Source organism: Maniola jurtina, chromosome 15 (genome assembly GCF_905333055.1).
Source record: "Maniola jurtina chromosome 15, ilManJurt1.1, whole genome shotgun sequence".
Lineage (NCBI taxonomy): Eukaryota > Metazoa > Arthropoda > Insecta > Lepidoptera > Nymphalidae > Maniola > Maniola jurtina.
In genome coordinates, this window is record NC_060043.1 from 13,948,424 (window position 1) to 14,000,411 (window position 51,988).

Consider the following 51,988-nt stretch of genomic DNA (forward strand, 5'->3'; position numbering starts at 1 on the left):
CTCATGCTTATTATATTGACCTAACTAGGCATCGAATTCAAGACCTCCAGTGTGAGTTTACACCGCCTGTGTCAAAAATATTTCAAGGTATTTTATAAATTTCATAAAAGCGAGGTTCCATGAAACCACATAATTTCCACCAAAAGGCCAATTCGGAAAATATTTAATATCACAAGGCTAACAAATTTACGACACGACGACGACCGCAGATTTTCCAAATATTTTCATTCTCTACCTGTGTATTTCAAATCTTATATAGTAGAAAATTTCACATCTTCAGAGAATTTAAGACCCTAATTTCGAGGGCATGATACCTACTTCACTTTAGTTTTTCTATAAGCTGACTTAATTCATAAACAAATCGCCAAAACCTTCTCGGGTGATGATCATCTAAAATGAGTCCAAAATGATCCTGAGTGACATATATAGATAGATAGATAGATAGAACACTTTATTACACACAAAACACATGTAAAGGATCACAACATAGAAAGAATATAACAGAAAAAACCTTATTGCTTGGAGCAATCTCTACCAGGCAACCTTTGCTGAAAGGAGAAGTGCTAGTGGACATATTTTGTTTCCAAAAAATATCCTACGAAAAATGTAATTAGCTACCCGTGCGAAGCCGAGGCGGGTTGCTAGTTCATAATAAAGGTACACCAAAGGGTTCGACAAATAATCTAAGCAATAAAGATGGAAGGCCGCTTCCCGCGCCGCGTTAAGGCACGTACGACTATTTGTTGCGACTATGGCCTGATAGGGAGGTGGTATCAAAACACTGATATATACCTACTTCAGGCGGTACTCGCCACAGAAAGCGACTAGCTATCGACTATTTTCTCGCTCAAGTAACATACATATAGTATTTTTAATAGTTTATTAGCTAATCCAAATTCTGACGTACTTGTAATCTGTTCAGATTGTTACATAAGTAACATTGTTGGGAAATTCGTATGATAGGATAGGATTGTATGGATTGGATAAGATAGGATACAATAAGTCTGACATACAGAAAGGTAAAAGCCTGTAAATAAAAAAAGAAAAAAAAAGAAACTCGGCCTGATATTTTGAATGAAACGGGAATCGCACGAAACGGTCTTTTGGTTTTTTTAGAACTCTCAGTTATTATTCTCAACTACTAAAGGGTATTTAGTCTACTAATCAGGATACGTGATTCACCTAGCTGCATCAGGTGAGTTAGTTTACATAATAGCACTCTTGATTCACCTAGGAGAGTTAATAATAATAGCAGAATAATAAATACATTCGAAAAAATCATAAAATTGACAGAACTAGTAGAATGTGCAAGAAAAATATAAACCTGTTTATCTTTGATTTATCTATATCAGTGACCCGTTTCAGTCTATTTATTTGTCAGTCCATTTAGATGGAACGTTTGGAGAGCGATAACAAACATTTATACCGTATACCTAAAATTTTAAGGCTTTTGTGTTTACGATCAATGAAATACAAATAAAAAGATAGAATCTAGAGCGTCTTCACTGGGGTGTTAAGAATCTCAGGGGGTTCTTTAAAATCTTAGTTATGCTCAGAAAAAACCGGCCAAGTGCGAGTCAGACTCGCGCACCGAGGGTTCCGTACTTGGGTAATTTTCCGACATTTTGCGCGATAAATCAAAAACTATAAATCAAAAGCTAAGCTTTTGTATGTCAGCTATAGCTATAAAAAGATAAGCCTAATCACAAATTCTAATCGTTGTGATTTATTTTCTCAGTCGCACATCCTGATGTTCTCATGAACCCATCATTAATAAACTAAGTATGACATGTTGGTCGCGCGTGCGTCGCTCGGAGCGTGTGAAGTGCACCGGAAGTCCAGTTTTCCTCCGAACACTCCGCTGTTATCAAAGGCTATTATCCTCTTACTATCAAATTACGAACACGTCTGAAGGATTTAGGTATACTAGGTACCTAATAACATTCGGATAACTCGAAAACTTCTATGTAGGCATAGGAAAATCACTGAGATGGTTGTGAAGTAGGTAGGTTGCGGGAGGAAATGAAAATGAATTAATGTTATATGCTTTATTGATTTATTTATTTTTTTCAGATACAAGTTAGCCCTTGTCTGCAATCTCACCTAGTGGTAAGTGGTAGATACGGGCTAACCCTGGAAGGAGTACGGTGGTTTTAATTAAACCCATACTCCTTTGGTTTCTACACGACCGAAGCCTCCCACCAGATCAGACCAGAAATTCAGAAAATTCCAAACCCCTGCCGGAAATCGAACCCGGGACCTGCCTCTATTGTACACTTAAAGATGCAAATAAGCAATAAAATAAACTTAAAAAAATTTAGATACAATTAACGGTTTCGTCATGTGAAGCTGTCTCTATCAGGCCTGGTGGCCCCCACTGGTGTTGAGAAAATTTTAATGACTAGTGAGAAAGGGTTTAGGCTGTATATAAGTTGCCAAGAAAAAAGAAAGCTACTTAAAAGTACCCAAATAACAATATACATACTTATAAATAAAAATATACACACGTACATAACGTACATTTTCTCAAGGTCAGGAAAGAAATTAATTTTCTCTAATACGTTGACCGCCACTGAAAAGATTTTCAAGAGTTCAGCCCGAGTTAACCCTAGAAGTACTTATTATAATATTATGTAGTTGATGAATAAAATTAGGTAGCTAATTACTATCGTAAAGCAAGGAGTTAAATACAAGTTCACAGGCGGAGTGGCCTAGACGCCATTAGTCAGTATCTATGGCATCATGAACTCTGCCGGAACTTCCTCTAATCGATCCATTATATTGTTTACGCTCTCTAAATATCAATACGTTACGATTTGACCCCATGCAATATACAGGGTGATGTTTTAAAAGGCATGTCTGTAAGTGAAAAACCAGAGTTTATCAAAAATGATAAGTAATTGAAAGAGGAGGCAGGAGATTGTTCAAGAGAGGGGTTTTCAAACAAACAATATCTTTCACTACATTATAAATACGAAAGCATGTGTTTGTTGGTTTATTGGTTTGTCCTTCAATCACGCCGCAACGGAGCAACGGATTGCATGGATTTCGTTAAATACCTGGAGAGTGACGTAAGCTACTTTTTATCCCGGAAAATCATAGAGTTCCCACAGGATTTTTTAAAAACCTAAATCCAAGCGGACGAAGGCGCGAGCATTAGCTAGTCTCTTAATAATTTAAACATCGAATAGGTAATTTATAAGGTTAATAAAATAGACACGTTTAGATGAAAATTTTTCTAGACTTGATCGTGCGGAAAATACTAAAAGCCGGCGAGGAAAATCCCTAAGGAAAACCGATTGTTAACGTTAAGGTAAATAGCTGTGTTAAACGCTTTCTTAACCAACGATTAAGTATATTCAGGCGCGATGCGAGGACATCGTGTCTGTTACGTCAGAACAGTTCCTGGTTACCTGACTGAAATATTGACCAAGTTTTTGGTTATTTAACCATGTATTATGATCTAACTGTGGGCTTAACTTCTTGGTGAGGATCTTTTTTGGAGTTCCGGACAGTCAGACAGATAGACAGACAACGAAGGGATCTGTAGTGATCAGGGTTCTTTTTTAGGATTCCTTACCTACTTACCTCAAAGGAAAAACGGAACCGTTTTAGGATGACTTTGTTGTCTGTCTGTCTGTCTGTCTATCTATCCGTCTGTCCGTCTGTCTGTCTGTCGTGTCTGTCAAGAAAACCTATAGGATACTTCCCGTTGACCTAGAATCATGAAATTTGGCAGGTGGATAAGTCTTATAGCACAAGTAAAGGAATAAACCTAAAAACCTTGAATTTGTGGTTACCACACAAAAAAAAACAAAATGTGTTTCAATTTTCAGAGTAAGATAACTGTACCAAATAGGGTATCATATGAAATGTCTTTACCTGTACATTCTAAAACAGATTTTTTTTATGCGTAATAATTTTTGATTTATCGTGCAAAATGTCGGAAAAAAGACCCGAGTACGGAATCCTCGGTGCGCGAGTCCAACTCGCACTTGGCCCGTGTTTCCTCTAGAGATATAGAAACTTAAAAATACCTACTTTGATTTGTACAGAGCAACCGTCATCGCTTTTTAAATTATAGTATTTTATTCATTTAATATTATTATTGTGAAGTGCTTTAACAAGGCTGAGAGTAGGTTGTAACTTACTTGTAATATTATTAAGTTAGTATATCCGCATATTTATAACGCTTTTCGGATGAGCTTCCACTGACAAAAATGTAATTTTGGGGTTCCGTACCTGAAACGGAAAAACGGAACCCTTATAGGATCACTTTGTTGTGTCAGTCTGTCTGTCTGTCAGTCTGTTCGTCTGTCAAGAAAACCTATAGGGCACTTGCCGTTGACCTAGAATCACGAAATTTGGCAGGTAGGTAGGTCTGATAGCACAAGAAAAGGAATAAACCCAAAAACCGTGAATTTATGGTTACACCACAAAAAATGATTAAAATGTGTTTCAATTTTCAAAGTAAAATAACTATACCAAGTGGGGTATCATATGAAAGGGCTTTACCTGTACATTCTAAAAAACATTATTATTTATTTTTATGCGTCATAGTTTTTGATTATCGTGCAAAATGTCGGAAAAATTACCCTAGTTCGGAACCCTCGGTGCGCGAGTCTGACTCGCTTTTGACCGGATTTATATGGATTAACAAAGCAGCGCGGCCACAGCACTGTAGCTAAGTCGATGTACCTATCTATGTAAAGAATTTTCCTTACGCCATAATTTTCAAGTGATAATGGATAGATTGAGGTCATTGACTTTCCGATTGTTGCTTTTAATGCGTATTATTCATTATAAACTTTGAGGACCTATATTATTTGCTTACTTCCATAATAGGTACACAGATAGGATTAAATAGCTACTTCCGGGCTTTCCTTAATAATCTCTGTACATTATGTTAATTGTTATTATTATCAACTAATAAGTATTATTACTAGTCTTGGATACAATTTGGTGATAGTACTTATGATACAATAATTATTGTACATATCTAGGAAGAAGTCGCGTGAAAGAAATAGTCAGAATCATAATGATCAACCCAGCGCCGGCTTACTACTTAGCACGGATCTTCTCTCAGAATGAGAAGGGTATAGGCCAGAGTCCGCCACGCTGGCCCAATGCGGATTGGCAGACTTCACACACCTTTGACAACATGGAGGACTCTTTGAGACATTCCTTAAAACACACATAACTCCGAAAAGCCAAAAGTTAGGGTTGCGTGCCCGGGATCGAACCCCGAAGAGCACCGAACGTCTTAACCACTAGGCTATCAGCGCACTTAAAAGAAATAGTACTTATTACAAATTAATGAAAGGTAAACGACCTCACAAAATTAATAAGCAAGTAGACGTATGGAGAATAAAGTGTTGGTTTAGAAAAAACCTTTCATATTAAGTATTGATAGATATACTTATCGATGAAAGTGTATTTTGTTTGTATGTATAATTATATCCAAATTGTATAGTTTGGACATTAAGAATATTATGCAAGTATATTATCACAAATAAATAATGTCGATAAAAATCTTGGATTAAATACAATACTTAAAATAAAATATACTTAAATACAGTTATTCATTAAAACTTTGCAAAATATTATTCTAAATACTCAAACAAAATAAAATGTACGGCGACTATTTTTAATAAGACTGTTATTAAATAGTAATATTTAGGTGCCATTAGAGCATCTTCTGGTGATTTTTTGGGTTCCTACTTCAAAAGGAAAAACGGAAACCTTATAGGATTACTTTGTTGTCTGTCTGTCTGTTCGTCTATCGTGTCTGGCAAGAAAACCTATAGGGTTGACCCTATACCTCCCGTTGACCTATAATCATGAAATTTGGCAAGTAGGTAGATCTTATAGCACAAGTAAAAGAAAAAATCCGAAAACCGAAAATTTGTGGTTATATAACATTTAAAAAAAAAATGTTTTTACGAAAAATTTAATTCACTAAATCACATATAGATGGCACAGACCGTTATTAACTTGCAGAGTTCTACATAAACGTATTAGGTAGGTAGCTATATCTTGCACGGTGGTGCGGAACCCTTCGTGTGCGAGTCCGACTCGCACTTGACCGGTATTTTTTTGTTATTTCTTTAATGTGGCATTTTGAATTGTAGTCTTCAAAAGTATTTATTGGCAGGGTTATATTTTGAGTTTCGTTTCAGTGTCCTTTGAGGTACTCCACCTCTCTAGACATCTAGACAGATGAAATACCTCAAACCTCAAATTGAAATTCTATAGTAAACTGAATTAAATCTAGCACCTCATCAATTCCACCATAGCGAGGCACAACCATCATCTTCATCATCATAATGACCAACCCGTAACCGGCCCACTACTGACCACGAGTCTCCTCTCAGAACGAGAAGGATGTTACAGGAAGGTGAGCAGCGAGACATAGTAAGTTCCCAAGAAGCTGGCATTGCATCGTAATTATCATCCTAATTTTTTCAGCTTATTAGTAAATATTATAGTAAATAATAAAATAGGAAGGAAATCCGCGGGTTGGTGGATGTCACTGCAATATATAAGTAATGCGGCGGCCGCGCGCATACTGTCATAGGCTTCCTGCACTCCAAGGCACTGCCCTTGCGCACTCTCCAACGACTAACCTACGCGAGTGGACTGTGAATTAATAAAATCATAATAAAGAAAAAACTAGTTTTGACATTTAAAACGGAACTTTTAAAAAAATTTAAGAAAAAAAATTGGATTTTCCGAGTTATCACACTTTCAAGATGAGTGCTGTGGAAGATGTGCCTGCGCCTAAACCAGGTAAGTCAATAATATTTTCAGTAAATATTTCTAAATATTAATTTTATTTTTATTTGCATATGGTTCCTCTAGTGCTGCAAATGTTCATGAGCGGCGGTAGTCAATTAACATCAGGTGACCCGGCTGCTCAGAAGAAAAACTTTGATTTATCAAAATCTCTAGTTGAACGACTATTAAACATTAACAAAGATACATAAATAACTAGCTAAATTATATATTTTATATGTATTAATGCCTTATATAATATAATTGATTACATAAATTCAATTAAGACACAAGTAAAATTAATTACTTAGCTAATCTTGTAAAGTAAACAAATCTACTGAGCATAATTCTTAGTACCCATACTTATATTATAAATGCGAATGTGTGTCTGTCTGTCACTCGGTCTGACGACTTTTCACTTCCCAACAGTTCAACAGATTTTGACGAAGTACGTACAAAGAGCTCTAACATCCCGGATATAGCTAATTTTTATGGCGGAAAATCAAAGAGTTCAAAACCTAAATCTAGATATCTGGTCGAAGAATATTAGATTTAGATTTAGAATAAACGTAACTTATACTTACTTATAATTAAAGTAAACAAGAAGTTTTGCTTATTGAAAAAAAAAACTATACCTAGAGAAAGAAAAAAACTGTTTTTAGAATAATAATAACACTAGATAGTAGAACAGGTTTTTCATAATGTATTTTATCAAAATACCGGTACGGCTACCAGTTGACTCTACTATTTTATACCTAGCTCTGTTTTATTTTTAGGGTTCTGTATGCAAAGGTTGCCAACGGGAGACTCTACTCGTATTATTAAGCCTCAGCTGCTATCCGTCTGTATGTCAGCAGGCTGTATCTCGTGAACCGTAATAGGTACAGAATTGAAATTTTCACAAAATGTGTATTTCTATTGCCGCTATAAAAACCAATAACAAAAACCAAGATGGCGAATTCCAAAATGCAAATTAAGAAACCCTACATAGTGTTAGGAAGGTATTTCTTGTTTGATGGTACGGAACCCTTCGTGTGCGAGTCGGACTCGCACTTGGCAGGTTTTTTTATTTATTGTAGAAATCCTACAATTCACATCGCAGATAATATAAATACCTACTATTAAGTAGTTCAAGTGTTTATTGTTTACCTTTACCATTATGTTGTGGTATTGATCCCTTATTCGTATCTATAGTATTAGCGATATTGTAAATGAATAGTTATCCACTTATCACAAATTTATTCAAAAAATCATAAATAAATTTATATCAAAAATCAAAAAAATATATATATTTTATGCCATGTACTACAAGCTATACTCAAACTCAAATCATTTATTCAAAGTAGGTACTATTTAACCTGCTTTTCTATATGTTGGTCAGACTAATTAGATATGTAAGATGATAACAACTATGGAACTTAAAACTAAAGCTACGAGGGTTCCAAACGCGCCCAGGTCTGAGAAGAGCCCACAAAAAACTCAGCCGGGTATTCCAGTGTCTCTTATGCTACATCTGTGAATCTAGCATAGGTATAGTAGGCGCCTCTGGTGTTTACTATAGATATAGACCGAACCGGAAACAAAATGCAGCAACCTTCAATGGCAGCAACGATGAGCCACGTCCAGCAGTGGACGTCCACGGGGACAGCATCGAGTACAACTAGCTTGAGAACATTTCCCTGTACAGTACAATACCGTGTACCGAATCAGGCATTTCATTCAATTCTGCACACATGCGATTGTTAATAAAAATACAACAATATATTACGTAGAATTTTGTTATTATGTTTATCATTGGCAATGCTAGACTACAGGTACTTACCTATATAACAATAATACTGGTAGCAGAATTTCAGCCACGGCAGTCATAATTAATAAAAAAAATACCCGCCAAGTGCGAGTCAGACTCGCGCACCGAGGGTTCCGTACTCGGGTATTTTTCCAACATTTTGCACGATAATTATGCATAAAAATAAATAAAATCTGTTTTAGAATATACAAGTAAAGTTGTTTCATATGATACCCAACTTGGTATAGTTATCTTACTTTGAAAATTGAAACACATTTTTTTCATCTCAGAAAGCTATCTTTTGATCGGCTCTTTGGCTCGAACGGTCGGAGTGTGCGGAAATGTTATATCAATTTGTTACATTGCAGTTACAAAGTTTTGTTGGGTATCGAGCCTTGATCAAGCAATAAGGGTTGTATTTGTTCATTCTTATATCTTTATTGAGTTTCTTCTGGTATGTTAATAGTAGGTATAGTCTATGTAAGTTTATTTCAGAATGTCCTTTCAGAACTTTAATTTGATTCCAAATTCTAAGAATCCGTCAATGTAGAGAATTTCATTAAGTACCTACTCATTTCGAATTGTTTCACACCAATTTACAAATTGTACCAGATTGAGAACAAAAATGTAATTAGTAAGAAACTTTCCGACTGTTCAATTCGTCTTTGAGTTCTTTGACGTTTATTAACTGTAAGTAACTAGAATTGAGATGATACGAAAATTTTCCAAATCTCACAAAGAAATTCCGCTTTGAGCAATTTCTAAATTACTTTTGTTTTCGTTTTATTGTGACACCTTGCAATAAATTATTGTAAGAATTTTCTTCTCCATACATATTATTATAAACTAGATGATGGCCGCGACTTAGTCCGCGTGGATTTAGGTTCTCAAAAATGTAGTGGGAACTCTTTTGATCTCTGTACCAAGACCAGTGTTTACCGCGGCACGGCTTCGCCTATAGGCAAAGCCGTGCCGCGTTCCGGTACGATGTGCTAGTGCCAAAGGAGCATGGGTTTAGTGAAAACTACCATAATAACTGTAATAATGCCATAATATCTGTAATAATAGTGAATACTTCCTGGTTAACACGCTTCCATCTTAGACTGCATCATCACTTACCACCAAGTGAGATTGTAGTCAAGGGCTGATTTGTATCTGAATAAAAAATAAAAGAATAAATGATGTCCGCAACTTTGACTTTGTGGATTCAGGTTTTTTAAAAATCCCGTGGGAACTCTAATATCCCGGGACCAAAAGTAGCCTAAGCCCCTTCCTTCTCCGGGGTGCAAGCTATGTTTCGTCAAAATCGGTTGATCCATTGAATGAAACACCTTATTTATCTGCTCAGTGCTAAATTATTTTGGCGATTCAAAAGCACTTGTATAAGTCTACTTGAATAAAAATCTATTCTATTATTTTCTACTCTATTCAGTGGATTGAACCATGGTTGAACGTATGGGCCGTAAAAACTAGCAAGACTTCACACACCTTTGAGAATACTACCCAGGGTTCTCAGGTATTAAGATGTTTTCTTTCACCATATTGATCTTGCGTAAAACGCATCTGCTGAGTTAAAGGTGTGTGGCCGGGACCAAACCCCGAAACCCCTGAACGTCGAAGCCGAAGTCTTAACTAGGGTATAATTAACAATTACTTAAAGTGAGTTCTTGTACCCACACGCACACCCACATGGCACGAGATGAAAAGGCCCCGACTCAGCATTAATGCTGCAGGTTTTTAAAAATAAAACCTGAGCGCTGGTAAAAAAAAGGTAACTGATCGAGCATTATAAGTGTAAGTGGGAGAAATCGCGACATAGCAACCGTTCTATGTAGTTCATTACTACAAGATGTAGTTGAATAGCGACGCAGCCGGCTGTATTGCAGCAGCGCGGCTGTCAAGGACGACTTTTTATTTTAATATTAAAATCGTCTGTAGGCGTATCTGCCAAAACTCTATTATAATATATTTTTTTGTAAATTAACCTTTTTTTTGGTAGGTGGTTAATGTCGTCGATTTTAATGTTTTTCTCTAAAGTAAATTCAGAGTATCTGCATATTTTTGTTTTCAATATGCTAAAAAAGGACGAAAATGATTTTTTGTATAAATAGGTACTCTACCTACCGTAGGACCTATTCCACGTATTAATGCGCCTTACTCACAACCTTCAACGGGAAGCTGGAAGAAATTTCTGTTCAGAGATAAGCATTTCCAGTGTACTTAGCTTAATTTATTATAACTTTGTAACTACAACTGTTTATCAACAAAGTTAAAATGGTGTTTGAGAACTTATTTTGTACGGACTATAGTTGAGTTTATCTGCCGTGGTCGTTTAATCAGAAATACTTACATTATTTCAGCTATCAACGAACTGTACGGTAGCTACTCAGTGTATACTGTGGTCATTGTGAAGTTGAATGAATGAATGAATGAATATACTTTTATTGTACACCACAAAATTAGTACAGAAAAACACATACAAAGCTCAACAAAATATAGGTACAATTTGGCGGCCTTATCGCTACCTAGCGATCTCTTCCAGGCAACCAAAATGGTCCAAAGGATATAGCTATAGATATTAGAGGTAGGTGGTGTAAGTATACATTTACATCAAGTTGTGCATCATTTCAAGTGAGATGGGCATGTCATGTAGTATCAAGGTCCGCGTCAGAGTCACGCCCATTTTCCCATTACGATTGTTGCTGTAATCGTCGATTGTGTGTAGCGATGTGGCCGGCATTGTTGACATACGTGAAAGCCTCAATAGAGCTCAACGGTTAAAAGCGGACTGAAATCCGAAAGGTCGGCGGTTCGAACCTCACACGTTGCACTAAATTGCCGTAAAGTCAAACATAGAGTTTAAAGACCACCATCCCGTTGGTCCGACGACATTGCCAAGTTAGCAGGAAAAACTTCGAGAAGGCTCGCCCAGCATCGAGAAGAATGGAGGGCACGTGCGGAGGCCTACTCCATGTCCAACAATGAATTAATAAGGACTAAGAAAGAAGAAGAAGGAAGAAGTCATGGCTACGTAACATAAGGGAGTGGACCGGCATAAAAACAGTTGGAGAACTATTCCGGCTAGACATGGACAAGGAGAAGTTTAAACAACTTCTAACCTTCAGTAATGGAGAGGCACATAAAGAAGAAGAGGAAAGAAGAAGATAGTGACAAATCTAAGTTTGTACCCGCCCATAATAGCACACTACTTCTTGAAGTGCCATCTCCTACCGAAGGTTGACAACCATTACGGTTATTTGCACCTTGGACGCAGCTGCGTGGAAAAGAGATCGGGTACTGTTCCCGTACCATTGGTGTCAATTCTTGAGCCACGATGTTCTTCTTCGGCCAGGTGGTCTTCTGCCGGATCTGTTCCCCTGAGTAATGATTTGAAGGAAGTCATATTTGCTATTAAATAATCGCACACTGGCGGGTGCAAGCTGTACGGCATATGCTTAGTTGGAAGGAAAAGGAGAATATTAGTCATAGTTATGCCTAATATTCTCTAAAAAAAATACATGAAAAAATTATGAGTCTCCTCTCTCTTTGCGTCGTGATTCCTACTACAGAATACCACAACTCCTTCCATCAGGGTGGCTTTGCCGTCATATTACCTACAAACCCAATGACTAAGTCAAAAACAAACAAAGACAAAGCAAAATCACTTGATATCACTTAACTAGGCCCACTATCGCACACCGGGAACCTGTATGCCTGAGGGTTCTTTACAATGTGTGTGAAGTCTGCCAATACGCATTTGCCCAGCGTGGTAAACCATGGCCAAACGAATGAGTTGATCATGGTGACTAGCTATCGATAAAACTCATCAATAGTAAATCACTGTAAACACCAGATAAGATACGCAACGGGAGCTATTCGTACCGATGGAATTTCATTCTGCCACTTGTGCACTCGCCCCAATATTATCTGGGCTAGGGTCACCTCTCAGGGTCTCAAGGTGAACATACTTAACTGACTAACAAAGCACAAAGCACTCCTAATTATTAACTACTTGAGTATATAAAATTGGGCCATTTGAAAGCGACAATCGCCTTTGTATTTTTAACAATAATAAAATTACTTAAGTATGTTTTTTTATATATTTAAAAAGTAAAATTAATAAGAAAAATCGTTGTTAAACAATAATTGGAAATATTAGTCTAACAATAAAACTACAGGTGAAACCTATCGGCCTTATAAAAGTTATTTACATCCCATTAAGTAACTAATAAAAATATTTAAATTATGGGCTATGGTTAATTATTATGTATTGTTCAAAATAAGGAAGAAATATTGCAAGGTTTCTATTTTATAGGTTTTAACTATAGCAGAAGATAACACCTAATAAACTTAACCATCTTAATGCCTGGCATGCGTTGAATTTAAAACAATCTTCTATGAAAAATAATTATATTTTAATAAATATTAGCTGATGCGCTAATTTATAAATTCATCTGCGATAGTGAGAACTTTTTAATTTTTCGGGACAAAAAATAGCCTTTATCCATCCCTAGGATGCAAATTACCATTGTAACTTTTGTCAAAATTAGTTGAACGGATGGACCATGAAAACTAGCAGATAGACAGACCGTCGCATTTATCGCATTAAGTAAATTAAATAAAACCGTTAAACTTAGAAGTTTGTAGGTATATTAATTTTAAATGGTTTTTCAAGTTCTCTTCTGGTAGTAACAGAACAAGTTAATAACAATCACACAATATCAATATTATCTGAAGTGTTGTCATTCGTAACAACTCTTCACCTACTTAACCTACCTACCTGCACACTTAATTTGTTTTTATCTAATGTTTAATCGTATTATTCAAGTAGCGTTGGTCGAACATCTATTAAATACTAGCCGATGAACGCGACTTCGCCCGCGTGGATTTCGGTTTTTCGAAATCCCGTGGGAACTCTTTGATTTTCCGGGATAAAAGTAGCCTATGTGCTAATTCAGGATAATAGCTATCTCCATTCCAAATTTCAGTCAAATCCGTCTAGTAGGTAATTTTTGCGTGAAGGAGCAACAAACATACACACACACATACACACAAACTTTCGCCTTTATAATATTAGTATGATTAACCCTTAACTTACACTCGGTGTGGATTCGGGATCCCGTAGACTGTAGAGGGTTTTTAAATCCACTTCGTATATTGTCTGTGGAATTTTGACTACGTACGAATACAGACCTTGACGATGTCTTGCGGTAACAAAAATGAACCTGGTCAAAAAGCTCTTGGGCACACTCTCCGAAATATATCCAGTAGATTCCGACAGACATGTAACTTTTTGCCGATGCATTGTTCCAAACTTTGAAAAACGTCTACATTTTTGTTAATATCTTTATTCTTGTGGATTGTGAAGGCAAGACTACAGGAGTTGGTTTTACATTAAACTGCCAGTTTTACTTGAGGAGATAATAGTAATGTAAGTTGCTGGGTGACTTAGGTACCTACCTCACGAGTGAAACTAATCACATCCGTGCTTTTTGGAGCTTCCATCTAAATTCCCCATGAAGTAGAAACTTGATTGGATACAATATCCACATTAGATATTTTTTTTCGAAAATTGCTCCAAATATCTAAGTTTTTTCATCTGAAACGTGGATTCACATTAGATGACTCATAATGGTAAATGCCCACTGAGTTTTTGTTTTGTCATTTGTATGGAATTACGTAACAGTGAGAGCCGTATACTAATTTCTCTCCGTGGTTAGAGTATTGGAAGGAAGTGATATAAGAAACTGAATTAGACTGGATACTAATTGTAAATCTCTTTATCGCATACTCAATCGATAATTTTAGATCGTGTAAAATATTAAATTCTTTACAATGTAAAAGAAAGGGGATTAGTTAGAATAAATTGTAATATTATTGTAATATCTAATCAATAAAATCACGTCATCAAATGACTCGTGTAAAATTTAAAAGCATTTGCGTTATCTATCTGTTTATTTATGACAACTCATTACAATTGTACACAATCTTCGATTAACCTCAATTTTCTATTTTACAAACTTTATAATTTTATTAATTGTTATTACAAAGACATCCGGTATATCTTTCACCGTAAATTACTGTAATGAATATAATCATAAACTCGTTTAAAAGCTGTGTGACTACACATACAAACACAACACAGACAAACAATTGTAATAAAAAGATAATATAATTAAAAATACTAGATGGTGCCAGCAGCTTCGCCCGCGTGGATTATGTTTTTAAAAATCCCGTGGGAACTTTTGATTTTCTATGGCAAAAGTAGCCAATCCGTAATAGCCCGTCCCCAGATGATCCTTTAAAAACGCCGTGGGATCACCAGGATATAGGGGTGAAATTCCTTACAGCATCATGGTTGAGGAGTTGGGTCCTCGAGGTCAACGACAAAGTATTTACTTGGTATAGATAAATGAAAATGAAAAACGTTTAATTCTAGCTCTCAGTTTTATCTGTTACTTTTTATGCTGAGCACATACCAATGTACAATCTTAGATTTTGTATATCAATGGTACCTATATATTGTAAATAATTATTGTTATCAAAATGCTATTAAAGTCTTATCGTCTATGTGAAAATTCGTTGAACTCCAAACATTTCAGCAATTGCATTAACATGTCGATAAGAATTTTATTGGAAAGTGATAAAATAAAGAGTTTTAGTTAACGTTAAACGTCCAAAAATGGTGTACGTTACGAACAGAAGGAATAAATGTGTTTTAGAAGAGAAGACAGATACAACAGCTGTTGTAGCTGATCATCAATATGACAGTAAGTAGGCCGAAATACAATTTATTATTACTACAAGTGTAAATTAACAGGGCTCTCTCCGTCACTCGTTTCATACAATCGTAGTTCCAATTTCATTTGAATATTAAGCAACCAAAGTCCATGAAATTTTGCAAACATATTCTAGAAACTAATATCTGTGTCTGTGGTGTTTTAGATTTTTCTAAAAATATGTAGTTTTAAAATTACAGGGGCTCCAAGATTTGTATGAAAATTTTAAGACCGCGTAACTTTGAAACCGAATATTTTAACAGAAATCTGGAAAACCACAGACATAGATATTAGTTTCTAGAATATGTCTGCAAAATTTCATGGACTTAGGTTGCTTAATATTCAAATGAAATTGGAACTACGATTGTATGAAACGAGTGGAAACGAGTGACGGAGAGAGCCCTCTTAAAAATTTATAATACCCCCAACAAGTGAAGGTTACAGTAACTAGAAAAGGTTCAGTAGTTTAGGAGCTACGATGCCACAGACAGATACACACGTCAAACTACTTATAACACCCCTCTTTTTGGGTCGGGGGTTAATTATGTTACTAGCTGATGCCCGCGACTTCTGCGTGAATTTAGGTGTTCAAAAAAACTGTGGGAACTCTTTGATTTTCCAGTATAAAAAAGTGGCCTATGTCAGTCTCCAGGTCTTTAAATATCCATGTAAAAATCTTATTAATCTAGTGCTTCGTTGCAGCGTGATTGAAGGACAAACCAATAAACCAACAAACCAATAACTATCAAACAAACACACTTTCGTATTTAACAAGGTAGTGACAATATGGGTAAGTAGTGATTAGCACCTTGGACCCTGTGCCCCAACGTCTTTCAGTTTTTTGAATTCCCATTGGCACTTCAGTTTCGTCACCCCCACTTAGTGGGCAAAGGAAATCAAAAGAGTCACAGGGAAGTCCACTACAAGAGACAATGTCAAGGGTTGGATGTCTATCGGTTGAACATGATGATGAATATATTGATGATGAAATTGTACTTGGACATTTTCAGAAAATTGAGAAAATTTTAAAAAACCTATGTTTATTGAAAAATTATTTTAAAACTGTAGCACAATACTTACGTAAACAATTAATTACCTTCTATAATTGTATCGGAAAGAATCCGTGAGAAAAACTGATGGCACAAGAACAGACAGACTTTTTTCGTAATAACTTCTTTGTATCCAGAGTGGTTACACAAATTACATTCAGATAGCAAATTACAATCATAAAAGCAATTATTTTTGATTAGCGACAGGGTTTTTTACTATTACTTGTCTGACGTACGATAGTCCATTTCCCGACAGAGTCAAATCAAATTATGCCTAGATAAATAATTTTGTAACTTAATTTTTGTATGGATATAATAATTATTATATGTATATAACAAATTACATTTAAATCCGTTCAGTAGTTTTCGCGTGATGCGTGAACAGACAGACAGACAAAAATTCCAAAAAAAAACTATTTTTGGGGTCTATATCTATAATAATATTGTTTTCTCCGATTAGCTAAATAAATTAAATGTACAGAAATCGACCAGTTATAGTTTTATTATAAGTAGGGGTACATAAATTCCCAAATTACCCCAGCCGGGAATCGAGCTTCAGACCTCCCACCGACCAGAGAGCCCACCACTGCGCCAGGAGCATCGTCAAAACAAATAATTGATCAGATAAATGATTGAATGATCACATAAATCCACATGCGATCAAAACATAGGTAATGGGTCATTCGCTACGTGAGCGGGGTAGCTACTGCCTGATTGTGTGGTGAGTTTTGACGCACGGACAGCCGCGCGAACAATAGTGTGTGTCTCTTGAATTTATATAGATGTTTAGTTGGAATTTTGTTTGGTATTAATTTGATTTATTGTTGGTTTGTTAGTGGTAATTTGGTCACCTAATTTGGTGCACCGCAGTACCAACTTCTTCCGTTTGACCGGATTTTAAACCAGACGGTCCGGCTTGTAGGTAATCCCAAGCTAACCAGCTCATGGAAAGCTTTTTCTTGTTCACGGGGATATTTTCTTAAAATACCTTTCTTTAAGGAAAGATCAGGTTAAGGGGGATTTCTCCCCACTAAACCCCCCTCGGTGGCCATAGGAAGCTTTGAGAACTCTTACGACGCAGTCTAGTGCTAACATATTGTATTGGAATAAATAAATAAAATCAGTCAAGTGCGAGTCAGACTCGCACAGGAAGGGTTCCGTACCATCGTACAAGAAATAACACTTAGGTATTATTACCCGACTACGGCAAAGCCGAAAGGAAGGGTTATGATTTTAGCAGTCTTTTTATTTTTAATTTTCATTTTGGATTTTTTAATTATTTTGTCGTTATAGCTGCAATAGAAATACCCTACCTATTACGGTTTACGAAATACAGCACGCTAACAGACATACGGACGGACGGACAGCGGAGGCTTAGTAGTTCAGGTACGGACCCTAAACAAGAAAGTTTGATTCAATTTTTAACCCCCAACCCAATAAGAGGGGTGTTATAAGTTTGACGTGTGTATCTGTGTATCTGTCTGTGGCATCGTAGCTCCTAAACTAATGAATTGATTTTAATTTAGTTTTTGTTTGTTTGAAAGGTGGCTTGATCGAGAGTGTTCTTAGCTATAATCCAAGAAAATCGGTTCAGCCGTTTGATAGTTATCAGCTGTTTTCTAGTTACTGTGACCTTAACTTGTCGGGGGTGTTATAAATTTTTAATTTACACTTGTACAGAATGTTGCAGCTCTTGTAATAATAGAGCCCACTATAATATTCAGTCTTGTAAAAATTCCCACATCGTAGAACAATTTTCGGGTTATTTTCCCCTAATCTCGTAAATAAGAAAAATTGGGAAATCCCAAAACAAAAGGTCTTCTCTGATGGATATTTTGCGATACATTACACGCGTGACTTGACTGTGCTCGGTCGAACGCAATAGAAAATAATAGCAGTTTATGTGATATTAGCTATTTCTTTGGCTAATTTCATAAAGATGGGTACAGTACTTGAGTCAATAAAAGGTACTTACTAGAAAGATATACTTTCACGTTTAATAATGTCAGTATGGATTGGCTAAAATCAATTTTATTATACTGTGTTAGTAACTGGGTATCTACATAATTATTTTCATTATTATATCAATTATATCAGGTGCATGATCGTTTTTGCAATCCATACTTAATATTATACGAAAGTATATCTGTCTGCTACCTTTTCACGACTTGTCCTTTCGAATTTGGTGCAGAGATAGCCTGCATCTCGGAGACGAACATGAGTTACTTTCTGTCTCGGAAAATCAAAGAGTTCCCACGAGATTTTTAGAAAAACTCAATCCACACTGACAAAGTCGTGGCGTTATCTAGTATTACCTATATTATGTGTCTAATGAATAGGTGGATTTGACTGATAAATCAACGAACATCACTAAACCACTGGGATTTTGATTGATTGAACCCGAGATTTTGCATGTAATGCATGCGTTGCTCCATTGCGACGTGACGCGAACAAACCAACAAGCAAATACAACGTCGCATCGCATCACACTTCACACTGTCACACTAATATTATGAAGACGAAAGTTTGTGTGTATGTTTGTTACTCTTTCGCGCAAAAACTACCGGACGGATTTGGCTGATGGAGATAAATGATACCTTGGATTAACACATAGGCTACTTTTTATTCCGGAAAATTAAAGAGTTCCTACGGGATTTTTGAAAAACTTATATCCACGCGAACGAAATCACGGGCATCAGCTAGTTTATAATACGGGTAATGAGTGATGATGATGCTTGATTACCTTTCAAGTCTCGCTAGGATATTGCGCAGAAATTGGAATTTCAGGTAATAGACGGACGTACACAGATATTGGCTCGGACGCGTCAAAGACTTGGGATTGGAATACTCCAGCTCATTGCTACTGGAAATTGGATGGATCTAATCGCAAACAGAACTGATCACCAATCTTGCGTTAGGAAGTATTAATTATTCTGGTTGCATCATACGGCAGATGCATTTATTTCGAAGTAACTCTTGATATTACGCGAACATCATCGATTTAAAAGTACTAATTCTTAATTGATGGCACACACACACACACACACACACACACATACACAACCCAACACGTCCACATACAAGATCATATTAAAGTCGTTGGTCTCCCGCTCTAGTATGTACTCCAGTGTAGTTCTCTAGTGTCAGTTGAAATTGACTGCGGTGGCCGGATATCGGTCAGGAAACCATTAGCAACTTTGGCTCTCGTGTCTATGGTAATTAAACGGAATGGAACGGATTAAAAATTGGCAAGCCCTAAAACAAAATTTTCGTAATGAATACCTACCTAGCTATCATTATCTTGTGACAGTTGGTAACAGAACATTATAGACCCGAGCAACTTTGAACCTTATGTGTATGGTCTTTAGATTGTTTTTTGGTTGCAGACAAGCTGCTGGGCGTGCGGCACCTGGTGGCGCTGCTGCTGTTCCTGGCGACGGTGGTGTCGTACGCCACGCGCGTCAGCATGAGCGTCACCATCCTCGCCATGACCAAGGACAACGACTACGGGTATAAGGTAAGGGATCATAATATCTTGGTCAGAATATCGTCCCCATAAAATTTCTGATAGCATCCTGATATCTGCTTTTTCAGGGCTGGTTTCCACACAGACCTTCATTTGACCTTTTGCACATTATCATTGCCAGCCCACTACTGAGAACAGGCTAATACTTCACACACCTTTGAAAACATTGTAGAGTTATATAGATACGCATGCAGGTTTCCTCGCAGCGTTTTCCTTTTACAGTTTGACAACCTAACTCAATAATTGTTGTTGTTATACATCTAGAGAATATTATCATCATCATCGTCATCATCATAATGATCCATCGCCGGTCAATATAACTCCATAAGTGAGAGGTGATAACTTAGTGGTTATGCTGGGGGAGGTCGGAGGTTCGATCCCAGGAGAGCACCACCAGAGAATATTGTAGAAACAAAATGAAACAGATCTTAAAGCAATCGTTTGTGTAAAATACCTACGTACCTACTGGTTTTCATTTCACAAACATTGACTTTCCTTTCTAGTAAGTTCGCCTTATGTTTATTCATACAGTGAATATGAAACGGTTGGTTTAGGATTTCAAAAATCCTAAATTCCTCCAATTCTGTGGATACTGGGAATTCGTTCGCTTTTATTCCTTGCGGCTCCATGATTTTAGTATTTCGTTCATTCCGTTTTTGGGATAGCAAAGAATTTACCCGATTTGGTTTTGTCCATCCGATTTTATCGCGTGGCGTAGGTTTGAATTCAAGATTTTATGAATACCTAGGTTTTTTCTTTTTTTTCCATGTGGATGTGGATCTGCAAAATTTTGTTAGACTTTTCATAATAAAGATTTTAGACCTATTAATACATTTAAAACGGCTATTGTAGATCAGGGTAAAGATCAATCACATACACACACAAATAACTAACTCCAATAATAATAAACAATTGGCATAATCCTTTCTTTATCGATAATAATATTATAATATTAATAATATTATTCTTTAAATTTTTAGTGTCCCGTATTTTCAGAGAAAAACAGAAACCCTTAGAGGGTCACTTCGTTGTCTGTCTGTCTGCCCGTCTGTCGTGTCTGTTATGATACGTGAAGGGAACCAAAATCTAAGGTGTACTTCTCGTTTATCTGAAATGCAGGTAGCTAATGTCTTTTAGCACAAATGAAGAAAAAAATCCAAAAACCGTTAATTTGTGATTAAGTAGATAACTCTGACTCGCGCTTGACGGATTTTTTTCAACATATTTTAACTTTCCAGGTGTTCGACTGGAGCCAGTCCACTCGGGACACGATCTTGTCTTCGTTCTTCTGGGGCTACATCGTGCTGCAGATTCCAGCTGGAATGTTCGTCGGCCGCTTCGGTGGCCGCCTCATCATTCTGGTGTCCATGCTCATGACCGGACTTGTCAACCTCGTCTTACCTTATGCTGCTGTCAAGGTGACATTTTGTTTCATGGCCAATAGAACCTGAAAAGTTTTCAAGTTCTATTTGTTGAATAGGTACTTCAGAATAGAGTTTGAATTTCTGTCGTTATTGAGTCAACATAGCCTTGTGAACATTATATACCATGTAAATACAATAAGAGAATAATAATTTATATTTGGAACATTTTTTAAGATATTCAAAGTCGTTTGGCTCTTTCATGTAATTAACTATAAATTATACTAAATCTTCAATTTTTTTTGATGACACTTAAAAATTTATACTGTATTTATTCATTTGACTAGGGAGGTTGGCAGGCAGTGTGTGGATGCAGGATAGTCATGGGCCTCTTCCAGGGTCTACTGTACCCCAGTCTGCACGGACTGCTGGGGCAGTGGGCGCCAGTGGAGGAGCGGAGTCGGATAGGAACTGTTGTATATTCTGGTAAATTATTCTCCTTCTTCTAGTATGATCGTTTATTTGACCTGAATCTGCTTACTCTGATGATAATATGTCAGAGATTGTTTGTCAGAAGAAATTCTGACCCATGTCAGAACATACTCTACTCATATTACTTTTTACTAGACCTTGCAGTCTGCCAGATGCTTGCAGAGTGAGCGCTACATCTGACAACCCATTTCTCATAATATGCAGCGGACCTTAATATCCTTAGAAAATAAATTCTTTTTTTATACCTTCAAAACAAGAGGGAACAGGGATCTTCTAGGTAAACGCGCTACAACCTTACTTTTACTTTTTAAGCATGATTGTCGTCAAGCACAAGTATTATGCAGAAATAAAAAAATCTTTAGTAGAAAACTAATGTTATACTAATTCTCAAGTTCTTAGAACCAACAGTTTGAGCTGTACATTTATATGTATGTTAGTTTGCCAGTTTCTCTAAATATAGATCTATTTTCAACAGGTGCACAGCTAGGAACTATCATAGAGATGATGATAGCCGGAGTTCTGTGTGACAGCAGCTGGGGCTGGCCGTCGGTGTACTACCTGGCCGGAGCCACCTGCCTCGCGTGGTCGGTGCTGTGGTTCGTGTGGGGCGCCTCCAACCCCAGCACCAGCCGCTGGATCTCCAAGGAGGAGATGAAGTACATCGAGAGCAGCGCTGGCTCGCATGGTATTAACGAGCAAAAGGTAAGGATCTCAAGAGTGTACCATATTATCGTCATCATCATCATCATCATGAGCCAGTAGAGTGCCACCACAACCGGCCCTCAGCTTTTCTCATCCAGCCACTACCCGCCAGCATCTTTAATTTCTTCGGCCCATCGTATTAGAGGGCGTCTCACACTACACTTGCTTATACGCGGTTCATATGATACATACAAAAAATACATAAGGACATCTCTGGTGGAAGCCTCCCCAGCCTCACACCGGGAAATCCTCAGCAACCTAGGTGGTCTACTCGGCTTCTGGAGTGACGTTGGATATGGAAGATCCCGGCGGGGAGTTGCACCACGCATAATAGATGGAAACTTGGTTAAGAAGAAGAAAAAAGAAGTTTTCTGGTGAAAAAGCAGCCCAAGATTGCCCTGAATTTTATGTTTCTGAAGTTATTCTTTACTTTTGTTAAAATGTTTACATTTATTTCTTTCACAGAAAATGCCGGTGCCTTGGAAGGGAATCTGGACTTCCTTGCCATTCTGGTCCATCCTGTTGGCGCATAGCGGGCAAAGTCTTGGTTTTTGGACACTGTTGACGGAGATGCCTTCTTATATGGACAAAGTTCTTGGAGTTGATATTAAGAGCGTAAGTCCTTCTTAATAATTTTTAATCGAGTCTTTTTAGCCAACTAAAAGAGTGTAATTGTTTGGCAGTTTGGAAGAGTTAGTTTATTGGTTCACCAAGAGTTTACCAGTTCCTCCATTGTTGTAAAACTACTTATAAAAGATGATTTTTTCTGAAGTTGATTTTGTCTTTGAGCACCTAAGACAAAAAGTATACTTCAAGGAAAATAAAGTTGAGATAAATGGAACGAGTTTGGTATCACAACTTCATACCAATTACGTAACATAGAATTTCGATCATCGTGAATGTTTTTACTCGACTATTTATGGTATTTTTGTGCCAATAGGAGGAGATTGGTATGCTCAGTCACTTAGTTTTTCCTTGTTTATATATTTTTTTAATTTCCAGAATGGTCTTCTGTCAGCATTGCCATACGTGGCCATGTACATCCTCAGCTTCGTGTTCAGCTGGTGCGCCGAGTTCATTGTCAACAGGAACATTTGTACTCTCGCCACCTGCAGGAAGATCTTCAATACCATTGGTATGACTATTCACCTTTTCTTTATCTTTTGCTTTCCAAAATGCTGTTTTCGGTAGTGTTCTTCCCATATGGTTAGTAAGATATAATTTATTTATATAAAAGGTGAAATTGACTGATATTTTTTTAATAGCGAGCAAACGAGCTGGTACGTGATAAAATAATAAAATATATCTTAAACAGCTGGGTCTTGAAAAGCAAAAAAATCCGAAAAACGTAAATTTGTGATTACATCATACTTACAAAAAAAATTAAAATGTGTTCACAAAAAAAAAAATTGGTACACAAACTCACATATAGATGGCGCAGACCGTTATTACCTTGCAGAGTTCTACATGATGGTGTTAGGTATATCGTGTACGATAGTATGGGACCCTTCGCATGCGAGTCTGATTCGCACTTAGTTTGTTTTATTTCCTTATTTTCTAGCGTTCTGGGGCCCTGCAGCGTCTCTACTCGCGCTGTCCTACATACCTGCCGGGCACTTGTCACTCGCGGTTGTGATGCTCACACTCACAGTGGGTCTCAATGGTGCCCACTATGTCGGCTTCTTGGTAAGCTCCAGGTTCCTAATAGTACAACTAAACCAGCTAAAGATTGCTTTGTCCAAAGAGATTTTCTTGTTTTTCCTGAACAATGTTGTGATGTTTAGACATAGACTAATTATATTAGATTATTATTTTCAATCATTGTTATTCTTGTCGTTCAGCCAACGAAAAGGTTCTCTGCTAAATTACTGGTATCGTGATGGCTTTCAAATTCATTATTCCTTTCAGATCTCCCACATCGACCTGTCTCCGAACTTCGCCAGCACTCTGATGGGCATCACCAACGGCTTCGGGAACATCTTCTCCATCCTGGCACCGCTGAGCGTGTCCTTCGTCGTTACTGATGAGGTAAAGATGATGATGACGATGGAGTTCTTTTATTCCCTCATGGAGCTTAGGGCTGCAGCAGTTGTTTTCCAAGTCTCCCTATTTTTGGCTGCTGCGTTGACATGGTCCTACGATAGTCCCACTCTGTTTAGGTCTGCTTCAACACCCAGTATATAGTAGTAGATGAGGGAATATCCAGTTTTATCTTTGTTTATAGTTTAGGGACAGATAAAATCAATTTGCCAGTTCGAATAAGGCGAGAGAACAGTGATACGAAGCAATTGATTTTTACCCACTCTATATGTATAGTTTGTGGTCGGGTGGAACAGCTAAAAATCCTTTCTTATCTATAAGTCTATGTTACAAAAAAAACTAAATGCGAAAAACTAATTTTTTTTTACTTGATAGTTTGAACTGTACCGCGTTATGACAGTTAAGCAGTCCCTCTTACTAGCCATACTCCATACTAATATTATAAATGCGAAAGCGTGTCTGTCTGTCTGTCTGTCCATGTGCCAGTTTTTCACAGCCTAACAGTTAAACCGACTAGGCTTGGATTGGCAGACTTTATACGTTTGAGAACATCATGGAAAACGCCCAGGTTTCCTCACGATGTTTTCCTTCACCATTTGAACATGTAGATTAACAATAACTATAACTTCTAGACAAGTGCCACAGACTGGCGGAAGGTGTTCTTCATCAGCATCGCATTCTACTTCCTCGCCAACTTGTTCTTCATCCTCTTCATGTCGGACAAGGTGCAGCCCTGGAACGAGCCCCAACACAACACTACTATTGGTAAGTCCATCATTTACCACTGAGCTAGAGATTTGTCAAATTATTGACGCCTGCTGTAAAGGGATTTGCTTCTTCAGTAAAAAGTGAATATTTGTATTATCTAAGGTAATTCAATATTTAGGTTCTACACTAAATACTATAACTTCTAGTTTGTAACTCATTTCGTCTACCCCAGCTAGAGACCCGTGACACGCGGACAGACTGAGAGACAGTTAACAGAGCTCTCTCCGTCACTTACTCCATACAATCGTAGTTCCCATTTCATTTGAATATTAAGCAACCAAAGTCCATGAAATTTTGCAGACATAGTCTAAAAACTAATATCTGTGTCTGTGGTGTTTTAGATTTTTCTAAAAATATGTAGTTTTAAAATTACAGGGGCTCAAAGATTTGTATTTTTCTTTAAAAAAAGGCCCAACTTTGTGCTCGTTTTTCTAGACAACGAAGCAATTTAATGAAATTTGGAAAAACCACAGACCTAGAAAATTTAATGAATATTATGTAGTAAAAAAATTATCGTTATATATTTTATATTGTTATAATTATGTGGGAACTACGAAAACCAGAAATTACACCCAGAAATCTTGAAAATTTCGTGCTGTCTCGATTTGTGCAAGCGGGGTGGTGAAGTGCGGGGGACGACACGTGAAACTGACAGAAACTGACAGTCTAAACACACGGGCCACATTTAGACTGCACCCAACTCCAAACTTGTCGATAGGTCTAACTAAATACACTGGTACATTTCAACTTGCGTTAGACGTATGCGTTACCTACTCAGACGTTGCCTGTAGATAAAAATATGTCTCATGTTTGCTGGCAATAGCGCATGCATCAAACCCTGCAAGTTGCAACTCTCTTGCAACCTATTCCTCACGCAATACGCACAGCTTTAATATTATAATTTTTGACAATGTATACTATATGTAATGCCATATCACAGGTCACTCTCTGATTTATTGCTAACAATTTACTTCCAAATGCAAAGAAATCTAAGTGTGTTGAATTCACACTGCCCAATACCAGGACCTTAAATGACATAAATTCATTGATAAATAATCATATGTTGAAAATATAGGAGAACCCCGTGTTTCTCGGTATAATGTTAGATGCAAAGCTTCTATGGAACACCCACATATCAACACTTGATGGTAAACTCAGCTCTGCTGCTTACACTGTTAGAAAAATTCGACAGGTACTGACGTGGAAACTGCAAAAATTGTATATTTTGCCTATTTTCACTGTATTATGTCTTACAGACTCTTGCTATGAGATAAAGCGGTAGATATTGAGAAAAAAATGTATTACAGAAAAGGACAGGACGTGCAATTTATAATTTAAAACCGCGCGCTGCCATACAATAAAAATATAAGGAAATAAATACCTTATCTATTATCTTATAGTAGCTTCTAAATATATTTACAACTAGCTAATGCCCGCAGCTTCGCTCGCGTGGATTTAGGTTTTTAAAAATCCCGATCCTTTCATTTCCCAGAACAAAAGTTGCCTCTCCGTAATAGCCCGTCCCCGGGATGCAACTTGTTTCTGTATCACGTAAGAATATTTAAACGGATTATCCTTTTCAAATCCCGAGGGATCACCAGGATTTAGGAATGCAATTTCTTACAGCATCAGGGTTGAGGTCAACGACAAAGTGTTTACTTGGTATAGATACCTTCAATATCAATTAATAATCGACACTTTTTAAATCCCATTAGCTTTAGTAGTCAGGTCCCCTGCAACATCAGGGTTGAGGAGTTGGAATCCAAATTTTTTATTGAACAATGTCGCAAACTTTCTTTATCGATTAAAAAAACTACCCAAAATTACGCAGTTAGATTACCTGCCAAATTTCATGGTTTTGAGTCAACAGGAAGTACCCTAGAGGTTTTCTTGACACACACGACAGACAGAGAGATAGACAACAAAGTGATCCTATAAGAGTTCCGTTTTTCATTTTGAGGTACGAAACCCTAGAAAACGTAGGAACGGCATTCCGAACCAGTGGTAAATTTTTCTGACCATCCAAAAACACTTTGAAGTTTACCTAAAAGTTTACAGGAATAAAAATTTATCATTGTATTCCATTCCATTTCATTCTATTCCATTCTGTTCAAAGATATCATCATCGATAATAAAAATATTTGTCACCGAAACAATAATTTACGATACATCAACCAATATCAATTTTACTGATGACAATCTGACTATTACCAAAGTGAACGACTACTATAATATGTAGAATGATGAATAATGTGTGCCGTTTGCATTCTCACTAGGTTCTCATTAAGTTTGTTTTATTTGGTTAAACTTTCTGGCATTTATATTGTTATGACGTTTAATTGGCAAACAGTCTGTTTATTGGCTGAAACTCAAAAATTCAGCCAATCACAACAAAGAAAATATTGTAATAATGATTGATGCAGCTTTCTGTAATTGAAAACAAAATATTTGACATTAACTTGAATGTGACAGTGTTTTCCGAATAGGGTTGCCAGAGGCCCCGTATTTTACTGGTTATCCCGTATTTCAGGATACAGAAACCTGTAATTATGAAAATAAAATACGGGGCAAATAAAACTAAATATTTTTAGGGTTCCGTAACTCAAAAGCAAAAAAGAACTCTTATAGGATCACTTCGTTGTCTGTCAGTCTGTCAGTCTTTCCGTCTGTCCATCTGTCCATCTGTCCTTCTATCCGTCTGTCATGTGTTCATGAACAAATATTAGTATTTTCAATTTTCAAAGTAAGATAACTACATATATCAAGTGGGTTATCATATGAAAGGGCTTTACCTGTTCATTCTAAAACAGATTTTTATTTATTTTTATGCATATTTTTTTAATGCATAACAGTTTTTGATTTCTCGAGTAAAATGTCGGAAAAAATACCCGAATACGGAACCCTCGGTGCGTGGGTCTGACTCGCACTTGGCCGGTTTTTTACAAATTCAGCAGGAGCTGGCTGGCGAAATCAAACACTGACGTTATGTCCAGTAGAAAGAATATTTTCCTTTTGCGGCAATGCATAGCCGAAACCCACTCGATATTGATCATGGTCGTAGCCAAGGCGGCGGGGCTTGGTTTGAGGATGTAAGCCTTTTTTTATACAAGTTAGCCCGTGACTTTAATCTTTTCTAGTGGTAAGTGATGATGCAGTCTAATTTCTTGGCCGTTAGGGCCATACTAACCATATAACTAGCCATGACCGAAGCCTCCCACCAGACCAGAAATTTTGAAATGGCGACTGCGCCTGGGAAGCCGTCAAAAACCTAAGCCTAAAATAATACTTACACTATTTCTTGCATTTGCTTACCAATTTTTTTTTGGAAATATATCAAACATTTTGCGCTCACTTCACTCGCGCTTTGAATTTCTATTACTTGGTGTATCGCAATTTCGTTTGCATGAATTTAGATTTTTAAAAATTCCGTGGGGGATTTTCCGGGCTAAAAAGCCGCCTAAAAAAAAATGTCTGGGATGCAAGTTACCTCTGAATAGTAAGTACCAAAATTTTGGTAAAGAAGATGGGCCGTGAAAGGGTAACAAATAGATAGGTAAATAGATATACTGTCGTATTCGTAATATTAGTATAGATAGGAAGCTTTAAAAAATAAAATCTTGCTATGGCTACACTCGTTTCCCATTCACTTTATTTTTTTCTGTATTGAACCAAAAACACTTAGGCTCACTGCGCTCGCGCTTATTTATTGTTGTATTTTATCTCACTGTCACATTGAAAGGCGAAATTCCACTAACCAGGTAATTAGCCCATAAAGTTGAGCGAATGTTTTTTTCCTCATGACAGGATTCAGTTCCGGCCCTGATAAAACCTCTCCCGCAATCGATTCCTGGCTACGGCCATAGTATTGATACTGTGAAGGTGGAATTACAAATTAAATGTAATTTTAAGTTGAAATGAAAAGATTGTATGCATGAAATGTATAACATTTTGCTTTACAACACTAAGAGTTTTTAAAAGCTATTTAAATAAATAAATCTTTTATTTAAAACCACATTGCAAACACAGTTCACCAATCAAGACACGGCAACATACAGAGAAAAAATACAAAACTTACAAATAAACTGAAATATCTAAATAGGCTTTCCATGCATTTCAGAGAGAACCACCGCCTATTTCTTCAAATACTTCAAATTTTCAAATTTCTTCAAATCTAAACCCCGTATTTTTGATGGTGGTAGCCTGTAAATCAAAAAGAGCCAGGTGGCAACCCTACTTCGACCTAGACAGAATGAAAAATTGTTTTCATTACTCGGTATGCCTACTGCCATAGTGTGACAGAAAGCGTGACGGTAGTTGTGACCTCTGATTGGCCGACTCTCTTTCACTATTTGCTAAAATTGATGATTGCAACAACAATTTTTTCTTTTTTGTAATCGAAAACAGAACACGGACGTCAAACAGGTTGACTAATTGCAATCATTTCTGACCGGCTAACATTGTTCCGCTAGTGGCTCAAACTCACTGTCGCAGCAAGAACATGGTAAATTCAGCCAATCACAGCAATTTGAAATTTGGTCATCACAAATGTACCGATCTAGGAACCGAGAATGCACGAACCAGGGCAGATAGAGATAAGAACAATAATATCATACGTAGGAAATCGACGGGGGATCGTTGGCAAGGATAGCCTTAAGGCTCCGTTTTACCCTTATAACGCCCCTTCCATTTACCCTTATAACACCCCCAAAAATCGCATAACAGAGAATTTCATTATGATACATCTACTGAAGTTAGTACTGTAATTTTATCAAAATTAATAAAATTTCAAATTCAAACATAGTCAAGAAGACATCAAAATTAAAAAAAGGACGAAGATATAAATTAAATGAATAAAATCAAATGAAAATTTATTAATCAAAAACTTTTACATGCGAGTTTCATGGAGTCCTGGCCTCTAAACTAGGACAGCCCGTATCATGGGGAAATTATAACACAGTTTATTATTTTACAGAGGATGGAGCGAAGAAATCCGAGGAAGTCAAGTCCACGAAAAAGGAAAAGACGGGAGAGCACAAGTTTTGACAACAGCTTATATGATATTTGGTTGAACACTAGTCATGATTTCGCAAGCGATTTGCTGAAGTTTTGTGATACTGTATCACATATACCTAATAATTTATATAAACTAGAAAAGGTTTAAGTACACATTTGACCACACCGTAGACATGCATGTAGTTATCGAATTTTGACGATGTCCCTGTCGTTATAGAGGTCCTATAGTTGTCCACTGCAGGTGTGCATTGCGCATTAGTTTCTAACCAATCCATTCCATTCCATCAGCCTGTATGCGTCCACTGCTAGACATAGGCCAAGAGCGCGCCACCAAACACGGTCCTCTGCCTTTCTCATCCACCCGCTTCCCGCCACCTTCTTCAGGTCATCGGTCAAGCGGGCTGTCCCACACTGCGCTTACCGGTACACGGTCTCCACTCCATCCGTTCTGGTCAGACATGAGCTGCCCATTGTCACTTCAGCTCGCTAATCTTTGAGCTATTTAGGTCGCTTTTGGAGTTTCTAACGTTTCAGCAAAATTATTTATACTCTGTAGAGAAACTTGGGAGATTGTTACGCATCCTAACTTTTTAATTAGCTTTATGAACTACTATGTACCTACTCAACTGTCTGCTTTTCTTTCCGTAACTTTTCACTCTAAGTAGGTACAAAGTTTTCGCGAAGATTATCTCATTTTCTTTTACTTGAGCGTTTTATGAAAATTATGGTTGTATTGAGATTCCCAAAAAGTTAGAATAGAAACAGGCATTTTTTAAATTCAAATAAACTTTTACAAGTACTTTTGAATCGTCAAATACGTAGGTACTGGTTTGGTTGAAGAACCAGCAAATATTCGGCGGTTGCCCTTTTCAAATATTTGATATACAATACTATGGCCATATATAAAAGTAATTGAAGTCGTTGCTAGAGCGAGCTGCAGGTCAAATCCACGCCCATTTATCATTTAGGTACATTATCTTCAATTGTGTAATATGATTTTCAGAAGCATACTTTTTAATCCTAAATGTCCGTAAAGAAGTTTATATTCAAAAAAAAATTAACTGATGTTACTTAAGTAGGTACTTACCTAGGTACTTATTACCAATTTTTCTACTTATACGGGTACCTCTACCTATACATATTATACACATTATACACCTAGCTAACCTATGAATTAACAACGAATCGACACAAACATGAAAACAGTTTCCCAAATGTTACCATTATAACTATTTTTCACGTCACCAAAGAACAGTGATGTTACAGGTAATCTATAGCTTTGTAAATAAATAATTATTTATTAATTTATAAACAATATTTAAGTTTTAATTTAGATTAAGAGAAGTCTGTAGTAAGTAGTGTGTGTTTGGATGGAGATTTAATAATAAAATTATTTAAATAAAAATTGTTATAATAATAATATTATTATAGAAAATTTCATTTCATTTGTTTTATTTTATATGCTGCATGCATCATTTTGCGATTCTGACAAACTGCCATCTGTGTACATACTGATGAACTGTTTATAAAACACGGAGGTGCCGAGTTGCTTCACAGTGAGCAAATTCTATCGTTTAATAATATGAAGGCTAAGATGGTGCTCACAACAAATTGCAATGCTTTGGAGTTCGTATAGCACAAGTTAGATGGCGCCTTTGCCAATGTGATTTATGTACAAACTTACAATGAACTAGAGGATGCCCGCGACTTCCTCCGCGTGGATTTAGATTTTTATAGATCCCGTGGGAACTGTTTGATTTTCCGGGATAAAACGTTGCCTATTTCGATAACAGGGACGCAAGCTACTTCGGTACCAAATTTCATACAAACCGGTTAAGTGGATGGGTCTTTACGAATCCCGCGGGAACTCTTTGATTTTCCGTGATTAAAAGTAGCCTATGTCCGTCCCTGGGATATAAGCTAACCCTGTACCAAATTTCGTCCGAATCGGTTACACTATTGGGCCGTGAAAAGGCAGCAGACAGACAGATAGATAGACAGACAGACAGACACACTTTCGCATTTATAATATTAGTATGGAGGATTGTGCAAAATTTCGGAATAAATACTCAAGTAGGACCGTACTTGGGTATTTTTTCCGACAGATTGCACGATAAATCTAAAACTATTTTAGGGTCACGGTACGGGCCCTCTGTGCTCGAGTCTGACTCGTACTTTGTCGGTTTTTTTCCATAAATTATTCTGGGTTAAAATAGTTTTGGATAGTTGGTTCAATAAGCAAGGATTCAAAACTTTGATTTAAGGTACCTATCCCTACTTATTACTATTACATAGTTTAGTTTGAAAGTAATGACGAGTCGGATAACTTTAACTTTCTTCTCTTTTCTGAATTGAATTTCACAAAATCCCTCTTTTATAGTAGAGAGGTCTTATGTTACAAAATTATTTATTTATTTTCAAAGGGATTTGATACCTTCGAATTACCATGACACGGGATCAAAGTTCAGGTTAACTCAATACTGCTCTCAAAGACCTGTTTGAAGAACTCGGAAATTGAATTTAATTCCCAAAATTCGCAAAAAGACCGAGTGAAGCGAGGTCTCTGAGTCTACTTGTGTGAACTCGTCCATCTGTCCGTTTGTCGGTCTGTCAGAGTATAACTTCTGAATTGCCGAACGTGATCACTTTAAATTTAAACATTAACATATAAATTTCAGCTTTCAGCCGAATATTGCAAACAAAATTATTATAAAAAGCTTTATTTCAGGGGAGCTCCCCTCCATAAAATATTATTATCTCTTGTATAGGTACATAATTCATTCAGTAGTATATTTTTTTTTAATTTTTAGTGTTTGTTAACCACAAACATTAAAATTAAAAAAAAGTATTAAAGTCTGTTTTTTTTTGTAACAAATTTTTTAGCTTCTAAAATACTCTTATCTCCACATGACTAAATTGTATTTTATTTTTTTGGTAAAAAATTTTTAGCTTTTAAAATACTCTCCACATGACTAAATTCTAACATTGCTTCGGCCGAACTAGCCTTAAAAAGCTGCATGGGTACGAGTAGAATTTACACGCTGTCATACAAACGTATTCATCGCGGAAAAGCTCGCTTTGTGCAATTAGCAAAGTTTATATCTGTTTATTTCACAGACAAACTTTTACCTTAATTAGATGATAACCCTTGAGTTTGTTTTGTAAAAACTTTGCACTCAGTTGTTAAAATGTACGCGCATTGTGCCTAATTCTGTTGTACACAATCTCTAAACCAAACTAAAATGATGATCAAATGATAGGTCTAAATATTACAATATCCTTTTCATAATGCTCCCTGAGGAATAGCACTAGATTAATAATAGATAGATTAATTATATTTCTCTGTTAAATTTTTTTTATGTAAACTTGTAAATATATTTTTTTAACATTATAAGAATAATATTTAATTAGTGGCAATAACGTATTTACATATTCGTTGCTTGTGCTTGATGTAGGTACCAAAAAAAAATGCTTGATGTAGGTGCCAAAAATTCTGCAATGGTTTGCAGCAGTCGGAAAAAGTAAATAATCAAATTTTCGGCTTAACGTAGGCTATATTTTTATTTCACAAAACCAATTTATTCCGCTCTCAAATACACCAAAAAAAACAGAATTTGGGTTCGAACAGCATTGGGTAGGCAGTGCCTCATTGTGTATATAAAACAAAGTAAAAGCAATCGACTAGAGTGAACCGGGCTTACGATTCATGAAGCGATCAAAATACTAGTTACTCAGTGTAGCGATAGTACAGTCGGATGAGCTCAGTCACTTTGGCTTTCCATAAAAGATGCTTGCTTAAAAGCTATGTCAGAAATCGCTCAACTAAAAATCATTATGTTATGCGAGCATTTATAATGCAAAACAGATGCTTATTTTTTATTTTATTCAAATACTAGTTAGCCCTTGACAGCGAGTTCACTTGGTGGTAAGTCATGATGCAATCTAACATAGAAACGGGCTAATTTGTAGGTGGTATGGCAGTTTTTATTAAACCCATACCCCATTTGGTTTGTACACGACATCGTACCGGAACTCTAAATTGCACCACAGTACACAAAATATGACAGGTTACAAGAATAAATATAATTACATAGTTGAAATGATCGATACTAGTAGTAGTAATTCCAAGTTTTTGGAGTTATGGGAACACTGTAAAGTGGTGTCCTGCAGAGGCCATTTTCCATATCTGTGCTCTACATAAGTACATTGACTGGCAAACTGTATGATAGTTAAACTTAGTGATCAATGAAGAGTACAATGCAAAATCCTTTACAACAGAAAACAAACAAAGAACCAACACAATGGCCGGCTTTTGTGATGTAGATTACATCGTACATTTTATTTTATCGTTTCCTTAGACAACAATGACACGGTGTGACCTGATAAATAATAATTAAATAATAATGCCCTACTCACCGGATTTTGGCCATAATGGCCAATCTCAAGGGAGTAAAGCCAACTACATTGGCGGTTGTGCCTGAGTCTATTGTATAGAGATTTCTAAACTGAATCAAAATAACCGGTCTAAACATTGATTTTGAAAGAGCCACCCCCTGGTCTAAATGTATCCTTTTTAACCCCCACCCAAAAAGAGGGGTGTTATAAGTTTCACGTGTGCATGTATCTGTGTATCTGTGGCATCGTAGCTCCTAAACGAATGAACGGATTTTAATTTAATTGTTTTTGTTTGAAAGGTGGTTTGATCGAGAGTGTTCTTAGCTATAATTAATCGAAGAAAATTGGTTCAGCCATTTGAAAGTTTTCAGCTCTTTTCTAGTTTTCTTGTAGAGATTTTTGTGTCAGAGGTTTTTTTAAATTTGCGGAGAAGAATAGCACTAGATTTAGATCAGTCAATTTAGTTTAGACTATAGACATTGTGTACAACAGAATCAGGCGTTGACAACAGAATCAATTGATTGATATACTTGTGAGAACGCTTATCAATCGATTGTGATTGGTAAGCAACGTTGACCCAAATCGGTAACTGGATGGGTGACGGACTTCAGAGGTCTGTGTTTGGCTGTTTCGAGCAGGTTGAGCCTTCGATTCCGGTTATTACCACTAACATCTGATAACAACTGTAAATTAGCCAAAGAGTCAAAATCTCGTTCTCTTAGTAGAGTTGTATGCGGAAGAATCTTTGAACCCATCACATTAGTATCTCAAGTGAACTCCAACTATTATAGGATTACTGGAAAGGGGTCACAACCCTCAGCAATGAGGAATACGACTATAGAGAGAGACAACAGAATTAGGCACATTATCCAATATCCATACTAAGTCATAAAATTATAAGGGCGAAAGTGTGTCGGGCTGTCCCTTTTTTTACGGTCCATCCTTTCAACCGATTTTGACTAAAGGATGCGCGTGCGATCGAATCTTATGAAGTAATCGCGATACCTCACAACGTTTTCAGAAAGGTCAACAGGTCAGAGTAAACATAATCCCGGCTCTTGGGCAAACTGTGTGTTGACTGAGCCTCGGGGGCGAGAGGTGGACCATTTCACAGGTAGCATGTGAAAAATCAAGTGAAAAACCATTTCATATTATGTAACACTTGCTATCAAAATTTCACAAAGTTACATTTAATTTCGATACGCGCGCGCGTTCTTTGAATCCGCACTAAAAAGCGCAAATCAGAACACTCATATCTCTGCGTGTTAGAAAAACAAAAATATCTAGCTCAATTAATGTAGCAAAAACAATCGTTTGCTACGTTTCATGATTAGTTAGGTTTCACTTGTATTCAAATCCGAAAATATACTTTTCCTGAAATCAACCTACATAATATCAGCGATTGACGCATCATCACAATTGATCTTGATCAGAATTCCTAGTCTAAGCGAGCGATTTTAAGTGCGATAATAGAGAAATATTTTACCATGAAAATGAGCCTGTGAAATCACTGTAAAGAATAATTCCAATTTCATCAAATGAAAATGATTTAAAATTAGCAATCAGTACATCGCTACGCGCGGTGGCGGCGGGAAATCGTATACATTATTCACAAACATTTCAATAACATACACCCTCGTGTACATTTCAATTTCAAAGGTCTGCGTGCTGTGGCCAAGTCCACCAACTCAGTTTTCAGGATAGACTATAAATTTGTCCCGGGCTTATCGGGATGTTTTAAAATCTATATTTAGTACCTACATACACACGTATAAAACGATTTGTCCTGACTGACTGACTGATCTATCAACGCACAGCCTAGGCCGCTAGGGTTAGGTACTTCTGAGTCGTGGTCTAAGAAAGCTATGCTTTTAAAATACTTATTCAATGACACCCCACTTCATTTAACCTTCAGGAAGGAACAGACAAACATGTAGTGAACACATGACCATTTTTGACGCAGTCGGGTAAAAGGCAGTTCCCGCAACGGGAGAAAAAGAATCAAAATGATCTATATAAGCCTTTTAAGAGGGCTCTCTCCGTCACTCGTTTCATACAATCGTAGTTCCAATTTCATTTGAATATTAGGCAACCAAAGTCCATGAAATTTTGCAGACATATTCTAGAAACTAATTTCTATGTCTGTGGTTTTCCAGATTTCTGTTAAAATATTCGGTTTCAAAGTTATGCGGTCTTAAAAATTTTCATACAAATCTTTGAGCCCCTGTAATTTTAAAACTACATATTTTTAGAAAAATCTAAAACACCACAGACACAGATATTAGTTTCTAGAATATGTCTGCAAAATTTCATGGACTTTGGTTGCTTAATATTCAAATGAAATTGGAACTACGATTGTATGAAACGAGTGACGGAGAGAGCCCTGTTAAAAATAAGGCCTATTAAACAAAAAACAATTTCATGATGCTTTTGGAAATTGGTTTTATCCATTTATAATATGTCAAAACCACTCCTTTTAAGCTGTACGGTTTTATACATATTAAGAGGATCATTGTCAACGATCCCCCGTCGATTTCCTACGTATGATATTATTGTTCTCATCTCTATCTGCCCTGGTTCGTGTATTCTCGGTTCCTAGATCGGTGCATTTGTGATAACCAATTCTAATTGCTGTGATTGGCTGAATTTACCATGTTCTTGCTGCGACAGTGAGTTTGAGCCACTAGCGGAACAATGTTAGCCGGTCAGAAATGATTGCAATTAGTCAACCTGTATGACGTCCGTGTTCTGTTTTTGATTACAAAAAAGAAAAAATTGTTGTTGCAATCATCAATTTTAGCAAATAGTGAAAGAGAGTCGACCAATCAGAGGTCACAACTACCGTCACACTTTCTGTGAAACTATGGCAGTAGGCTTACCGAGTAATGAAAACAATTTTTCATTCTGTAATGTCATGTGGCAAGTAGGGTTGCCACCTGCCTCTTTTTGATTTACAGGCTACCACCATCAAAAATACGGGGTTTAGATTTGAAGAAATTTAAAAATTTGAAGTATTTGAAGAAATAGGCGGTGGTTCTCTCTGAAATGCATGGAAAGCCTATTTAGATATTTCAGTTTATTTGTAAGTTTTGTATTTTTTCTCTGTATGTTGCCGTGTCTTGATTGGTGAACTGTGTTTGCAATGTGATTTTAAATAAAAGATTTATTTATTTAAATAGCTTTTAAAAACTCTAGTTTTGTAAAGCAAAATGTTATACATTTCATGCATACAATCTTTGCATTTTAACTTAAATTTACATTTAACTTGTAATTCCACCTTCACAGTATCAATACTATGGCCGTAGCCAGGAATCGATTTCGGGAGAGGTTTTATCAGGGCCGGAACTGAATCCTGTCATGAGGAAAAAAACATTCGCTCAACTTTATGGGCTAATTACCTGGTTAGTGGAATTTCGCCTTTCAATTTGACAGTGAGATAAAATACAACAATAAAAAAGCGCGAGCGCAGTGAGCGTAAGTGTTTTTGGTTCAATTACAGAAAGAATTAAAGTGAAAGGGAAACGAGTTTAGCCATAGCAAGATTTTATTTTTAAAGCTCCCTATCCATACTAATATTACAAATACGACAGTATATCTATTTGCCTATCTATTTGTTACCCTTTCACGGCCCATCTTCTTTACCAAAATTTTGGTACTTACTATTCAGAGGTAACTTGCATCCCAGACATAAACTTTTTAGCCCGGAAAATCCCCCACGGAATTTTTAAAACTCTAAATTCATGCAAACGAAATTGCGGGGCTTACACCAAGTAATACAAATTCAAAGCGCGAGTGAAGTGAGCGCGAAATGTTTGATATATTTCCAAAAAAAATTGGTAAGCAAATGCAAGAAATAGTGTAAGTATTATTTTAGGCTTAGGTTTTTGACGGCTTCCCAGGCGCAGTCGCCATTTCTAAATTACTGGTCTGGTGGGAGGCTTCGGTCATGGCTAGTTATATGGTTAGTATGGCCCTAACGGCCAAGAAATTAGACTGCATCATCACTTACCACTAGAAAAGATTAAAGTCACGGGCTAACTTGTATAAAAAAAGGCTAACATCCTCAAACCAAGCCCCGCCGCCTTGGCTACGACCATGATCAATATCGAGTGGGTTTCGGCTACGCATTGCCGCAAAAGGAAAATATTCTTTCTACTGGACATAACGTCAGTGTTCGGTTTCGCCAGCCAAGTGCGAGTCAGACTCACGCACCGAGGGTTCCGATTCGGGTATTTTTTTCGACATTTTACACGAGAAATCAAAAACTGTTATGCATTAAAAAAAATATGCATAAAAATAAATAAAAATCTGTTTTAGAATGAACAGGTAAAGCCCTTTCATATGATAACCCACTTGATATATGTAGTTATCTTACTTTGAAAATTGAAAATACTAATATTTGTTCATGAACACATGACAGACGGATAGAAGGACAGATGGACAGACGGACAGACGGAAAGACAGACAGACTGATAGACAACGAAGTGATCCTATAAGAGTTTTTTTTTGCTTTTGAGTTACGGAACCCTAAAAATATTTAGTTTTATTTGCCCCGTATTTTATTTTCATAATTACCGGTTTCTCTATCCTGACATACGGGGTAACCAGTAAAATACGGGGCCTCTGGCAACCCTATTCGGAAAACACTGTCACATTCAAGTTAATGTCAAATATTTTGTTTTCAATTACAGAAAGCTGCATCAATCATTATTACAATATTTTCTTTGTTGTGATTGGCTGAATTTTTGAGTTTCAGCCAATAAACAGTCTGTTTGCCAATTAAACGTCATAACAATATAAATGCCAGAAAGTTTAACCAAATAAAACAAACTTAATGAGAACCTAGTGAGAATGCAAACGGCACACAATTTATAATACATATTATGTTAGTCGTATATAATAGATATTATAGTAGTCGTTCACTTTGGTAATAGTCAGATTGTCATCAGTAAAATTGATATTGGTCGATGTATCGTAAATTATTGTTTCGGTGACAAATATTTTTATTATCTATTTATCTTTGAACAGAATGGAATAGAATGAAATGGAATGGAATACAATGATAAATTTTTATTCCTGTAAACTTTTAGGTAAACTTCAAAGTGTTTTTGGATGGTCAGAAAAATTTACCACTGGTTCGGAATGCCGTTCCTACGTTTTCTAGGGTTTCGTACCTCAAAATGAAAAACGGAACTCTTATAGGATCACTTTGTTGTCTATCTCTCTGTCTGTCGTGTTTGTCAAGAAAACCTCTAGGGTACTTCCCGTTGACTCAAAACCATGAAATTTGGCAGGTAACCTAACTGCGTAATTTTGGGTAGTTTTTTTAATCGATAAAGAAAGTTTGCGACATTGTTCAATAAAAAATTTGGATTCCAACTCCTCAATCCTGATGTTGCAGGGGACCTGACTACTAAAGTTTAGTAAAGTTACTGTCGAATTTTTCTAACAGTGTAAGCAGCAGAGCTGAGTTTACCATCAAGTGTTGATATGTGGGTGTTCCATAGAAGCTTTGCATCTAACATTATACCGAGAAACACGGGGTTCTCCTTTATTTTCAACATATGATTATTTATCAATGAATTTATGTCATTTAAGGTCCTGGTATTGGGCAGTGTGAATTCAACACACTTAGATTTCTTTGCATTTGGAAGTAAATTGTTAGCAATAAATCAGAGAGTGACCTGTGATATGGCATTACATACAGTATACATTGTCAAAAATTATAATATTAAAGCTGTGCGTATTGCGTGAGGAATAGGTTGCAAGAGAGTTGCAACTTGCAGGGTTTGATGCATGCGCTATTGCCAGCAAACATGAGACATATTTTTATCTACAGGCAACGTCTGAGTAGGTAACGCATACGTCTAACGCAAGTTGAAATGTATTTAGTTAGACCTATCGACAAGTTTGGAGTCGGGTGCAGTCTAAATGTGGCCCGTGTGTTTAGACTGTCCGTTTCTGTCAGTTTCACGTGTCGTCCCCCGCACTTCACCACCCCGCTTGCACAAATCGAGACAGCACGAAATTTTCAAGATTTCTGGGTGTAATTTCTGGTTTTCGTAGTTCCCACATAATTATAACAATATAAAATTTATAACGATAATTTTTTTACTACATAATATTCATTAAATTTTCTAGGTCTGTGGTTTTTCCAAATTTCATTAAATTGCTTCGTTGTCTAGAAAAACGAGCACAAAGTTGGGCCTTTTTTTAAAGAAAAATACAAATCTTTGAGCCCCTGTAATTTTAAAACTACATATTTTTAGAAAAATCTAAAACACCACAGACACAGATATTAGTTTCTAGACTATGTCTGCAAAATTTCATGGACTTTGGTTGCTTAATATTCAAATGAAATGGGAACTACGATTGTATGGAGTAAGTGACGGAGAGAGCTCTGTTAATGAAAAACCTACAAAATAAATTACTTTCCGATTAACACTTGAAAATCTACATATTTGCATATGTTTTCGCATTTTTGTCAATCGAATAAATTGCGTCCAATCCTGTTTCTAGTTTCTATGTTATGACGAATTTAGATGAAATCCGTACCCGAAGGTGCTCCAAGGGCCAAGGGTGTCAACGGGACCCTATTACTAAGCCTCTGCTATATCCATCCATCCCTCCATTTGTTTGTCTGTCAGCGGGCTGTATCTCGTGAACCGTAATAGGTAGAGATTTAAAATTTTAAAATTTTATTGCCGCTATAATTACAACAAACAGTACAGTACAACCAAATTAATAATGCGCATAGAAATGTTCGTCACTGTTCGGCAACGGTCGTATGACACACATGATATTGACTCCTATTTGTTCATAACAAGGTGCAAAATGCAAGTGCATTGTTTAGGGCTCTTACGATTCAATGATTCGGAATAAGACAATTACCGATGATCTGCATGCGCATTATTAATTTGGTTGTACTGTAAATATTTCAAAATGGCCACCATGACAATTCAAAAATTTAAAAGTTTTTATTTCCTGTACGATGGTGCGGGACCCTTCGTGCGCGAGTCATTCGTCCTTGACCAATTTTTTATTTTCTTCGATCTTGTAAAACTTGAAGGAGGCCCCCAATGCCAAGAATTCAAACAAGTTTTCTTTGGCATTTCACTAATTGCAGTAGGTAATAGCTCTTACAAGGCAAGATAAATTAATGGTCTTATACAAAAGAGTGCTTAAAAAACGGTCAAGTGCGAGTCGGTCTAGCAAACGAACGATTCCGTACCATACTAAAGGATGTAACACTAAGTACTTATAAATTTATTTTGCATGGCGGCCATTTTAAAATTCGCCATCTTGGATTTTAATTATTTGTTGCTATAGCGGCAATAGAAATACATTTCTTGCTCTCTCTCTCTCTCTCTCTCTATGAGCAACTCTATGTAACTCTCTACTTACGGTTCATGAGATACGGCCCGCTGACAGACAGACGGACGGACAGCACAGGCTTAGTACTAGAGTCCTTTGGATACGGAACCTTAAATACTACTGCAGATTTCGAAAATTAAATTTTATCCAGTGAAAACATTTTAATATCTCTTCAGCAAACGCTTTCGTTGAAGTGTCAGTTCATAGCTAAATGGGTCAAATGCTACCAAAAGATCACTTGTGCCTTTTGCTGTATAACTCCAAGGTTAGCCGCCAGTTTGCCGTTTTAATTAAAAAATGTTTATGCTCTATTATGTACTTAAAATAGTATGCGAGGTTATTTAGTTATGTGAAAAAGTTTATTTCTTCGTTCGTCGTAGTATATTGATTCATCTCAACGCATTAAACAAGGGTCTCCTCTCAGAATGAGAAGGATAGGCCACAGTCCAGCAGGCTGGCTAAAGCCTCAAACAAATTGTCGGACGCGGCTGAGAGCCGCGACTTACAGGTATCTGGATAATAATACATAGTACACAGTGTGCAAACTATCGGACATAACATTGAGCGCTCGGACGTCCGAGAGATAGTTTTATAGCCTCGATAGCTCAACGGTTAAGGAGCGGACTGAATTCCGAAAGTTCGGCGGTTCAAACCCCATCCGTTGCACTATTGTCGTACCCACTGCTGGCACAAGCTTTACGCTTAATTGGAGGGGAAAAGGGAGTATTAGTCATGATTAGCATGGCTAATATTCTTGTTTAAAAAAAAGAGATATCTCGTAAGCGACTATGCATAACTACCAGTCGCGGCTGTCAACCGCGGCTACGGCCGCATCCCCTAGTTTGTCTCCACCTTAAGTGCGGATTGATGAACTTTGAAGATTGTGTGGGACTCTTAGGACGTTACCTCACGGTGTTTTGCGCCACTGATAAAGCAAGTGATATATTTTAATTTGCTCCTAACGCAGTGTCACACTTCACAGGCGTTTGTTAGTCCTTCACGCAAAAACTGCTAGATGGATTAGGCTGAAATTTTAAATGGAGATAGTTAATATCCTGGATAATAGGCTACTTTTGTCCCGGAAAATCAACGAGTTCCCACGGGAATTCGAAAAACCTAAATCTACGTTAGAACTCCCAAAAGTTAAAGATGCGTACCCGGAATCGAACCCCAGACCTCCCAAATAAGACGACCAAGTCTTAACTGCTAGACCATTACCACTTATTTATAGAACCACGAATATCACTATAACATGGCCTAAAAGGTTTAAATAAATGAATAGGCATAGGCACATTTTTACAAAAGCTAGGCCTAATAGTACTTAGTCGTAATCTTTGGATACTATTTTTAAGCCTATAAAAGACAGTGCACCATCTGTTCGTTGAAACTTGGTGCCAAGCCAAAGTCTACCCATTTTTATTGACTTAATTTATGCAGAAAGAAATTTTGGCAGCAGTCAGTGGGATGAAAACTAATAAGTAAGACTATAAACAAACGTTATTATAACAATTGGTTTGAGGAACTTCGTAAAATGGAAAAATTAATAGATAAGTACTTTAAAAAATTAAACTAAGTAGTGACCGCCTGGGACTTTCACGTCACTTAACTTTTCCCGCGACTTTACCCACGTAGTCCATAATTGCGTATAATTATGTCTGTCTGCTAACTTTTCAACGCCCATCCATTTAACCGATTTTGACGAAACTTGGTACAGCTTGGTACTCAATATATCCTGGCAGGGTCGCCATGAAATATTAAAACTATTGGTGGATTTAAAATGATGGAAGGCATTGTGGTAGACGTCTTTAATTGGTGAAGGCTTATGATCGACCCTTAAGGGACTAAACAGTAATTATCTCGAAATCTTACATGCTATTGTTTTAATAATATTTCTTAATCTAACCTAAATAATTTTGTATCACCTTTTGTTCAAATTCATCGCGTAAGCAACCTACATATTACAATAACTTGCATCCCGAGGAGGGAAATAGGTCACTTTTTATCTAAGAAAATCAAATAATTCGTGAAGAATTTTTAAAAACCTGAATCCACGGAAGTCCCGGGTAGGTATTACGTATGACATAATATTATATATACATCATAGTACGCGACCGGTCGAGATGGCAATCGGAGGATGAGGCGAGGTGACGCACAACCGCACGTCACTCGCTTTCCCGCACCTTTTTAGTTATACATATATCTAGTAATACGCTTCGAAATGATAATCTCCTGTTTTTGAAACCTTTTATTAAATGAAAACACAAAGCACTACAAACGAAAGCTCTACAAAGCTTCCAATTGTAAATTCGTAATCAAATTCAATCTCTCACAATCAGTCTTTGAGTTTTGAAAACAGAAACAACGGGGAGTGAAAATCAAATATTCTCGACACAAAAGGGCTTAATTAAGAACTCATGGTAGAAAACAGTAATTCAAAAAAATTTAGTTAACACTCAAGCAGTCGCTAATGGGTCTTTCGGATCCAGGTCTCAGTATTTTACTTAGTATTGAAGTGAGAGCTAGGTCGTTAATGGTATCTTACCATGGTATGGTAAGATACCATTAACGGGGGGGGGGGGGGGGGGGGGGCAGTACCCTGGTGGAGGGTCCGCCTCGATGGTCGTCGCTGGCTGGGTCGCGGTTGATAGTTTCACACACACTATTGAGCACATTCTGGAGAACTCTCAGGCAGGCAGGTTTTCTCACGATATTTTCCTTCATTTGATTGCTTAAAAGGCACATAACTCCAAAACACACACACAACACGCACTTTATAAATACTTTGTTCACCAAGCTGAGAAATGTTGGACGAGAAGATAATCTCAAAACTTCCCAAACGCTGCCCAGCCGAAGTGGATTCGACGGCTGACCTTTTTCTCGAAATTGAACTTACCTGGTATTAGTTAGTTAGTATTACCTTGATGTATTTTTAACCGACTTCGAAAAAAGGAGGAGGTTCTCAATTCATCGGAATCTTTTTTTTTTATTAACCCCCGACTCAAAGAGAGGGGTGTTTGACGTGTGTGTCTGTCTATGGCATCGTAGCTCCTAAACTAATAAACCAATTTTAATTTAGTATTTTTTTTTGTTTGAAAGGTGGCTTGATCGAGAGTGTTCTTAGCTATAATCCAAGAAAATCGGTTCAGCCGTTTGAAAGTTATCAGCTCTTTTCTAGTTACTGTAACCTTCACTTGTCGGGGGAGTTATAAATTTTTAATTCACACTTGTCTTACCACAGCTAATTTAATTTGACAAATCATACTAAACACTTGGGCTAACAAGTGTAAATTAAAAATTTATAACACCCCCGACGATCCAAAGTATTTGAGTTTTCCAAAACATCATTTTCAAATAAATAATTATGTATTTAGGCAACGTCCATCTTGACAGCTTGACATTTGTCTATTGACATAATATTAAGAACCTAACGGTTATCTAACCTTCTTTTCTACAAGAAAACTAGAAAAGAGCTGATAACTCTTAAACGGCTGAACCAATTTTTTTGGATTATAGCTAAGAACACTCTCGATCAAGCCACCTTTCAAACAAAAAAAAACTAAATTAAAATCGGTTCATTCGTTTAGGCGCTACGATGCCACAGACAGATACACAGATACACAGATACACAGATACACACGTCAAACTTATAACACCCCTCTTTTTGGGTCGGGGGTTAAAAATAACATGAGAGACACTTGATGTTTTATTATTTTCTTTGTCTTCCCACGCTGCTCTTCCAGCTTTCACAGAAATAATATTGCCTCTTTCACGTATTTCTAAAAATACTTATTACTATTGAAGGTACCTGTTCCACAAGACAGAATATTGGATTCATAACTTCTTTTATTATACAGTTTTTTATAAAATCCCGTGGAAACATCTTGATTGAAAAAAAAAAATTACACGGTTTTTTTTTTTAAATATACTTCTAAAGTTGTAGTGGCGTTTGAAATCAGTTTACTGAAAATAACTTTTATTCGGGTTAAAAGTTTTTAGAAGTACTAGATAACATGGATATGACATAAGGTTCAAACAGAAATAAAACTAATCAATAAAAGGTACTAGTACGTGCTCGTTGTCTTTCCTTTCCTTACATCGTCAACCTCACAAACTGATGTAATACAATGATATTTTTTATAGTTTATTTGTGAGTTACAATTATAGTACGAAGTAATATTATTATAGTACGAAGGTGACTTGTACTTCTTAAGATTTAAGGTGCCTATCCACTGGAGTGGAGAGGAATAGAGAGGAATGGAGAGGAGCGGAGCAGGGCGATGTTAAGAAAGTATTAACGATAGAATTGCACAAAATACACGTCTTCTATTTGCTCAGCATGGCTTCAGTCACAGGGATACTACGCTACACTTCTCACTACTCTCTCATTCCACAGCTTCAGTAGACGGGCTTCAGCACAGATAGATCAGCCTCTACAAGGGGTTGTAGCGGTTCAGCATGATGTTTATGTGCGGATACAAGTAATTAGACGCGGTTCGCCCCCACACGTAGTCTACATGATTGCAGATCAAACGAGGATTCAGGAGGTAGTACACGACATTTGGCAGTTGTTTCCTCAGTATTTCCACATCAGCTACAGAGGAGAATCTATCGTTCGCGGCGGCGAACAGAGCTATCGGCATTGTGACTCGATCCAACTGATACACTGGAGGCTCTGAAGAATTGTAAATCTTTTGATTAGTTTCGCTTCCGTGATCGTACTGCGCGAACGTCTTTCTGTACCCCACTTGCAAGTAATGCAAGAGACTCACGACGGAACTTCCTCCGGGGTAATGTGGAGCGAGGTTTTGGAAGAACTCCGGTTCCAACTCCGTAGGATCGGAACCTACTGAAGGGTACAACAATCCATAACCACATAATGTGTAACCGATAACTGGTACGGAACATAGCTTATGAGAAATCTGGCCTAACACAGTGGTGTCTCCGAGTAATTCATATATGTTAAGATCCTTGGCGAGTTTAGTAATAATCGGTGTCAATTTGGCTATGGTAGATACAGGTGGGGGAGTGTTGTGCACATACGCCATCGGTGCGAGTGCTATCAAAACATTGACCTTCGAGTTGTACTCTGGTCTTTCCGAGCCGAGTACATAGTATACAGTGTTACCCTGGGAGTGCCCGATGGCGGTTAGATTCTTTGCGCCGGTCTCGTTCAGAACGAGGTCAATGATAGCTGGGAGGTCGTAGTAGCCCATCTCGTGGAAGGTAAAGTTCCAGAATGCAGGGTCGGTGTCGGGGTCGAGGTGCCGGTGGCTTCGGGTGTATCTGTTGCCTCTGGTGTTGGCCAACCACACGTCGTAGCCCTTGTTGGCGAGAGTGATCGGGAGGGAGGTGTTTCCTCTCATCAAGAAGGTATCCGTGGAATCCATGAGACCGTGCGTGAATAATATAGGAGTACCATTACCTTTACCCGGGAGCCGGTACACAGCAAGAATGTACTCATCTTCTGTGATCACGTTGTATTGTATCGGCGGGTGTCCATATTTTGTGGCGAGTCCTATAGAGTCCAATTCCCCATCTTCTGGAAAATCTTCAGTGGACATGTAACCAATTTGCTTTGTGGTGATGATTGTCACGGTTAACCAGAGCGACAGCGATGTCCACATGGTTGTATGGTTTCGTTACATATGTTTTTCTCAGTTGGTGATAGCTAATGATAATAATAATTTATTCAAGAAATTCATGCGCAACGTTGACTCAGAGGCAGTTGGTTCCGTATTCTTTCTTTTGCATAACACCTCCAAATCTTTCTTCTATTTAATTAAGAGGTGCGTAAGACATGTGTGAGAGAAAAAGAAGAGAAGAGAAGAAGAGAATTGAAGAAGAGAGTGGAGACCGAGACTTTGGCTTGATTCCGTATGTGAGTTCTCACTGATTCAGGGCAATTTTAAAGTAGACACATCGATATTCCATCTCGCGCCGTGCTTTTGATGCCAACAAAAGTTGAACTGCCTAGTAGTTAGGACATCGGCCTTCCAGTTGGGGGAACCAAGGTTCAATCCCGGGCATGCACCACTTAGTTTTTTGGTGTGATTGCAGACAAGCGCATTCCTATAATTTACTTAAAAAAATACATAGATATACATTTTGAGTTATGAAACGAGAACTCCAAAAAATACTTTTTATTATTTATTTTGGTGATTGGCGTAGCATGTTATTTTATCTCGTCACACTCAAATTACTTAATAAATAAAAAGCAGATGATACGCGTAAAATAAACACACACAGGTACGGTTTTCGAAACACTTGTGTTATTTTAAAAGTTAAAATAACAGCTGTTATAAGTACAGTGTTACAACCTTCAAAAACTTCGTTTTAATTTTTGAACCCAAAAACATCCAGCTATTACATGACTGTTGATATTATGACGAAAGTTATTTACAATGTGAATTCTTATAATATCTGATCATCCTTGTTGTCAAAACTTAGCTAGAAATTCAAATGTCAGTAAAAAAACTTTACTTTATCTCCAGAACTAAATACTGGTGATATAATTTTTCTTTCGTTTCTTTTAGGAAACTTTGCTTTCGTTATAAACCTGGTAAGAATACTCTTTGATTATGCTTCTAGAGCTGTAAATAAAGTCAAGATAATCATAAAAAATTCCATGTTATATGTTTATCTCAGTTTTTATATAATTGAATCAAAATGTTGTAGCCATGTAGCTACAGCTGCGAACACTAGATTACACTTCGTCGGAGAGAAGTTAGCAACCAAAAGATTGCTAACTTAGGTATATCCTATATCAATGAAAGTGACATTGAATCATTCAACATAATAATTTAATATCACTGGCTATAACAGTAGAATGTATCGAATCATGATAGCTTTCAAAATTGCAGCAATCTTTTATTGACATCCTTATACATAATTTCCTTATATTGATTTACTAAACTAAAAAGCTCGATTATTTTTAACGGTGATCACTGTTATTTTTTATTAATCATTATTTAAGGTCGTTTGTTGTATCGTTTTAGCACTCGTCGTATATCAGGGAACAGATAATCAGGCATGTGCCTTCCCAAGACGGCGTCTGCGTGGTTGAACAAAGCGCGCCGGTTGACTGTGTAGTCCACCACATTCGGCAGCTGCTTCCTCAGCACGCCCACGTCCGGGAGCGTCGACAGACGGTCGTTCCTTCCAGCCAGCAGAGCGAACGGCATCGTGGCCAGCGTCAGGTTATACGCCGGTGGAACTGAAGAGTTGTACACTAAAACATTCTGAGCAGTTCCATAATCGAATTGCGAAAAATCTTTTCTTGTCAGCTGCGACAAGTGCAAGACTTCCATCCAAGAAGTTCCCGCAGGAAAGTGATATATGAACACATTCACGAAAGACGGCTCTAGCTCTTTCTCGTCGAATCCAAATAAAGGGAAAATTATGGTATTCAGACATAATTCATTACCGATGTTGGGGTACGTACAATAAGCTCGAACCAGTCTTGTCATCGTGCTGTTATAACCTAAAAACTCTGTTATTGTAATATTGAGGCTGTTGAATAATTGGTCAATAAATGGTACTGCTTGCAAGATTGTCATCACTGGAGGCTTAGTGTTAGTCAAGTGACAGATCGGTTCCAGCGATATCATCACGTTCACCTTGGAGTTGTACTCCGGTCTGGTGGCGCCGAGGATGTAGAACATTAGATTTCCTCTGGAATGCCCGATGGCTGTTACGGAAGGTTTCTGTGTTTCGTTCAAGATTCTGTCTATGATCGCGGGGAGATCGTAGTAGCCCATTTCGTGGAAGCTGAAGTTCCAGTATGTTGCATTGTTGTCTGGATCGAGAGAAACGTGTCTTCTTGAGTATCTGTTGCCTCTTGAGTTTGCGAACCAGACATCATAGCCTTCGTTCGCTAGTGTTACTCCCAGAGAGTTCTCACCTCTCAGCAACCAAAGATCTGCAGCATCTGCTAACCCGTGAGTGAATAACACGGGGTACTTGCTCCTGCCTGGGATATGGAAGAGCGTGAGGATGTAGCCGTCGTCTGTGGTGACTTCGTGCTGTAAAGGCTGAAACCCGTACCTGTTGGCGAGACTGATAAAGTCAGAGTTGGTGTTTTCCGGCGGCGGGTTTAACGGAGGCAGCAACTGTGCATTATTGACACGGCTTTGGGATATTGTAACGAGTGCTGTTAAGTATAAATAAAAGTTTTGTATTACAACCATTTTAGACCACAAAAATAGGTGCTCGGTAAAAAGTTATGTTAGCAATTTGAGTGAGTTGATACTTTTTATTCAAAAAGATGTTTTTTTTTTTTGTACAGAAAGCAAAATTACTTTTTAATTATAATTAACATTTTCTATTATCAATCACCTACTTACATCCTGGCTGCATAAATTAATTTTAAAACGTAAGTATCTATGTATATTTTACATACATTAAAATGTGTCTATACATATATTTTATTTGCCTATAGTGAACTAGTGGTTAAGGCGTCGTCGGGCTTCTATTCAGGAGTTCAGGGTTCGATCCCCGCGTTTTGGAGTTATGCGCGATAACGGTGATACAAAACGTGAGGAGCACGCCTGACAGTTCGTGAAGATCTCCAAGGAGTGTGACGTCTGCCAACCCACAGTGAGCCAACGTGGCAGGCATAGCCCTATGCCCTCGTTCTGAGAGGAGACTTGTGCTTAGTAGTAGGCCGGCGATGGGTAGATGATGATGATACACTAACTTATGTCCGCGACTTTGTCCACGTAGATTGCATTTTAAATTCCTATATAGGTAGGTAGGTATTCAAATTAATTCATCCAAGATTTCAACTCAATGCAATTCAACATAGTTGAGTCGTTTTTAATTTGTTGCAAGACTATAATAGGATTTTTTAAATTAGTAAATGAAAGACATCGTATTTTTCATTAATATTTAATTTGAAAACAGCTAACAATAACTTAAAAATTAGTATCACATAATTTTGTTCGATAATCTTCTCGAAAATATAATAATGTTCATTTGCGATGCATATGTACATTACTATGAGCCTCAATAGCTCAACGGTTAAGGGGCGGACTTAAAACCGAAAGGTCGGCGGTTCAAACCCCACCCGTTGCACTATTGTCGTACCCACTCCTAGTACAAGCTTTACGCTTAGGGGAGAGGAGAATATTAGTTATGAAAAATTTTCAAAAGAAAAATAAAACCGACTTCAAAAACGACAAACACTAAAAAGTAAAAAATAACTTTTGTTTAGCTACACGTGTAATGCACCTAGGTATGAAGTCGAGCGAGCATATTAAAACAAAATTTGAAATCCAAGAGTGAAGCTCGCCCGACTTCATACCTAGGTGCATTACACGTGTAGCTAAACAAAAGTTATTTTTTACTTTTTAGTGTTTGTCGTTTTTGAAGTCGGTTTTATTTTTCTTTTGAAAATTTTTTATTTCACAATTTTTAGTGGCCCTACTGTACTATAATATGCTGTGCCCAGTTAAAACCCTACTGTTTACTAAGCTATTACACTGATCGCGAGCAATTTGCTCCTATCCATTGAGGAGTTCTGTTCTCCATCTCCGAAGATATTCATCAGATCTTCACCAAATTTATATGGGACCACCTGCACAGTATACCCTTTCAAACAAAAAAAAATATTTCCAAATCGGTCCAGGGGTCTTTGAGTAATCGGGGAACATACATAAAAAATATAAAAAAAAAATAAAAAAAAAAAAAAAAAAAAAAGATCCCGACGAATTGAGAACCTCCTCCTTTTTTGGAAGTCGGTTAATTAACATGGCTAATATCCTTAAAAAGAAAAATATACACAGTAAGAAATAGAATTATTTTACACTTTTTACTAACACTTTGACAGCGATAACTTCAACTTCTTTTGGTTAAAGCTACAGCCACACCTGCGCGTTGTGAACGCGGGATGGACGCGATTGTGAGCGCCTACGACGCGAATCCATACG

The 51,988-nt window shown here is 37.1% G+C and overlaps 3 protein-coding genes across 3 annotated transcripts; 1 reads left to right on the plus strand and 2 right to left on the minus strand.

Annotated features, from left to right (window-relative positions):
• The first annotated feature begins 6,580 nt into the window (after nucleotides 1-6,580).
• LOC123872545 (putative inorganic phosphate cotransporter) lies at nucleotides 6,581-31,738 on the plus strand. The gene is made up of 11 exons (XM_045916872.1): nucleotides 6,581-6,789; nucleotides 19,778-19,908; nucleotides 21,156-21,335; nucleotides 21,626-21,764; nucleotides 22,246-22,472; nucleotides 22,938-23,087; nucleotides 23,475-23,607; nucleotides 24,034-24,158; nucleotides 24,381-24,500; nucleotides 25,145-25,277; nucleotides 30,253-31,738. Exons 1-11 carry the CDS (start codon nucleotides 6,753-6,755, stop codon nucleotides 30,321-30,323), a joined length of 1,446 nt encoding a protein of 481 aa, XP_045772828.1. The 5' UTR covers nucleotides 6,581-6,752; the 3' UTR covers nucleotides 30,324-31,738.
• A 14,754-nt stretch (nucleotides 31,739-46,492) lies between these two features.
• Nucleotides 46,493-47,686, minus strand: LOC123872549 (lipase 1-like). Its single transcript, XM_045916881.1, has one exon. The coding sequence runs from the start codon at nucleotides 47,684-47,686 to the stop codon at nucleotides 46,493-46,495; it is 1,194 nt and encodes a 397-aa protein (XP_045772837.1).
• Nucleotides 47,687-49,030: 1,344 nt separating this feature from the next.
• Nucleotides 49,031-50,248, minus strand: LOC123872623 (lipase member J-like). Its single transcript, XM_045917006.1, has one exon. It carries the CDS (start codon nucleotides 50,246-50,248, stop codon nucleotides 49,031-49,033), a length of 1,218 nt encoding a protein of 405 aa, XP_045772962.1.
• Between the last annotated feature and the right edge of the window lie 1,740 nt (nucleotides 50,249-51,988).

Coding starts and splice junctions, on each gene's coding strand:
- LOC123872545 (XM_045916872.1), top strand. CDS start 6,753: ATGAGTGCTGTGGAAGATGTGCCTGCGCCTAAACCAG. Junction 23,088..23,474: donor TTGGAGTTGATATTAAGAGC/GTAAGTCCTTCT, acceptor TTTAATTTCCAG/AATGGTCTTCTGTCAGCATT. Junction 24,501..25,144: donor CCTTCGTCGTTACTGATGAG/GTAAAGATGATG, acceptor TATAACTTCTAG/ACAAGTGCCACAGACTGGCG.
- LOC123872549 (XM_045916881.1), bottom strand. CDS start 47,686: ATGTGGACATCGCTGTCGCTCTGGTTAACCGTGACAATCATCACCACA.
- LOC123872623 (XM_045917006.1), bottom strand. CDS start 50,248: ATGGTTGTAATACAAAACTTTTATTTATACTTAACAGCACTCGTTACA.